This window comes from Ovis canadensis, chromosome 8 (genome assembly GCF_042477335.2).
Source record: "Ovis canadensis isolate MfBH-ARS-UI-01 breed Bighorn chromosome 8, ARS-UI_OviCan_v2, whole genome shotgun sequence".
Classification (NCBI taxonomy): Eukaryota; Metazoa; Chordata; class Mammalia; order Artiodactyla; family Bovidae; genus Ovis; species Ovis canadensis.
Window position 1 is genome coordinate 78,116,023 of NC_091252.1, and position 72,089 is coordinate 78,188,111.

Consider the following 72,089-nt stretch of genomic DNA (forward strand, 5'->3'; position numbering starts at 1 on the left):
GCTACTGATTCCAGAGATTTGACTTGTGACTAAGACTGTATTCTATGTTAACACACATGCTAGTTAATTTAATTCCTGTTTCTCAAATGATTTATAAGCATGTGTCCAGTAACTTTGAAATGTTTGTCAAAGAAGGTCATTAGTAACAGTAGTACATTTCTTCATTTCCAAGGAAAATGATACAGGGTAAATAAGCAGCCCCTTTAATTGGATTCACAACCATACTTTGATTATGACATAGTATAAGAAAAGGGTGGAAGAGGAAGAAGTGATCAGTGGAGAATAAGTTTCATCCATTTTAATTGGTTAAGCAGTATAAAATTCTGAGCAAATCCCATTTCAACAATGAGAAGTCTTTTCTGTTTTCCTCAGGAAGTCCAGAGAATTATAGAATTTTTTTAAAAGCTAGAAGACCTTAGAGACTGAGGTCAAGAAAAGTGCAAGATGTTCCAAAGAATGCTGTCTGGGCAAGCCATTTCAAAATATGACATGGGTTATTGTCTTTTCAAAACAGCACTACTGGGAGCTTATAATTATATTTTATATATGACATGTCTCATTTTATTGATATCTCCCAGGAGTTCTGTTTTGTAACCAAGTGGTTCCCTGCCCCCCTACCTTTGAGTAATGACAGAGACCTGATAGTTCTGACTTGTGCATCTAAACTGCTTATATGTATACCTTTCATGTACCTGCAGCAAATTGGAAAGCATGTGGTTGTTCTTTTTTGTTGCTGTTCATGTCCCACTCTTTGCAACCCCGTAAATGGCAGTACACCATGCTTCCCTATCCTTCACTATTTCCTGGAACTTGCTCAGACTCAGAATACAGTCCTCTCTTGGTCTCCAACTAGCTTGGATTCCTGTATCCCTTGCAGGTACCAAAATCTGCAGATGTTCAAGTCTGTGATATAAAAGGGTGTAATACAGTTGGCCCTGTGTATCCGTGGTTACCTGAAGATCTTCAAACCACTGTTGAGGCTGATTGAATCATGGACATGAAATCCATAGATACCAAGGGCCAACTGTGCACAGAAACAGTTTGACTTTGGAAGATAAAGAACACTGGTCCTACGAGATTGCAAAATACAGCATCAATTTCACACTTGATTTTTAGGTATTTTCCCAGGAAATGACCCTGCCACAAAAGGCCTCTGTACTTGTTTGGTGAGAGAGAAAACACAGCCTGAGAAGAGGGGCAAAGCACTGGACTGGAAGAAACCTTCAAAGCTCTGCATTCAGTGTTTCCAGTGATTTATTTAACAAGCATGTTTTGAGCACCTCCTGATTGCTCAAAGTTGATAGTCTTTTCCATACATCAAGACTACCGTGCAAAGTAGGAGTGAAATTTGCAAGTGGTTCCAGATTTTCAAGGACACGTGATTTCCTTTCAGAACTTTATCTTGTAAATAATACATTTGGTCACATTGCTAGGAAACTCCCTTGTGGTAGCTAAGAATTCCACTATAAAAATGCCTAGAAAAGCTTTGCATTCAGAACATTTGTCCCCTGGGATATCTGAAGTTCTCAAGGTATCTCTATCTCTTCTGGTCCTTTGACCACTATAATATACTTCCTATTTTCTTTAAAAGTGTAATGGATTTTTCTATAAGAATTGTAAAAAAGTGCTGATTGGATTTATTTCATTTTTCATCAATCCCTTGGGAAGGCTGGACTGAGAGGAAAATGTATGCCAGCAAATTTTCATCATGTGGATGTACAGTTGATCTGAAATGAAATGAAACTTACCATTATGGTTGAACTATCTATAGAAATCCACAGATGTGCCTTACAAAGCTGTGTATCAGGATCTTTTGATGATGTATATCAAGGAAAAGTTTTTTAAAACATGAAAATTATCACAATCTTACCAAGAACCTAGAAAAATAAAAACTAAGCCATACACACTGAATGTCCTTTTTTCTCTCCCACTTACAGATATAAAGCTTTAGTCACAGTAGTTTTATTCCAGTCCATCCACACTTAGTCTTATTTTGATTACTGGTGTATTTATAATTTAGAGCAAAATTACTGGACTCCACTTTAAGTCACAGTAGAATAACTGGAACCAGACTTTTCTTCTCGCTGTATACAGACAGATAATAGAGGTAGAAAGTGAGAAAGTAAACACTGCTCTCACTTAATAGAAAAGTCCAGATAATCAATAATTAAACTATGAGCCTCCTTGAAAGAAAAGCAATGACAAACCTAGACAGCATATTAAAAAGCAGAGACTTGATTTGCCTACAAAAGTCCGTATAGTCAAAGCTATGGCTTTTCCAGTAGTCATGTACTGACAAAGCTGGACAGTAAAAATATCTGAGCACTGAAGAACTGATTCCTTTGAACTGTCAATCCTAAAGGAAATCAGTTCTGAATATTCATTGGAAGGACTGATGCTGAAGCTGAAGCTCCAACACTTTAGCCACCTGATGCAAAGAGCCGACTCACTAGAAAACACCCTCACGCTCAGAAAGATTGAAGGCAGAAGGAGAAAGTGACAACAGAGGATGAGATGGTTGGATGGCATCAGTGACTCAATGGACATGAGTTTGAGCAAACTCCAGGAGATGGTGAAGAACAGGGAAGCCTGGCTTGCTGTGGTCCATGGGGTTGCAAAGCGTCAGACACGACAGAGTGACTGAACAACAACATAGATATTCGATGCAATCATACTTTTCTTGAAGTTATCACAGAACTGAGGTCCCAGATTTACCAGTTAACCTAAAACCTGGGAAAGACAGTCACCATAACTAGAGATGGATGCAAGCACTGCTTCCTTGCGACAGAGCACGAAAGGAAGAAATGCTAGAAACCATGCAAACTGCCAAAAAGAATTCAAATATAGTATTGTTAAAAGCCAATTCTATCCAAACTCTTCCAGAAAGTAGAACAGTAAAGCTCCCCAACTCATTTTATGATGCTAGCATTACCCACATACTAAAACCAGATCAAGACAGTACCAAAAAAGTAAACTACAGACCAATATCCTAATGAACATAGACCCACAAATCTTCCACAAAATGTTAGCTAATCAAGTCTAAAAATGTATTTTAAAATATGCCACAATTGCATGGGAATGTTAGGTTGGTTCAACATTCAAAAATCAATGTTATTCACCCTATCAACATACTGAAAAAATATAAAGTATTTGCTTGCTTCGTTGCTGCTGCTGCTGCTAAGTCGCTTCAGTCGTATCCGACTCTGTGCAACCTCATAGACGGCAGCCCACCAGGCTCCGCCGTCCCTGGGATTCTCCAGGCAAGAACACTGGAGTGGGTTGCCATTTCCTTCTCCAGTGCATGAAAGTGAAAAGTGAAAGGGAAGTCACTGAGTCGTGTCCAACTCTTAGCGACCCCATGGACTGCAGCCTACCAAGCTCCTCCATCCATGGGATTTTCCAGGCAAGAGTACTGGAGTGGGGTGCATTGCCTTCTCCGGCTTGCTTCATTAGAAGCAGAAAATGCCTTTGTCATAATTGAACATTTATTCCTGATCAAAAACGAATTCCCAGCAAACTAAGAATAGAAGGGAATTTTAACTTGAAGAAAAAGTATCTATGAAAAAACTACATATACCATCATAGTTAATGATGAAAAATTGGTTACTTTGCTCCCATGATCAGAAACAAGATATAGAAATTACTGTTACAGCTTCTACACAATATCTTTCTACAGGTGATCGCCAGTGCAATAGATCAAGAGCCAGAAATAAAAGGTACAGAGATTGCAAATAAAATATTTTTACTCATCAAACAAAGAAATTATCTACATAAAAAATTCCAAAGATTCTGCAAAAATTTCCTAGACCTAGTAGAGAGTTTAGCAAAGTCTCAGGTTATAAAATCAATATTCACAAATCAAATATATTCCTAGATACAAGCCATGAACACTTGGAAGTCAAAATTTAAAATACAATATATGACAGCAATTAAAGCCATTAAATACATAAATATAAAGCTTAAAAATTATGTGCAAGAGTTGTAAGCTAGGAATTGCAAATACAGATTACAGAAATGAAAGGCCTAAATAAATGGAGAACTGTATAATGTTCACACATCATATGACTCGATATTTAGATGTCAGTTCTCTCCACACTCTTACAGATTCAAAACAGTGTCAATCAAAATCCCAACGCTCTTTTTTTTTTTTTGTACAAATTGTCAGGTTAATTTGAAATTTTATATGGAGTTGCAAATGAATTTGATATAAAAAGCAATTTTGAAAAAATAAGATTTAGCTTAGAGAGTATACATTACTAGACATTGACTCACTAAAAATTTACATGAATCAAGATAATATATCATAAGAATAGACATATAGTTCAAAGAAAGTCTATAAATAGACCCACACATATGTCAAATGAATTTTGACACAGGTGCCAAAGAAATTCAATGGATGGAAAGATTGTAGTTTCAACATATAGTGCTGAAGTTTAGAAGGCAAAAGTTAACTTCTACTCTTACTTAATACCATATGCAAATATTATTGCTAAGACATTTGTGGCAAAGACAACATCTAAACTTTTGACTGTGTGGATCACAATAAACTGTGGAAAATTCTGAAAGAGATGGGCATATCAGACCACCTGACCTGCCTGTTGAGAAACCTGTATACAGGTCAGGAAGCAACAGTTAGAACTGGACATGGAACAACAGACTGGTTCCAAATAAAAAAGGAGTACGTCAAGGCGGTCACCCTGCTTATTTAACTTATATGCAGAGTACATCATGAGAAACCCTGGACTGGAGGGAGCACAAGCTGGAATCAAGATTGCCAGGACAAATATCAATAACTTCAGATATGCATATGATACCACCCTTATGGCAGAAAGTGAAGAAGAACTAAAGAGCCTCTTGATAAAAGTGAAAGTAGAGAATGAAAAAGTTGGCTTAAAGCTCAACATTCAGAAAACTAAGACCATGGCATCTAGTCCCATCACTTCATGGCAGATAGATGGTAAACAGCGGAGACAGTGGCTGACTTTATTTTTCTGGGCTCCAAAATCACTGCAGATGGTGATTGCAGCCATGAAATTAAAAGACACTTACTCCTTGGAAGAAAAGTTAAGACCAACCTGGACAGCATATTAAAAAGCAGAGACATTACTTTGCCAACAAAGGTCCATCTAGTCAAGGCTATGGTTTTTCCTGTGGTCATGTACGGATGTGACAGTTGGACTGTGAAGAAAGCTGAGCACCGAAGAATTGATGCTTTTGAACTGTGGTGATGGAGAAGACTCTTGAGAGTCCCTTGGACTGTAAGGAGATCCAACCAGTCCATTCTAAAGGAGATCAGTCCTGGGTGCTCATTGGAAGTACTGATGCTAAAGCTGAAACTCCAATACTTTGGCCACCTCATGAGAAGAGCTGACTCATTGGAAAATCCTGATGCTGGGAAAGATTGAGGGCAGGAGGAGAAGAGGATGACAGAGGATAAGATGGCTGGATGGCATCACTGGCTCGATGCACATGAGTTTGGGTGGACTCCAGGAGTTGGTGATGGACAGGGAAGCCTGGCGTGCTATGATTCACGGGGTGGCAAAGAGTCGGACACGACTGAGTGACTGAACTGAACTGAAACAGTAAAACTATAAAACTACTCAATGAAAACACAAGTGAAAAATATTTTCAATACTGGTGAGGCAAACATTTCTTAGACAATACACAAAAAGTAGTAAACTTGAAGAAAAAAATATAAAAATTTGAATTCATTAAACTGAAAAATTTCGCTCTTTTAAAGGTATCATTAAGAAAATGTCCATGTAAATCATGAACTAGTATCCAATGTTTATAATATATATACAAATGCAAAGGATCCATACACCAAATATATAAAGAAATCTTAAAATGCAGTAGTAAGAAGAAGCACAATCCAATTTTTAAAATTTAGCAACATAGTTAGACAGCTCATGAAAAAACATAAATGAATGACCATTAAGCAAGTGAAAAAATAATCTACTTCATTGTCAGTTCACTAAATTAAAATGAGATATCAGTTTATATCCCCTAGAATGCCTAAAATTTTTTAAAGCATGAACTCCAAACATTGATAAGAATATAGAACAATTGGAATTCTCATACAATTCTTGTGGAAGTTAAAAAAAATTGCAAATCTCTTAGAAAAGCTGTTTGGCCATTTCTTATTGTCAAAATGTGCAAGAAAAATTTACAAAGACTTGTACAAGAATGCTCCTAGAAGATTTATTTTTAAAAGCCAAAAATGGAAACAAACCAAAAGTACATCAACAAGAGAATGGTTAGAAATTTGTATGTATTTACACAATGGAATTATTACTCAGAAATAAAAAGGAGCAGACCACTAACGCAAGAATGTGGATGAATCTCAAAAACATACTGAATAAGAGAAGACAGACACAAAAGAATATCTTTTGTATGATTTCATTCGTATGTGGCTCTAGAGCAGAAAAGCAATCATCTATTATTGAAGAGGGCTTCTCGGGTGGTGCTAGTGGTAGAGTCCACCTGCAATGCAAGAGACGTTAAGAGACGCAGGTTCGATCCCTGAGTCAGGAAGGTCCCTGGAGAAGGGCATGGTAACCCACTCCAGTATTCTTGCCTGGAGAATCCCACAGACTGGTGGGCTTAGTCCATAGGGTCGCAAAGAGTCGGGCATCACTGAAGCGACTTCCCATAGCCTAGCATTATTGCAAAAGAAGGCAGGTGGTTTCCTTGGGGCAGGATGGAAGGAGAACCTGCAGAGCCTCCAGAGAGAGGGCAATGGTATGCCAAGGGCAGGCAGTGGGCATAATCTACCCTGGTTACTGGCAATAAAGTGGATATATTGTCTGCAGAGATTTAAAAACAGAAATAAAATGTACCAAAAAATTGTTGGATGTTTATCATTATATATTGGTTATTCTAAACACCATCAGTTACCACCAAGCTTTTGTCACCATCCTCCTCCTCTCTTAGTAAGCCAGTGTATCACACTGTACACTTAAAATTGATGTATTTTGTTCTAGGTAAATTAAACCTGAAGACAGTTTTTTTTTATTGGAGTTTAGTTGCTTCACAGTGTTGTGTTAGTTTCTGCTGTACACCTAAGTGAATCTGCCACACGTACACGTACATCCCCTGTTTGCCACCACAGAGCATTGAGTCAAGTTCCCTGGGCTATACAGTAGGTGCATGTTAGTTATCTAGGGATGGGATGAATTGGGAGATTGGAACTGAAGACAACTGATTCTAAAAGTTAAAAGTAAAATCAGTGAGCATCTCTTATATACAATATCTTGTTCCTGGAATCATGGGGAGATGAATAAAATGTTTCTAGCGTCAGGGAAGCCATTCTTTATTGGAGGAGGAGGATGTACTCAGGGGACTATCAGAATGTGATAAAGAGTGCAGTAGAGATACTAATAAAATGCTTGGCAAGCCACAGCAGGGGTTATCATCTGGGAATATCCAAAGCACTTGCACAGAGAAGGCAAGAAGGCTGTGTCCACAGTATAAATAAAAACTGGCCTCTGCAGTGGTTACATCTATCCCCAAGACCTCAGTGAGAAGCAGTTTCACTGCAGAGTACTCAATGACACTTTTAATTTATCTCCGTGATGTGAGAGCAGAGGCAGTGAGCAACTACAGACAGAAAGAATACAGTACCAATGTGCTAAGATGGTTGTTTTGCTGTGGCTAAAATTTTGATGTAGGTCGACATACCATCTGCTAACATGAAAATGAAACAAGTTTATAAATTACTGTACAAGTGGGCTAACCTGGCTCAGTGGTAAAAATCCACCTGCCAATGCAGGAGACATGGGTTCAATTCCTGGGTCCCAAAGATACCCTAGAGAAGGGCATGGCGACCCACTCCAGTATTCTTTCCTAGGAAATTCCATGGAGAGCGAAGCCTGGCAGGCTACAGTCCAGAGGGTCACAAAAGAGTCTGACATGACCAAATGACTAAACAACAACAAGGAGTTTGGGAGAGAAGAGATAAAGCATGAAGATCTCCGGAGTGGGTGATGTTGTCCTATCTCCAATCTAGTGATTCACAGTGAAAACTATAACTGCCAAGAGAACCAGAATTCCAAAAGCCATTCTTGATCTACAAAGATGTTGCCTGGGGTCCATGAGATTCTCAGAAAAGGGAATGATTAGGTGAATTTCACAGTATCATCAGGAAGTGAAGGTGCCCCAAGCTCTAATGTGACTTCTACTTAGTGACTAAAGAACAAGCTGTGATCCACAGAGGGAAAGATTGTTTTCGGAGAAAGGAATATATCCTGAAGGGGGTGCTAATTGAACTGTAAAAATGAAATGGGTAGATTTTCTAGAAATTCAGCAGCACAGGGTAGATGAGACTGGGATAGAGTGAGACCTCCCAGGGAACGGTGACATTGCAAGTGATGCAAAGTGAAGAGAGGATTGGGTGAGATTCAGGAAGTTAGAGAAGTCATTTGACTTAGCTTCATTATCTGAATTACTCGAGTTTTCTCTTTGTTGTGATAAAACAAAGAAATGATAACTATGCCACAACATTTGAGCCCATGCTCTAGAGCCCACGAGCCACGGCTTCTGAGTCCACATGCTGCAACTACTAAAACCCAAGCAGCAGTGAGAAGCCTGCACACAGCAATGAAGAGAAGCCCCCACTCTCCACAACCAGAGAGAGCCTCTGTGCAGCAACAAAGACCCAGTGCAACCAAAACTAAGTAAGCAATAAATATTAAAAAATAACTAAGAAAAAGTTTGCTGAAACATAAGGAACATAACATATAAGAGAGAGGGGAAAGACAGGAATGAAAAAGGAATTTGTAGACAAACTATTAAGAACTGAAAGTCAACTTTACAAAGCTACACAACCACTTGTATTTACAGTTCCAAGTGAGGTATCAGAGGCTATAATAAGTGTGTATATGCTTGTGTGTATACACAAACACTGACTTACATTTGACATTATTCTGTGTTTGTTTTTCCATTATGCATTCTGTGGCAAGTTACTGCTGCCTGTGGTAGAGTGTGAAATCATCAAGAAGCTAGCACACACCATGTAAACAGTTTCCTTCTATCTGAGTCTAGGAAGTCAGCTTGATAACCATCACAGTTTTCCTCCATTCATCCAACTCTAAATGGACCCATATGGTTATTATAAAAGCTCAACCCTGAACTACCTTCTAGCACAGCCAGGGGCCCAGGTTTATTTAAGCTTTTGAACTTCTGTTTTCCCTATGTATGAGATCGGAGTATTCCTCCATCAGTATTTTAAAGCAGGTACAAAAAGACCTTAAGTATAGTTAAATAGTTTTCTCTATCAGCTCACCTCTTTTGGTTTGGCTCCAGTGAAGTTTAAGGAAGTGATCTGATAATAGAAGGAACTGAGATTCTATTGACTGCACATGTCTATCTAATCTTAGTGGACACATTTACTCATTTCTATTAAATTAAAAGTTCTCTTGGTGTCTAGCCCTCTTGGAAGAGTTTTGTAGTGTATACCTTCCAAGGTTCAACCAGAGAGGCAGAACCATTAAGAAATTTATACATGCATGTTTTAAGGGACGTCACAATTGTGGGAACGGGTTAAGCAGTTTAAGCAAAGCTATTGTCTTCATGGCTAATACAGTTCAAATTCCAGAGGGCAGGGTGGAAAAAAAGGGGTCATAAAGTCAGAGAGAGCAAAGCCCAGCTGGAGCTCTGGCACACAGAGCTGGATTAGGCTCGAAGAAGGAAAGACTGAAAGTTGTTTGTTCCTATTGTTTCTGGCATTAGTGGTATGGCTATATTGCAGAAACCATGAAGGTAAGCGCCTATATTTGGCCCAGGAGTCAGAGAAGGCGGAGAAGAATCCAGGGAAATGTAAAGCCAGCACAGAGGTAAATGCAGCTTCAAACCAACAAGACTGAGTCAGCACTTTGGTGAGTCCAAAGTACAAAATGCTTGCTGCTTCCTTTCTGCTCTCTAAATCTTCCAAGGGTATCCCTTGGGGCTCGCCAGCAGGAAACCAACAAGAAAAGGAATTCTGGGAAATATAGTTCAACCTAGTCAAGCTGACACCTTACAAAGCCACCACAACTCATTTTAAAGCATTTTTTAAAGTGAATAACATAGTCTTGAATATTAATTCTTCTAAATCTCTTGTGTCTTTAATATTTCCCTTATGTAAAGTCTCTGCTATATGTTTATGATGAAAAGAGATGGCAAAACAGCATTTCTTAACACCCACTGTTGTAGAGCATAAACTTCTCTTTTTAACTGACTCCCTACAGAAAACTATTGCTTATTATTCGTCTTGTAAACCACTACATAAACTATGGAATCATGAGGTTGGTAGGAATGGCAGAAGTCATTTATTCCAGTCTTTGACCTCTGGTGGGCTTTGTCTACATCCTTGTAGACTAAAGTTCAACCAGCTCACTGTGTAAAATACCCTCACGCTGACTTATTAACCAGCTTTGCATTATTTAACACTAGATTGGATTCAGTTTCTGTATCCAATCAATTGGAAAATTGAAATAACTGAAATAATGTAAAGATGTCAGACCACTATTTCCACTTTCCTGGTGGCTCAGGAGGTAAAGAATCCGTCTGTAATGTGGGAAGCCTGGGTTCCATCCCTGGGTCAGGAAGATCCCCTGGAGAAGGGAATGGCAACCCACTCCAGTATTCTTGCCTGGGAAATCCCATGGACAGAGGAGCCTGGCAGGCTACAATCCATGGGGTCACAAAGAACTGGACATGACAGAAGAGCTAATTTTGACTTCTTGAAAATTTAAACAAAATGGGATTTGGAGGAATGATGAGAAAATAGTTATAATTCTGGACTTAGCATTGATGGGGGCTATTTCCTGCATTCAACTGACGGTCCTTCGGACTGACTCCTCAGACCTCCATAGCAGCTCTGGCTCCCCAGGCCAGATGGACTGAGCTGAGGTCATAACAAGCCCAAAGACCAGTACTCTTTTTGTGGAAACTTAGATGATCCTGCTTCCATCTTGTGAGCAGATACTGCCACTTCTAGTGAGATAATTTCCTCTAGTTTAAATCTCAACTTCAAAAACTCCGTTTTCTTTATTCAGGTAGAATAAGAAACAGACTTTCCAGTGCCTTACTAAAAATAGGCCTTTGGATAAATAAAGACATTTTACTGCTGCACAAGTTTTCTTAGCTGATTATATTTCTGTAACTGTCCCTCTTCATTCATTTTCCAACCTTTTGACCCATTTTTCTCCTTCCATCTTCTAAAATTTTGGAAAATTCTCTTCATAGTTCCTAGGCTTTAAAACTAAAATTTGGATAAAGGACATTGGATGAACTTAGCAAACGGAGGATTTGCAAAGGCCATTTTTGCTGTGGACCTTGCCTATTTTATTCGGTGTGGATGCTTTATAAGCAGGATTCTGGAAAGAAAGTGATCAGCCCTCAGCTTACTTCTCAGTCCTGAGAGTCACCTGATCACTTTGTCTTCATAGAGTCCTTGTGTGGCTGTAAGAGCTTTTCTTGAATAACTTAAGCTGCAGTTATGATTAAACTATCTTTGAAGAGCCCTTGAAAAGCAATTTTTTTTTTTTTTCCCTCAGAGCCACCAAAAGGACAGCGCACCTTCTGAGGTAGTTGTGTGTTGTCTGCTGAGTGTTCTGAAGTAAGGATTGAACGAAGCGCTCTCCACTTTCGAGGCCATGTGCGGATCTCTTCCGCTGACATGGCTGACTTTGACTAGTCTTTCAGTCTTTCAAGGCACACTGCCTGACGAGCGATCGCGTGCTTTGCTCTCCCGTTTCCTCTGGACTGTTTAGAGATTCTCTGAAGAAATTCAGTGGGTATTATCCCAATCTGCTCAAGCTGCTGTAACAAAATACCACAGGCGGGGAGGCTGCAAACACAGACATCTATTTCTCACAATTCTGGAGACGGAGAAGTCCAAAATCAAGGTACCAGCGGATATTTTACCAGTTTCTTGTGAGGCTCTCTTCCTGGCTTGCGGACGGCACCTTGTCACTGTGTCCTCACATGGCTGAAAGGGAAGACTCTGGCGTCTTTTTCTCTTCTTTCTCAAAGAAGAGTTCTCCCAAGAAACACAGCCAAGTAACTTACTTACTTATTATAAGGAATTGGCTCATGCAGTTATAGAGCCTGAGAAGCCCAGAAATGCAGATGGCAAGCCAGAGACCTGGGAGAGCAAAAGGTTAGTTTCCACCCAAACGCTGGCAGGCTCAGGCGCGAGAAAGTGCCGATGCTTCCGTTATAATACAAAACTCGGAAGAAATGGTATCCCAGCTCAAGACAGTCTCTGGGAAGGTGGTACGAATTGAGAGACTAGCATGGAAACATATATATTACCATATGTAAAATAGGGAGCTGGTGGAAATTTGCTGTATGACGCAGGGAGCTCAAACCCTGCACTTTGCAACAGTCTAGAGAGGCGGGGGTGGCATGGGAGGTGGGAAGGAGATTAAAGTGGGAGGGAGCATATGTATCTAGCACTCCCAGGGGCTCATACGAAAGAATCTGCCTGCAATGCAATGCAGGAGACCCAGGTTTGGTCCCTGGTTAGAAAGATTCCCCTGGAGAAGGAAATGGCAACCCACTCCAGTATTCTTACTCAGAGAATCCCATGGACAGAAGAGCCTGGTGGGTTGCAGAGTCGGACATGACTGAGTGACTAACACTTATGGCTGATTCATGGCGGTGTATGGCAGAAACCAACACAATATTGTAAAGCAATTATCCTCCAATTAAAAATAAAGAATTTCTTTTTTTAAAAAAGACAGTCTCGAAGGAGTTCCCTCTTACTTGAAGGAGCATCAAACTCCTTGTTTTATTCAAGTCCTCAGTTGATTGGAGGAGCAGCCCACCCTCCTAAAGAAGAGCAGTCTCCTCTTCTCAGCCTACTGATTCAAACATTAATCTCTCCCAGAAACACCTTCACAGACACACCCAGAATTAGACAGCACCAAATGCCTGGGCTCCTCATGGTCTGGTCAAGCTGACACATAAAATTAACGATCACAGGTACTTTCCATTTATTTCCAAAAATTGCCCAGATGTGTTGAGAGGATCATTTTTTATTATCTGTTGGATTCCTCCAACATTCCTGAGTTACTATTGCGTGCAGAGGTGTATTTTTTCCTATCCTCTGCACACAATTCTGCCCACTCAGAGCAAGCCTTTACTTTTTCCAATTACCACTTTAACAGAGAAAGGGATAATTCTGTTATCTTTTACTTTGAGAAAAATAAGATGTTTGGAAAAATACTGGTCAGTGGACGATCTGTCTTGCTTAGTGAGTGTTCCAACACTGAGTTTACAAAAAAGCATTTTCTCCTGCCATGAAGATCGAGGCTGGTGTTCTCAAGACCCAGACCTGGACAAAAATCTACAGTACAAAATACTTTTGTTTAAAGAGTCATTTAATGACTTCCAAGTGTAGATGTGTGCCATGATAAGGGAACGAGAGCTGAAATCATTGGTAACTTGAAATTGTCTGAGGGCCCTGCCTGGGCCCTGACCCTGTCCAGAAAAGGGTAAGCGCCAAGAGATGGTTTAATCTGGGGCCTCTGACTCTGGAGAGGTCAGCTGCACTTGTGTCATTTAAGGGAACAGTTTGATGCCAGCCTTTTTCAAAAGGTCACTGGATAACTCTGATTCTTAACCTCTGCCCGTTTCTACCAAATTGATGTAGAAACCAACAAACACAAAATGTTGATCAAACTACTTTCCTTCCAGAAAAAGTAAAAAATAGTCAGAGTGCAGGTAACCCAGTGACTTCATGATGCTATTTAGATGGAGATAGAAGAGAACCACAATAAACAAACAAGGTATCTGGTGACCTTAGGTGGTTGGAGAGACACTGGGTTGAAAACACTGGGTTTTCAACGACCCAGCTTCAGTCTAAGTTACCTTCTTTTCCATTTTGGAGCCCATTATGCACTTGAAGCACCAGATTATTATTTTCTGTTTTAAAGGAATCTATAACAAATGAGAAAACAAAGGAATACTTACTAAAACCTTATCTATGGAGGGGAAAGGAACACACTTTCCTAATACATTTAGGTCAATCAATTTCTAGATAAAAGGGAACTCAAAAACCCTCAAAAAAGTTTGCTCATTAATTTAAAAAAATAGTTTACTCCTAAACCATCATGAAAATTGAGTCATAATGTGACTATTTTAGCCATTATCTGGTAACTAGAAAAGAAGTTGATATATCAAGAACAAAGAAATGTGTTGGGTAGAAATAAATGAGCACCCTCAATGGATGAAGGATTTTAAATTATGAAAAAGATCAGTGCTCTCACTAATCTCACATAACAAGCAAGTGCCATAGAGGAGTTGGGGAGGAACATCAATGGCTTTCAACCCTTTGGAGCACTGAAAATACCAAATTAATGAGGAGCACATGGAGCTCCCCTCAAAATATAAATCAAAGCCCAGAGTTTAGAATATTATCAAAACTCTCAAATCCCAAGCACACCTATTAACATTTATTATGTTTATAGAGATTCAGTTTAATACAATATGGAGTTCTGTGTTAACATATAATATAGCAAGCTAAGTAATCAGACCCCATACTCTACTGAAAATGTCTAAAAATTCCTAAAAGCATATTTCAAAATATTTCTTAAAAGCCCTGAAGAACAAGCAAGATATTTTGCCCTGAAAATATTGTCAATCTCTGCAAGTTTGAGTTCTAGTTTTGATGATTCTGTGGGGAGGGGGTGTTGAGGTCAGATGTCAAAGCCCAAAACCAGCTCAAGATGGGCAGTCTAAGAAGAGCCCCTCTCTCCACAAGGGAGCTACTTCCCTTGTAACTCAGTTTGTAATCTGCCTGCAATGCAGGAGACCCAGGTTCAATCCCTGGGTGGGGAAGTTCCCCTGGAGAAGAAAATGGCAACCCACTCCAGTATTCTTGCCTGGAAAATCCCATGAACCAAGGAGCTTGGTAGGCTACAGTCCATGGAGTCACCAAGAGTCAGACATGACTTAGTGACTAAACCACCAGCACTCCACAAGGCTTACAGTCTGAGAGCTGGGGTTAATCAGAGCTGAGAAGGTCCATCATCTCTACTTTCAGTAGTTTTTTCCACAAGCTGCTCTTGATTTGCTGCACAGAATCACATCACCTGAATGGTCCCTGAACCTCAAGCCAAGAGTCTGAAGTTTTAGAGAGAAACAATACAATAAGTGAGTCTTCCTCTAGCTGGATGCCACAGCCTAAACACTGACTCATCACTTGACCTTGGGCCAGGCTCTTAAGCTCACTGTGCCATTATTTTCTCAACAATATATTGAGATGATAAGAGTGCCTCACAGGGTTGACAGAAGGGTTAAATAAATTAAAGCACTCATGGCTGTGTCTGGCACATAGTAAGCTATTTATAAGTGTAAATAAATTTTAAATTTTATTTGAGAATAAACCAATTAAAGATGGGAGGGAAGGTGTATGGTTGGAAAAGGCAGACAGGGGCTTTGTTAGGGGGCACTTGCAGCACTGTTCTTGAGCACAGGGAGATTATATGGAAGAAGTCAGTTGAAAGCATATTTTAAATTGTATGGAGCTTCCCTGGTGGCTCAGTTGGTAAAAAAATCACCTGCAATGCAAGAGCCGCAGGAGATGCAGTTTCTATCCGTGGTTTGGGAAGGTCTCCTGAAGAAAAGAATGGCTACCCACTCCAGTATTCTTACCTGGACAATTCCATGGACAGAGGAGCCTGGTAGGCTACAGCTCATGGGGTCCCAAAGAGTCAGGCATGACTGAGAGACTAACATTTTTAAATTGTATATCTATATGTTTTGCACTTTTCTGTAGGTGCAGTTCAGTTCAGTTCAGTTGCTCAGTCGTGTCCGACTCATTGTGACCCCATGAATCGCAGCTGTATATAATTTTTTAAATGGAGTAAGCTCTATAAAAGTGGTGCTTAAACATATTGGCCTAAGTTTCCCTTTAAACTCTTTAAAATTATTAAGCACTGCAAATAACTTAAAAATTTAATTGGAGTATAATGGCTTGACTATATTGTGTTGATTTCAGCTGTACAGCAACATGAATCATCTGTAAGTATGCACATATTCCATCCCTCTAAAGCCTCCCTCCCACCCCTTCATCCCACCCCTCTTGGTCAGCACAGAGCATCAGGCTGAGATCCTGTGTTATATATCAACTTCACTAGCTATCTTTTTTACACATGATAATGGGTATGTATTTCAATGCTATCTCTCAATATATTTATGAATATTACAGTCAAAAATAAAAACTGAGAATTCAAAAATATTTATTAATTCATTTAAAAATAACAATAAGTGCATAACATAGGAACATAAGTGATACCATTTGGTTAATTTGTCATATTTTTCTAAACAAAAGAAAATAATGAGAAGAGTGGGGTTTTAAAATATTTTAGCAAATGACTCAATAAAAGCCTACTAGATTATTATTTCTTCAGCATTCAATGTGTTGCAATATGTTGTTTCAGTTAAAGTATATGAATAAATTCCAGCTTCAGATATGCTTTTGGGCATAGGAAGAATATTTTAATGATCTCTTCAGACAATTGTGAATATTCTTCTTTGATACAATAGTGAAAGTTGACAAGTAGTATTTTCTTAAACACTAATTTTAATTGTAGATTCAGAAACAATATCAGTGAAATTTCATGATCCATTACTTTAAAATTCATGAATCTAACTTCGCGTTAAATGGATGTTTTATCCATAAAAACTCATCCTGGTTCCCTTAGTTAGCACATCTTCCAAACATTGACATATTTATCAATCAGTGTTAAAAATAATCACATTCATTAATATCATTACTGATTTCATCAGAAACTTTCAAAATATTGGAAAACTGTCTTGCTAAAAGTGGCAGATACAAGTTTTGAAAAATTCTATTTTTTGCTGGAAAGCTTTAATTGTACCATTAGCAACCAAGAGTGATATTTTCCTTGAACTGATTTTATTAATTTTCAAAGAAATGTCTGCCAAGTACCCAAATCTGAAATAACCATAGCTAGTCAGTTGTTCTTTCAAGAAAAAAATGGCATCCGTGAAAAAAGCAGCTAACTGGGCTTCCAATGGAAACCACCTCACAAGCATTCTCTATACTTTGGTATCTAGCAGAATTACTTTATATACTCTTCCACTTTGTTACATCAGGTATTTAGAACTACATGTACTCAATAATCAACATTTAATACTAGTTTTTGCTACTTCATCTAAAACATTCCAAAATAAAAAGGCTTTCTTTTTTTTCTTTTCTTACTGCAAATAAGTAGTTTGTGGGGGAGGTAAGGAAGACAGCTTTGGCTTTTCACCGAAAGGTCTTGGTTCCAGTCAGAATACATATATATATATATTTAAGTAAATATTTTTATTTAATTTCTAGAAATTTAATATCATCTATAAACTGAGGTTGAACCCCTTTCCTCACCACACACACACACACACACACACACTTCTCAGATATGATTTTATAAAAATAAGTGCTTTACACTGAGAAAGATTAGGTAACATGTGAAGGGTGATGTGAAACTGAACACAAAACCTGAAGTATCTGTGCAAAGCTGGCCTTGATGGGGCTCTGAGGACCTGCATGTACTAGAGCCTGGATTAAGGAGCATGGGTTACTTGGCTTATTTGGTGAGATCATTGTCATTCATAAGACTTGAATGGAGTGCATTATATATGCACTTACTGTAGGAAATTTTAAAAAAAAAAGCTAGGAAAATTATTTTTAACCAGTCACCACTGCTTTATACACTCTTAAAAAAAAAGAAGAAATTCTTAAATAAAAGCATGACGTTTGGAATCCTCTTGCTATATAACAAATATCACAAACTCAGAGGTTTAAGACATCCGTTTACTGTTCCGCAGTCCTGTAGGCCACAAGTCCTGGGACTGTGTTACACCAAGTTTGTATTAGTTAGTTAGGGCTGCATTACAAAGCACTGCAGAGTAGGCATCTGCTTCCACCCTCATTTAGGCTGCTGGCAAAATTCAGTTCCTTGTAGTTGTAAGACTGATGTCCCTATTTCTTTGTTGGATGTCTTCCGGGGTTCACTCAGCTCTTAAAGGCTACCCACATTTCTTGCCAGCAGTGGACAAGTTTGTCCCTGGCATCAGGTCTCTTTTGAGTATTTTCAGATTTCTTTCAGCAGGAAGATCTTAATCCTTTTAAGTGCTTACCTGTCCTGGGACCTCTGCTTCTTGTTTGGGAGACTTAATGACTGACAGTAGATGGTTCTTATGTTGCTCAGTAGTTGCTCAGAGTTGTAAAGGAAGTTCTCAGTCCTTCTCAGGTGAAGAAAGCATGACCCAGGTCTCACCTTCTGGCACGAAGAGTGATTTCTTGCTTAGCAAGATAGTTTGTTGTGCATAAAGATACATGCAGTAACATTCCTCTGTAATAAAATTAATACTTTAATACTTCCCCTAGCAACTGATGTTTGGAATATCAATGTTTAATCAATTTATAAATGTGGACTGCCTTCATCATTCTTGAAAGCCAGACTTATAAGAGAAATTAATGCAAAATATAGGGGAAGGCAGCATAAGTATACCTATGGTCTAGCATGTTTTTTAGCCTTTATGAGGTGTTTATCTAAATGGTTCTGAAGCTCTTTCAGGCCATGATTCCTAGCTAAGCTTTAAGCCTGTTCTTAGGCAGGGAAAAGCCCAAGTATCTATGCTGTGCACCTACATGAGAAGCAGAGAAATTCATGTGAAGGGTGGCATCTTAACACAGACCCAGCCATCTGAGAAAGGAGAGAGGGAAGAAGACTGGAAGTAGGATGGAGGTAATGGGATCTGGAGGCCATCAGCTTTGCCCCTCCCCATGTATACACATGTATGCACACATGTACACACAAAGACACACATTCACCCATACACACATAATACACTTACATACAAATACACACATATACGCTCATACACATAAACATACACACACAATATACTCACACATATATATACTCATACACATACACACACATACACATCTACACATGCATACACATACACACAATATACTCACACACATATACACTCATACACATACACATATACACACATACACATATCGCACTCACATGCACACGTATAAACATAACATTGTGACAGCATCCTCTTGGGAAGTCTCTTTTTTATTCATTTTTCCTCTTATTTTTTAATATTTTGCCCATCTCTCAAACAGCCTGCCTAGGATTATATAGATATATGTGTGTATATATATGAATTTTTTTCCAATTTAACCTCAGTTCCAATACCCAACGGACTGAGGAAGCAACCAGAGGCTGAGCTGCTAGAGTCTGGGGCTGAACAGAGAGTGGGTCTGAGCTGTGCTGAGCATGAGGATCCCCCGAGGACTGGTGGAGTGAAAGGAAAATCTGGGCTCCTTACCTGGACTGTGAGTCTCTTGAAGGAAATGGCTATTCCCCTTACATGTAAATCCTCAGAACCTAACAGTGTTACCTCAAAGCAAATTCAATAAGTGCTTTATGCTAAAGCGGTTTTGCTAGTTTTCTGGCAGTTGTCTTTGTGGCAATGGTGTTGACAGGGACAGCAACGATGATGCTAAAGAAGCCAAAGTCAGAGAAAGGAAAAGAGAAGCTCCTGCCCCACATGAGGGACTACTAAACTACGGCCCTCAGTCAAGAGAGCACTGGGGTAAAACATTTCATTTTGGGGAAAAAGATGAAAGACATAGGAATTATCCATATGCCTCTGCAAATGGGTCTAAGGGTGAGCAATGTTCAGTTAAACCAAGGAGCAGGAGAATAAATGCCTGCTAGGTGTCGGGTGCTTTGTAAAGAGTGCCACATACATTTAATCCACCAAATTACTCAGTGGTCTAGGTATTCTGTGTCAACTGTTCATTTGAAAATGAGTTCCAGGCACATTGGTCTTTCCTGGGGTCATTCTATAAAAGTCAGCTTGTTCTTTTATCTCTGAAGTGCTCACTACACTGTTCCACAGAAGCCAAAACATTCTGGAACACAACTGACAGCTCATCCTGATAGAGAGCAAGTCTAAGCAGCATTTATGTAAGACAGAAATCCAGGTTCCTTTCAAACACCAATATAACCCATGTCCAGTTGTTTGCATAAACACCTTCCCTGCCATGCAGAAATCTGTACGCATAATTTCTGGGTCCTTTCCTGCCCTTAGCTAATGCTGCCCTTGCTTGGCAAGGAAGAGCAAGGCAGCCTGCAGCAGGAACTATTTGACTCATCAGACACCACCCTTGGACTGTTCACAGGCCTGGGAGAAGTCTCTCGATCCTGGGATGAGGGGATCTCTGGCCTCTGGGAAGTGCTGCTCTTTAATCAAACCAGAAAGATTGTTGGCTGTGTTTTTCTTAACACTCAGATAGGGAAACACCACTTATCCTCTTGGAGATTCATTGTGGTCAATCAAGAAGTTTTCCCCCCAAATGGCACCAGCGGTAAAAATAGAAAAAATGGTTATTAACCTTAACATAGGGGCTCCAGGTGGCAATCTGGTCTTTCATCTCAAAGAAAAGGAAATGTCAGAGACAAATTCAAGAGACTGAAAATGGAAGAGGTAGCACCCCTGGGCACTTCCACTTGGCATTTGGATGGCTTCAGAGATGAAGCTCTAGCAGGGAAAAGCCGAGGCCTCTTCTCCGAAGGTGGACTGCAAATGAACATTTTTCACTTACAGGATGTTGAGTGCTGCTCCCGGATCCCTTGAGCACAAGTATGGCAAGTGCAGCTCATTACACAGGAATAAGGCAAATAAAATTGCTTCCAATATTTTTTGGATGAATTCTGTGGGAGGCCATTGGGAAACAGAAGCCAGCTTTTGCACATATTTAATTAAAAAAAAAAAAACCATTTAAATAGTATTAAGCTTTTCCACACATCCATGTTGGCTTAAATTCATAATGTTATGATTCAAGTACTTTTTAAAAAAAAACTTAACAATTCTAAATGCATGTTTATTAAAGGAAATGTATTATGCATTGACCTTTTGCCTTTTCCTAACTCTCCTGGATTTTAATAGCCGAAGAATATTTAATAGATAGAACCTTTGCCCAATGGTCAGGAAACCTGAAATTTCACTATTGGTCATGGAGTTAACCAAATTGAATTTTTCTCTGTATTCCCTTTAACTCACCAGTGCTGACACCTAACTAGAGCCATTCTGATTTTTGGAGGACTCCTGGATGCTAGTTGTGGTTTTTCCTATTTCGTTAGAGCTCTTTGGAGGTAATAACTGAGGCTTTAGAATCAAACAGAGTCAAAGTTGAACTACTTACTAACTGTGCATATTTGAGCAACTTATTTTGCCTCCCTGAACTTCAGTTTCCTCTTTTGTTAAACAGGAATAATAGTAAGTTCTTCTGAAGATTGTCAGGAGGAATTATTAAACTAACATATATAACATAGTAGGCATTCAATAAATGGTAATTTACTTTTACGGATATTAGTATTCTTTTCCTCTTTTAATTAATTTATTCTTCACCTCCCCCCCCCCCCCAAATCTCTCCTACTTCTTATATTTTCATCCACTGAAACTGAAGCCAAGCCAGACTTTGTCAGCCTTCCTAGGGACAGACCTTTGTGCCCCAAGCCTCTTGCTTGTAGAAAAGCTTCAGACTCCTAGGCTTTCTCTGAGTTCCGAAGAGAAAATTTAATTCAAAAAGTGACAAAATGCAGAAACATAGGAAAGCAGTCAAGCAAGACAAAATAATACTAATTTCAAGTCAGAATCAAGAATGCTTAGTTCCTCCACAAGGGCTGTAGATAATATTCTGAGCCATATCTTTGAGCTGTTTTGCAGATACTAAAACTCCCATTAGGTGGAAGGAGTTGACACAAGCATATGAATAATAGACCAGTTGGACCCAGAAGATACTGATACTGATTCCGAAATACCACTTTGTAACCTCACCACTAACCAATCAGAAGAATGCCCACAAGCTGGTCAGGCACTCTGCAACCCCTACCCTTGATGCTGCTTTTAAAAAATCCTTTCCCTAAAATCCATCAAGGGTTTCCCAGGTGGCATTAGTGGTAAAGAACCCAACTGCCAATGCAGGAGATGCAAGTTCAACACCTGGGTCAGGAAGATCCCCCAGAGGAAGGTATGGCAACGCACTCCAGTATTCTTGCCTGGAGAATTCCATGGACAGAGGAGTTACCATGGACTGGCAGGCTACCATCCATAGGGTTGTAAAGACTCATATAAGACAGAAGTGACTTAGCATGAACAAAAATCCATCAAGGAGTCTGGGTTTTTTTGAGCATAAGCTGCACATTCTCCTTGACTGGTGCCCTGCAAATAAATGTGCTTTCCTTTACCACAACCCAAGGTCAGTAGATTAGCTTTGCTTTGCTCTGGGTAAGCAAACCCAAGTTTGGTTTGGTAACAAAACTGCATCTCTTAGCCAATGTCTTTTCTCAAGTCTGTGTTCTCCATAGTGACTTCTCCAATCCCAGAAACTAGCAGTGAATTTCCATAATCTCCAACCCTTGCCACTTCTGTTATATGCCTCACGTAGAGCTTGTCACTTATTGCCCTGCACTGCAGTCTTGTTTTTTGCTCAAATCTGATCATTCTAATTAAGATAATAGTGTCTGGAGGGCAGGAAGCAAAATGTTCTCTCGTAAAATGTTTCTTGAATGTGTGTTGAATGAATATGCATACACTATAGAATAGTGCCATATGGTTTATACATTAATTTGTTGAATCCAAGGAAAAGGGTTTTCATTTTAGTATTTTTTTTTAATTTTAGCATTTACATATGTCAGTTTAGTAAAACAAAAAATTGTCTTGAAGTTACTAGATATTAGTTGAAGTCAGAATGAAAATATATTTTTCTGAAAACTCTTATTCTTTTGCTCTGACAGGACACTGCAGCTGTCGATTTCTGAATCCCTGTAAGTAGACATAATTTCTTCCAGAGCTGAGTGGTAACGCTTCCAAATAAAACCATGTAACATCCAGCAAGTCACTTCACCTTTTTCTGCTTCAGTTTCCTTATTTGTAAGATGGGTGGGGGTATCAGATCAGACGATCCTTTAAGAGACTTTCCTTCTCTAAAAATTTCCAGTTTGCCCATTTTAACATGAGAACACTGAACTTGGTGACCTTAACATTTCCTTTCTGTGGTGTGATTCATTTTTACCTTCGCTTTCTAGACTACCTAGGGTCCCTAGAAAAATAACCGAAATTAGTTTTTCAAGCCTTGCATCTACTATTCAAAAATTTCCCAACTACTGTGAGTTCCCCCTAGGGTTTCTCATATGCATTTATCAAGAAGTTTCTCTCTACTCCCTCAAGATTCCATCACTGTTTTTCTTTATTCTAGCCATATCTTCAGTTGTTTCTGCTTCTCATAAAATTACCCGTGCTGTGTGGTTGTTTTTGAAATAGAATTTTTGCCTGGGCTTTCTCATCTTTTAAATTGACTGCATTTTTATCATCTTTAAAATGAACTACATCTCCCCCAGTGTTCTCATGCAAAGCTGGGGGTGACTGAATCTGACATAAAACATATTTCACACCACCAAGAGAGACCCCCATTTTATAATAATGAGATGATTCAAATGTACTATAAAGTGGTTCTTAAAAACAATGTTAATAAAAGACTTGATCAAAAGTAATTCATATTCAGAATCCCCAAATGCAATCAGGATTGAAGTAAATTGGTCAGTCACTATAGTTTGAATGACCTAAACCATTCTGTGAATTACCAGCACCTAGTGTAACTATTGGAGAAGGAAATGGCACCCCACTCCAGTACTCTTGCCTAGAGAATCCCATGGAAGGAGGAGCCTGGTAGGCTACAGTCCGTGGGGTCGCAAAGAGTCGGACACGACTGAGCGACTTCACTTTCACTTTCAGTGTAACTATAGGAAGGATGACAGCAGCTTGGTTATCCTGGATAGTGTATTGACAGTTCCTTGGAGATTCTCTGTTAGCACAGATACAGTCTTGAGATCTGGAAGATGTGCAGAGGCAGTTTCTGCTTTTTTTTTCTTTGATTCATGCAAATCATGTGAGGTGAATATTCCACCTTCCACAAACAAAGAGCTCAAGGTAGACCTTTTGTCCAACAGCCTACTCTACACTCAGAAAAGTCTGGACCAAGTCTCAAAGATTGAAAAATTAAGCAAGTTTGACTAGAGATTGGAGTATTTGCAGAAAGGATTAAAGTTACTAAAAATGTTTTTGGTTTGGAGGAATCCCACTTCAGGGAATTTTCCTTTTAGTCTTGCAATAGGAAAATAGTGGTGTCAGTCTCTTGGGAGGAAGTGACCTCCCAGCTGCTGACTGATGAGACCTTGTGAATGAAGCTTCAAAAAGAGGTTGCTGCTGCTGCTGCTAAATCACTTCAGTCGTGTCCGACTTACGGGTGGGGAAACTGTCAGCAACTCTGCTCTCCAAAGTCTAGTATGGGTAGCAAATACCTCACAGATAATGCACAATGAGAACCATTTTCTCAATAGCAAGCTACATAAAAATTTAGAGCCAAAACTTCAGCTAGGAATAGAGTGTTAATGTTCCTGGAGGGTCCCATCTGCTTGCTTCCCTGAGGACCTGCAAAGATGGTAGGCAAGTGGTGGAGGATTCAGGGTTTTAGGCTCCTCACCATCTCTCTCTCTTCTCTCATTAAAGATGCTACACACACCTACTATATGCCTGACACTGGACTCAGCACTAGAAAGAGGGGGAGATATCAAGGCAAAATTATTGCTGGGAGTTATCACTTTGCCGTAATTCCTGAAGGCTGGGTTCCATTCAGGACCCCCACATCCAAGCTGTTCAGGGAGCTCAATTGCAGCAGATGGTGGGTGCTCACCACCTTCTGAAATGATTCTTACCCCATGAGCCAAGGTAGGAACCCTACTACTTCATAGAAAACCATAGCACTTTACATTGCTGTGCTTGCTACTTCTCTAGGAGAGGAATAGAGGTTTCAGTCAACTGAAGAACATCTCTAGGTTGCAAAAGACCACAGTTTGGCATAGAGAATGAACGTGTAGCTACCAAGGGGGAAGGAAGGGAAGAAGTGATAGTTCAGGAGTTTTGGACTGACATGTTCACACTGCTATTTTTTAAATGGATAACCAACAAGGACCTACTGTATAGCACAGGGAACGCCGCTTATGTGGCAGCTGGATGGGAGGGGAGTTGGGAGAGTGGATACATGTATATGTATGGCTGAGTCACCTTGCTGTGTACCTGAAACTATCGCAACATTGTCAATTGGCTTTGTTGTTGTTGTTTAGTTGCTAAGTTGTGTCCAACTATTTGCAACCCCATGGACTGGAGCCTGCCAGGCTTCTGTCCATGGATATCCCAGGCAGGAATACTGAAGTAGGTGCTATTTCCTTCTCCAGGGGATCTTCACAACCCAGCAACTGAAGCCGCATCTCCTGCATTGGCAGGAAGATTCTTTACCACTGAGCCACCAGGGAAGCTTGTTAATTGACTATGCATCAATATAAAATAAAAATATTTTTAAAAAGAGAATTGCTTTTCTTTAGGGAACTATTTTGGAGAAGGCAATGGTACCCCACTCCAGTACTCTTGCCTGGAAAATCCCATGGATGGAGGAGCCTGGTAGGCTGCAGTCCATGGGGTCACTAAGAGTCGGACACCACTGAGAGACTTCATTTTCACTTTTCACTTTCATGCATTGGAGAAGGAAATGGCAACCCACTCCAGTGTTCTTGCCTGGAGAATTCCAGGGACAAGGGAGCCTGGTGGGCTGCCATCCATGGGGTCACACAGAGTCGGATACGAACTATTTAACTTTGAAATGCTTTCCTTAAAAAAACTGGACCTCTGTCTGCTCTTCACATATTATTTTTTGATGAATTTATCCGCTCCCTTGGGGGTGGTGAGGGGCAATGTTCTGTAATGAGCAAGTCACGTTGCTGAACTATAAGAGAAATGCTGGTGATGAACAGCGAAGCCTGGTGTGCTGCAGTCCAGGGGGTCGCAAAGAGTGGGACACAATTGAGTGACTGAACTGAACTAAACTGAAAAGAACATACTGAGAGTTTATTATAAGCAACATGAAGCACTGAGTGTTGGTCAGCATTTCTGAGAAATTCCAAGCAGAAAAACAGTTGGCACTGAGGTGGAAAAGTAACCAAGTGGTAGAGCGTATTTCTATCCTTCACCTAACCTCTCACCCTAACCTTCTTCCTATGAGCAAGTCTTGCTGGGCACATCTTCCCACTGGAGGGGAAAACATGGAATTAGGTAAAACAGCCATTCTTTGAGCCTCCAAAGTTGTAGAAGTGCTAATAAATGCTGTCCCTGTAACTCTGCATCACTTCCCCTGGGTATTTGTCATTTGTTCACTGAGACATTCTGACAGCCACTTGGCAGTTGCGTTTTGTCAGGTTGTAACGGAGTACATTTCCACTGCCTTCAATATTTTTTCATTCCAATTACATGCAGTGAATCAAACGCTTGCTATGGTGAAATGTGACTGAAACCCTCCGCAGAGCCAAGAGCCGCTGGAGAACCCAGCTCCGATAAGTGCCAGTGGGTATGTACAGTGCCTCCCTCTCCATGTGAAGAGCAGCTAATTTGATTTGTTCTCTTATTTGAGAGGGAACCAGATCATTTGCATTGTAAATAAAACCATTTCTTGTCTTTATTTCCATCTTTTCTGATTGCTTTTGGCTGCTTAAGTTGGATAATTGAATCATGGGCCATATGAAAGAGAGCAGAGAAAGATTTTAAATAATTTCAGCAGTGAACTCAAAGAAAATGTGTGGCAGTAACAGATGAGTAAAGCATCTCTCGTCTCAGCCTTAGTGAACACTGTACGGCACCTGAGCCACTAACTCTGCTTCTGGGAGACTGATAGAGGCCTCTCAAAATACATTCGCTGTGTTAAACTGGGAGCTTGGTTCTACATGTTTCAATGAGGCCCCAGTGTTGTTATCAGTGGTGGAAGAAAGAGCCCTGATGGGAGCACTGCCTCGGCTCCACGTAGCCTATAGTGCAAATGAGAGCTGGGCAACATTCAGTAGGATTTTTCTGCAATGATGGTTATGAGATAAATAGTGGAAGAAACAGCTCTCCTAAGTCACTGCTTTTTGCTACAATTTAACCATGTTGAGAAGGCAGCCATTTCCTGAGATAGCAAAAGAGAAAGTGAACTTAAAATAGCCACCAAAACCATTTTAAGCCTGAATGATTTCTCTTCCTAGTGCAGCATCACTGATTTGGTATTCCCAAGAGCTACAGTTATTTTTCCAGATGATGGTACTTGAAGAGGAGGCCTTTGAGATTCCCAGGAAGGTCTCAGAGGTGGGTTTTTTGGGCAATATTTCCAGCAAAAGATTTTCATTTCTTCTTTGTTTCTTGGTGATGGCAGTGAGCGGCAGGTACTGGATAAGGAGTCCTGTTCAGAACAGTGTAGAGATTCTTATCCCACTTGCGGAGATGTGAAAAATCTCCAGGAGTGCTAGCCCATCCTTGCTAGGAACAATCTAATCCAGCCTCCGATGACTCTTTCCGAAAAGACAAGACAGCATCACCCCCAGGTGGCACTAGTGGTAAAGAACTCTCCTGCCAATGCAGGAGATGAAAGAGTCATGGGTTTGATCCCTGAGTCAGGAAGATCCCTTGGAGGAGGGCATGGCAACCCACTCCAGTATTCTTGCCAGGAGAATCCCATGGACAAAGGAGCCTGGTAGGCTACAGTCATAGGGTCGCAAATCAGACACTACTGAAGCGACTTAGCATGCATCCACCTGCCCAGCCCCTGGAGATTCTCTCTTTCTGGGAAGGGCAGTGTCCCTAGGCTAACTCTAGATAGGTCTAGGGGCCACAGCCTGTGAACTACCAGGAGATCCCTAGGTCTGACCTTGGCAAGTCACAGCCAGCTAAACCATCCTGCTCACCTCCCTGCCCCTTGGCTTCTGATCATCTCTCTTCTTTCAATATTTTATCTTCATACTGCTCTGAGCTGCCTCTTTTCTCATGCAGATTTCTACAGTGTTCTTCTCTTTCTAACATTTCCTGCATGCTTCCTGCAACTACAGGTCCACAGCAGGCCAATTTTCTCAACTCCACTATTTTTCCTTTCCCCTCTTAGCCTTCATTGAAAACTTGCACTGCCCTGAGGATTGTTGTTCAGTCACTCAGCCATGTCCAACCCTTTGTGACCCCATGGACTGCAGCACACCAGGCTTCCCTATCCTTTGCTACCTCCCAGAGTTTGCTCAAATTTGTATCCATTGAGTGGATGATGCCATCCATCCATCTCATTCTCTGTCGCCCCCCTTCTCTTCCTGCCTTCAGTCTTTCCCAGCATGAAGGTCTTTTCCAATGTGTCGGCTCCTTTGCATCAGGTGGCCAAAGTACCCTGAGAATTGCCTACCCCCAGACCTGAGAAACTTTCTCCAGGTAGAACCACTACAATCCTGTGTCCCAAGTTTGGCCAGCTGGGTCAGCAATGTCCTTGTTTCCCACTGCTCCCTCAGAATTGCAAGCTCTCTTCACTCAGACAAAGCCTCTCCTCCTTTACATGAAGCTCACACTGAGCACCCTGACTACCATGCCCACTCTAGACTCCAGTGCCTGCTGGGATTGCTGTTGTACATATTATCTCATTGTGACTATGTTTAACGCTGCACACACTGGGGTTCTGTCTTTGGTTTAGAAATAGAACTCTTTTATTTTTGATGTGGACAATTTTTAATGTCTTTATTGAATTTGCTACAGTGTTACGTCTGTTTTATGTTTTGTTTTTTTGGCTGAAAGGCATGTGGGATCTTAGCTTCCCAACCAGCAATCGAACCCACATTCCCTGCATTTGAAGGCGAAGTTTTAGCCCCTGGACAGCCAGGGAAGTCCCTAGAAATAAAATTTTTAATTCTTATGTGCAGGCACAGTATTTCATTGATCCCTCCCACCCCGCCAATACACACACCCTGTGTGTTCACCATCTTTGTGTTTACCTGCCCAACACCCTCGTGCCTACAAGCCATCCAGTCTCCTTTCCAATTCATGAAGTTTCTATTCAAATCTTATCTTTCTGATGAAACATCTTTAGGCATACCAGCCCAAAGTGATTTCTCATCCTGCAAAGCCATAGCATGTATGGCCCCTGCCAGGTGATTAAAAATAGCTTTGGCACTCCCTGATTCTATGAAACTTTCCACTGGATTCACTGCCCTTTCAAGTATCATGCTGTTACTGTTTGGTGCCAAACAAAAGGTTTTCATTGTTGTAGTCCATCCCGCTTATCACCACTGTGGGTATAAGAGTGAAGCCTACAAATGGCCAGCCAATACCTTGCATGCAAACAACATATTTTTAATCACCATCACACATCTGATGATTAGAAACAAAAAACTGATGCCAAAACTCATTTTCAATGATAATTTAATCACTCAGCTTACAGTTACAGATTTCTTTTATAATTGCAAAGTAGATGGCAAATTGTTTTTTTTAATGGCTTATAGTGACAAAATCTGCCTAGAATCATAAGATTTTACACAGGAAGGAACTTTACTTTCTATATCTTTTATTTTACAAAAAATTTTTCTGTATGTTATTTTATCTGTGAATATAATTTTAAATTAATAGTTTATTTTTCACTCATATTTTGTATCCAGTATGAGTCAGTAGAGAAGTTCTGTTCATTGTAGTTTTGCAGAAATTTTGGTTAATTGAGTCTCCATTTCAGTATACATTTCTACTATGAGGCAAAGAAATTGGCATTTTGGAGAGTCTTTTCCTGATGACTCCAAGTTCTAGCCCAGAAATGATATCTGTTGCTTCCCCCTGAACAAGCCATTTCTGGCCAGAAATGGTATGGACCTAACAGAAGTAGAATATATTAAGAAAAGGTGACAAGAATACACAGAAGAACTATACTAAAAGGATCTTCAGGACCCAGATAACCACAATGGTGTGATCACTCACCTAGAGCCAGACATCCTGGAATGTGAAGTCAAGTAGCCTTAGGAAGCATCACTACAAACACAGCTAATGGAGGTGACAGAATTCCAGCTGAGCTATTTCAAATCCTTAAAGATGATGCTGTGAAAGTGCTGCAGTCAATATGCTAGCAAATTTGGAAAACTCAGCAGTGGCCACAGGACTGGAAAAGGTCAGTTTTCATTCCAATCCCAAAGAAAGGCAATGCCAAAGAATGCTCAAACTACAGCATAATAATTGCACTCATCTCACACGCTAGTAAAGTAAAGCTCAAAATTCTCCAAGCCAGGTTTCAACAGTATGTGAACTGTGAACTTCCAGATGTTCAAGCTGGATTTAGAAAAGGCAAAGTTACCAGAGGTCAAATTGCCAGCATCTGTTGGATAATCAAAAAAGGAAAAGAGTTCCAGAAAAATATCTACTTTTGCTTTATTGACAATGCCAAAGCCTTTGACTGTGTGGATCACAACAAACTGTGGAAAATTCTTCAAGAGATGGGAATAACAGACCACCTTACTTGCCTCCTGAGAAATCTGCATGCAGGTCAAGAAGCAACAGTTAGAACTAGACATGAAACAACAGACTGGTTCCAAATCGGGAAAGGAATATGTCAAGGCTGTATACTGTCACCCTGCTTATTTAACTTATGTGCATCATGTGAAATGCTGAACTGGATGAAACACAAGCTGGAATTGACATTGCCAGGAGAAATATCAATGACCTCAGATATTCAGATAATATCACCCTTATGACAGAAATTGAAGAAGAACTAAAGAGCCTCTTGATGAAAGTGAAAGAGGAGAGTCAAGAAGCTTGCTTAAAACAACATTCAAAAAATGAAGATCATGGCAGCCAGTCCCATCACTTCATGGCAAATAGATGGGGAAACAATGGAAACAGTGAGAGACTTTATTTTATTTTAGGGGGCTCCAAAAATCACTGGAGATGGTGACTGCAGTTATGTAGTTAAAAGATACTTCCTCCTTCAAAGAAAAGATATGAGCAACCTAGACAACATATTAAAAGCAGAGACATTATTTTGCCAACAAAGGTCCATATAGTCAAAGCTATGACTTTTCCAGTAGTCTTGCATGGATGTGAGAGTTGAACTATAAAGAAAACTGAGTGCAGAAGAATTGATGGTTTTGAACTGTGGTGTTGGAGAAGACTCTTGAGAGTCCCTTGGACTGCAAGGAGATCCAACCAGTTAATCCTGAAGGAAATCAGTCCTGAATATTCATTGGAAGGACTGAAGCTGAAGTTTAAACTCCAATACTTTGGCCACCTGATGCGAAGAACTGACTCACTGAAAAAGGCCCTGATGCTGGGAAAGATTGAAGGCAAAAGGAGAAAGGGACAATAGTGGATGAGATGGCTGGATGGCATCACCAACTCTATGGGCATGAGTTTGAGCAAACTCTGAGAATTGGTGATGGATGTGGAAGCCTGGCATGTTGCAGTCCATGGGGTTGCAAAGAGTCAGACATGAACTGAGTGACTGAACTGAACTGAACAAGCCAGAACCATTAGCTAGAATCAATCTGTGACCTGCCCAACTAAAGGAGCCAGAAAGAAAGGAGTTACTCCTTCCCATGTGCTGCTGTTGCTGCTGCTAAGTCGCTTCAGTCATGTCTGACTCTGTGCGACCCCATAGACAGCAGCCCACCAAGCTCCCCAGTCCCTGGGATTCTCCAGGCAAGAACACTGGAGTGGGTTGCCATTTCCTTCTCCAATACATGAAAGTGAAAAGTGAAAGTGAAGTCTCTCAGCCATGTCTTACTCTTAGTGACCCCATGGAATGCAGCCCACCAGGCTCCTCTGTCCATGGGATTTTTAATGAACAGCAACAATAATTACCATATCTATAGCTAATCTTAAGTCATTTGTATTATATTTATGCCATATTATTATAATATTACAAGAGAAACTGGAAGGCATTAAAATGAGCATGTATTTTGGAGTCAGAAAAGCCTAGGTTCTAAACTCTATTCTGCCATTCATTAGCTGAACTTCGAATCACCAGGGCCAACATACTTGACCTCTCTGAACTTCAATTATTGTTGTTGATTCTTGGTTGCTAAATCATGTCCAACTCTTTGTGACTCCATGGGCTGTAGCCCTTCCAGGCTCCTCTGTCCATGGGATTTCCCAGGCAAGAAGACAAGAGTGGGTTGCCATTTCCTTCTCCAGAGGATCTCCCTAACCCAGGGATCAAACTGCATCTTTCACATTGTCAGGTGGACTCTTTACCACTGAGCCACCTGGGAAGCCCAATATATTAACTTCTAAGATTTAACCCGGCTGCCTTGAGGATTCAATGAGAGAGAATGTTTTTTGAACAATATAGAACAATTTCTAGCAAATAAGTAATCAGTATACCTTCTCTTGCCTTCTTTTTGTCCTTCCTTACTTCCCTTATGGCTATGGATTTGTTCTTTCCCTGGGTGTGAAAGGTTCAACCCATTCCCCTCACCTGCAGATAAACATGTTCACATCAATGCTCTAACAAGCTGTGTTTTCATCAATACTTCCACCACCATACATACACTTCCAGGACTGTGTTAGGTAATTTTCTCTTGATCTGATCCAGCTGTTGGATCAATACCTTTAAACAATTTATGAACAGCTCCTCACCCCAGCCTCTCTAAAATTTTATTAATTTTTCAAGACCATATTGTTTCTCACCACATCAATTGTAAGACCTTCAGAGCTAAGAGCATTTTCAAACTTTCTATCACTTACAGAGTCAAGCATTTTCCTTTGTCTGACCCATCAGATGATTTGTCTTACAATATCAGATGTAAAGTGGTTCATTGGTGACAGCCATGTGTACTAGTGTTCTGAGGCTGCCAGAGGAATGGCCACCAGTTAGATGGGTGAAAAAATGAAATTTATTTTCTCACAATTCTGCAAACTAGAAGTCCAAGATGAAGTGTTTGCTGGGTTAGTTCCTTCCAGGTCCCTGAAAGAATCTGTTCCATGCCTCTCACCTTTCTTCTGGTAAAGGGCTTATAGAAACATCTCCCTGGTCTCTGCCTTCATCTTCACATGTTCTCTGTGTGTGTGCACCTGTGGCCAAGGTCTGCTCTCCATAAAGATACTAGTCATGCTGGGTTATGTCCCACCGTAATAAAGTGATTTTAACTAATCACCCCTGCAGTGGCGTTCTCTGAATACATTCACATTCTGAGAAAATAAGGAGTTAGGACTTCAACATATGAATTTGAAGGGGACACAGTCCATAGCATATAGGTTACTATGATCAAGGTGAATACTTCATAATTTTACAGATGGAACAGCATGACATCAATATTTGTGCCCTGTTCAAGTGTAATTTTCAAATGACAAAAACTTGATATTGATAGTGAACGTCTATCAGAGATTAATTTACTTATTTCATGAAAGAACTTGCAGAATGGTAAAACTTATTCCAAGAGCATCTGAGGAACAGAAGTTGGTATCATACTCAGCAAAGATAAGCCAAAATGAGTTTGCTAAGTTACAGACAAAACTGGAAAATGATCTCTAGACAATAGACTCATAACCTTTGAGATTATCTTTTCTACAAGACATAAATTATTTACATACATCTAGGCTGGACAAAAGTCAGAAACTGACATGTAACTTTACAGAGTCTGCTCTATTCAGTAGTCTACAGCAGGTCAAAGTTGCATGTTGTTATATAATTAAATATTAATTAGGTTGGAGAAATATGATATTGAAAGGACCTGTAGCCATCCTTTTCCCTTCTTTCCATGTTTTGGTTGTGCTTTCAGAGTTCAGTTCAGTTCAGTCGCTCAGTCATGTCTGACTCTTTGCGACCTCATGAATCGCAGGCCTCGGTGTCTATCACCAGCTCCCGGAGTTCACTCAGACTCATATCCATCGAGTCAGTGATGCCATCCAGCCATCTCATCCTCGGTCGTCCCCTTCTCCTCCTGCCCCCAATCCCTCCCAGCATCAGAGTCTTTCCCAGTGAGTCAACTCTTCACATGAGGTGGCCAAAGTACTGGAGTTTCAGCTTTAGCATCATTCCTTCCAAAGAAATCCCAGGGCTGATCTCCTTCAGAATGGACTGGTTGGGTCTCCTTGTAGTCCAAGGGATTCTCAAGAGTCTTCTCCAACACCACAGTTCAAAAGCATCAATTCTTTGGTGCTCAGCCTTCTTCACAGTCCAACTCTCACATCCATCCATGACCACAGGAAAAACCATAGCCTTGACTAAATGGACCTTAGTCGGCAAAGTAATGTCTCTGCTTTTGAATATGCTGTCTAGGTTGGCCATAACTTTTCTTCGAAGGAGTAAGCGTCTTTTAATTTCATGGCTGCAGTCACCATCTGGAGTGATTTTGGAGCCCCCCAAAATAAAGTCTGACACTGTTTCCACTGTTTCCCCATCTATTTCCCATGAAGTGATGGGACTGGATGCCGTGATCTTCGTTTTCTGAATGTTGAGCTTTAAGCCAACTTTAAGTGCTCCCTAAATAATCTCTAAAAATTGTACACAAAAAGCTGCTTTCATAATGTGTCTACCCAATTACTTTATAGATGTTAAACAAGAGGTATTATTTAACCATATAGACTTCTTTATGATGATCAAATGCAGAGCTAGTTACTAAGGTCATAAAATTAATTTTAGTCTTGAGATTTCATAAAGAATCCTGGACTGTGAATACATTTTGAAAGTCCATCATTTGATCTTCTATCTGGAAGCTAGAAAATCCAGCCCAAGAAATTCTCTCTGCTAGGTTTCACTTTCACTATTAATAAATACAGGTGAACTTCTCTCTCTTCAAGGTCTCTGATATCTGCTCAAGCACCAGACCTGCAAAGAAATGATTTTTCTTCCTACTTGTAATACAAGGACTCTCTTTGTCCACAACAGGTATCAGACCAGTTTCCTGGAAGAGCTTTATAGGTATATGTTCCACATGGATTAAAACTCTTGCTCTTTATTTATGTCTTATCACAAGTGCATTAAATAAGATGAATTCTCAAACTTGACACTCCAAGCGTGTCTTTGACTATGCAATCAATTCATGCAATTATATCCTAGTAAAAAAAGAGGCCAGATTCTTATTCAGTTCAGTTCAATCACTGTCATGTCCGACACTTTGTGACCCCGTGGACCGCAGCATGCCAAACTTCCCTGTCCATAATCAACTCCCGGAGCTTACTCAAACTCATGTCCATTGAGTCAGAGATGCCACCAAACCATCTCATCCTCTGTCAGCTCCTTCTTCTTCTGCCTTCAATCTTTCCCAGCATCAGGGCCTTTTCCAATGAGTCAGTTCTTCGCATCAGGTGGCCAAAGTATTGGAGCTTCAACTTTAGCATCAGTCCTTCCAATGAATATTCAGAACTGATTTCCTTCAGGATTGACTGGTTGGATCTCTTTGCAGTCCAAGGGACTCTCAAGAGTCTTCTCACCACAGTCACTAACACCACAGTTCAAAAGCATCAATTATTTGTTGCTCAGCTTTGTTTAGAGTCAAACTCTCACATCCATATATGACTACAGGAAAAACCATAGCTTTTCCTTTTGTTGGCAAAGTAATGTCTCTGCTTTTTAATATGCTGTCTAGGTTGGTCATATCTTTTCTTTGAAGGAGCAAGCATCTTTTAATTTCATGGCTGTAGTCACCATCTGCAGTGACTTTGGAGCCCCACAAAATAAAGTCTCTCACTGTTTCCATTGTTTCCCCATTTATTTGCCATGAAGTGATGGGACTGGATGCCATGATCTTCGTTTTTTGAATGTTGAGTTTTAAGCCAAGTTTTTCGCTCTCCTCTTTCACTTTCATCAAGAGGCTCTTTAGTTCTTCGCTTTCTTCCATAAAGGTAGTGTCATCTACATATCTGAGGTTATTGATATTTCTCCCGGCAATCTTGATTCCAGCTTGTGCTTCATCCAGCCCAGCATTTTGCATGATGTACTCTGCATATAAGTTAAATAAGCAGGCTGACAATATACAGCCTTGACAAACTCCTTTCCCGATTTGGAACCAGTCTGTTGTTCCATGTCTGGTTCTAACTGTTGCTTCTTGACATTCATATAGATTTCTCAGGAGGCAGGTCAGGTGGTCTAGTATTCCCATCTCTTTCAGAATTTTCCACAGTTTATTGTGATCCACACAGTCAAAGGGTTTGGCATTGTCAATAAAGCAGAAGTAGATGTTTTTCTGGAACTCTTGCTTTTTCAATGACCTAACAGATGTTGGCAATTTGATCTCTGATTCCTCTGTCTTTTCTAAATCCAGCTTGAATATCTGGAAGCTCATGGTTCACATACATTGAAGCCTCGCTTGGAGAATTTTGAGCATTACTTTGCTGGCATGTGAGATGAGAGCAGTTGTGTGGTAGTTTAAACATTCTTTGGTATTGCCTTTCTTTGGGATTGGAATGAAAACTGACCTTATTTATTCTTATTGATATCTGATTCTTATTGAACCTATGCCAACAATTATATTACCATAAAAAAGAAAGACATAGAAAAACTATCTAATTGTATATTAGAGGTCAGAAAGAGAGATCAGAAAGATCAGAAAGGGAGATCAGAAAGAGATAACATTTAAAGAACATTTTACTTCAAACTGCAGAAGTAACTTCTATTAAGTTGAGTCATTCAGAGAAATGGAGAAAGAGGAGAAAAGGCTTTCTGGAAAACCTAGGAAAATACAAAACATTAACGACAGTATCAATAATATTTCAACCTAAAAAACCAAATTCTGCATCTTTCTTCATCAATCCTAGTTCATTTTTTTTTTCCACTGGACCTTGGATCAGCAGTTGCTTTCATGAAATCATCTCATTCTGGTTTAAGAAAGAATTAATAGAAACCCTCAGTTACTCCCCAAATACAGTCAGAGTTGTCAACGAAAGGCAATTTGAAAGTCTACACTTTTAAAATACCACATTAAATATATTGGTTTGCTAGGATACCAGCACAAAGTACCACAGAGTGGGTGGCTTAAATGCTAGAAATGTATTTCTTTATGGTTCTGGAGGTTTGACATTCAAGATACAGGTATCAGTGGGACTGGTTTCCTTCTGAGGCCACTCTCCTTAGCTCATAGATGGCCATTTCTCCCTTTGTCTTTAAATGATCTTTCCTATATGTGTTTGTGTCTTAACCTTGTCTTCTTAGAAGGACACCAGTCATACTGAATTAGGGCCCACCTACATGGCCTTATGTGTGTGTGCATGCTAAGTTGCTTCAGTCGTGTCCAGCGCTTTAAGACCCTATGGACTGTATCCCTCCAGGCTCCTCTGTCCATGGAATTCTCCAAGCAAGACTACTGGAGTGGGTTGCCAGCCCTACTCCAGGGGATCTTCTCGACCCAGGGATCAAACCCACGTCTCTTTAGCATTAGCAAGCCAGCTCTTTAGCACCAGCGCCAGGTGGGAAGACCCCTACATGGCCTCAGTTTACCTTAATTATTTCTGTGAAGAACCTATCTCCAAGTACAGTTACATTTTGAAGTACTGGAGAGGATTTCAACATATGAATCTGGGGAAATACAATTTGTCCATGCTGCTGCTGCTAAGTCGCTTCAGTCATGTCCGACTCTGTGCAACCCCGTAGACGGCAGCCTACCAGGCTCCCCCATCCCTGGGATTCTCCAGGCAAGAATACTGGAGTGGGTTGCCATTTCCTTCTCCAATGCATGAAAGTGAAAAGTGAAAGTGAAGTCACTCAGTTATATCTGACTCTTAGCGGACCCCATGGACTGCAGCTTACCAGGCTCCTCTATCCATGGGATTTGCCAGGCAAGAGTACTGGAGTGGATTGCCATTGCCTTCTCCAAATTTGTCCATAATTTTAAGTATATCTGGATTAGCCTTTTCCAAGAAATCCTCAGGTTGTCCTTTGTTAACAATCAAATTCATAACTTCTGGTAAGCCTGAGAGGAAAGTAGAAGCAAGTTGCTGATGTTAAGACTGAATGGCTGCTAATTCATTGTGTCTGTGTGTCAAGTAGCTTCAGTTCAGCTCAGTTCAGTTCAGTCTCTCAGTCATGTCTGACTCTTTGCGACCCTGTGAATCGCAGCACACCAGGCCTCCCTGTCCATCACCAACTCCCAGAGTTCACTGAAACTCATGTCCATCGAGATGGTGATGCCATCCAGCCATCTCATCCTCTGTCGTCCCCTTCTCCTGCCCCCAGTCCCTCCCAGCATCAGGGTTTTTTCCAACGAGTCAACTCTTCACATGAGGTGGCCAAAGTACTGGAGTTTCAGCTTCAGCATCATTCCTTCCAATGAACATCCAGGACTGATCTCCTTTAGGATGGACTGGTTGGATCTCTTTGCAGTTCAAGGGATTCTCAAGAGTCTTCTCCAACACCACAGTTCAAAAGCATCAATTCTTCAGCACTCAGCTTTCTTCAAAATCCAACTCTTACATCTGTACATGACCATTGGAAAAACCATAGCCTTGACTAGACGGACCTTTGTTGGCAAAGTAACATCTCTGCTTTCGAATATGCTATCTAGGTTGGTCATAACTTTTCTTCGAAGGAGTAAGTGTCTTTTAATTTCATGGCTGCAGTCACCATCTGCAGTGATTCAGTCATGTCCAACTCTTTGTGACACTATGGACTATAAATTGCCAGTATCCTCTGTCCATGGGATTCTCCAGGCAAGAATACTGAAGTAGGTTGCTAGGCCCTCTTCCGAGGGATCTTCCTGCCCCAGGGAACAAGCCTGTGTCTTCTGGGTGTCCTTCATTGGCAGAAAGTTTCTTTACTATGAGCGCCACGTCATAGTTATCAACAATATCATAGAGAAGAGTAAAATTCTCCATTGAAGTCAATAAGATACCTATTCTTTTTAAAAGAGTAGATTCATGTTTCCATTAAGGATAAGAACATAATACAGGCTGACATGTTTCTAGAGCTTCTAAGCACATCTTATAAAGTGTATAACCAATTAAATATATTTATATTAATGTTTTTTGTACAAAATTAGCCTACAGAAAGCTTCCTTATTTAACAACTTTACTCATGAAACTCATTCAGTGATGCTGAGCTAATTAAGAAAAAAATAAAACATTCCAAAGTTTTCCAATTATCACTGTCTCCAATAGGGAATGATTTATTAGCTGTGCACAAGCTATATTCCTACATACAGAAAGATATGTGGACTATTTAGTTGAGTCTAGCCTAATGGTCCAATAACCTCTAGACTCCAGGCCTGGATGTAGAAAGACACAATACCCAAACAATAAGTTGTATATACAAGTTGCCCTACTGTTTATACAGTCACAACCAGTTGATCTGATAACTGTTATCTTTGATCCTGCCATAGAAAGATATAGTCCTAACCCTGATATAGACAAATATCACTGACTCACTCACATAGCCAAGATTCAGAAACCAAAAAAAAAAAAAGGAAGAAAAAGAAGGAAAAAAAGACAAAATATGGGGAAAAAAAGATTCAACTAAGGAAAGGTTTTAAGGCCACTTAGAATTCACTCTGGGAAGCAAAAGCAGTGTGCCTGGGTAGGTCCTAATCAAAATAAATAGCTAGTCAAACAAAGATATATGCTTCTAGAGGGCTGGGTAATTTTTAGTTAGATACTTCTCTAAATAACAGCCTTCTTTTACCTTAATTTCCATATATTTGACTTTTTTTTTTTTCTTAATAGCTCCATGAGAGGTATTTGTTTTTAGGATGGACTTCAACCAGAAAGTGAAAATAGCAGAATTTCCCTGGCCTTCACATCATTATCTTATGAATTAGACTATAACAAAAAGTTACAAAAGAAAGAATATCTCAATTTGCAGGACCATGCAAACTGAAAAAGATTTCATTTTCTAGATCATAGAAAATCTGCAGCAGTGAGTTGACATGTGCTACAGGGCACTGGTGAACACAAATCTAAGGCTTTCATTAATTAGGAAACCACTTAGGTTAAATATTGAGAATTTATAGAAGCACAAATTGCCAATATCCTTCAGATCATAGTAAAGCAAGAGAATTCCAGAGAAACATCTACTTCTGCTTCACTAACTATGCTAAAACCTTTGTGTGGATCACAACAAACTGGAAAATTCTTCAAGAGATGGGAATGCTAGACCACCCTACCTGCCTCCTGCAAAACCTGTATACAAGTCAAGAAGAAATAGAAGCAGACATGGAAACGGACCAATTCAAAATTGAGAAAGGAGTATGTCAAGGCTGTATATTGTCACCCTGCTTATTTAATTTATATTTGGAGTACAACATGAGAAATGCCAAGCTAGATGAAGCACAAGCTGGAATCAAGATTGCCAGAAGAAATATCAATAACCTAAGATATGCAGATGACGCCACCCTAATGGCAGAAAGCAAAGAGGAATTAAAGAGCTTCTTGATGAAGATGAAAGAGGAGAGTGAAAAAGCTTGCTTAAAACTCAACATTCAAAAAACTACAATCATGGCATCCAGTCCAATCACTTCATGGCAAATAGATGGGGAAACAATGGAAACAGTGAGAAGCTTTATTTTCTTGGGCTCCAAAACCACTGCAGATGGTGACTGCACCGTCAAATTAAAAGATGCTTGCTCCTTGGAAGAAAGGCTATAACCAACTTAGACAACATATTAAAAAGCAGAGACATTACTTTGCCAACAAAGGTCCATATAGTCAAAGCTATGATTTTCCAGTAGTCATGTATAGATGTGAGAATTGGACCGTAAAGAAGGCTGAGCAACAAAGAATTGATGCTTTTGAACTGTGGTGTTGGAAAAGACTCCAGAGATTCCCTTGGACTGCAAGGATATCCAACCAGTCCATCCTAAAGGAAATCAATCCTGAATATTCATTGGAAGGACTGATGCTGAAGCTGAAGCTCCAATACTTTGGCCACCTGATGTGAAGAGACAACTCATTAGAAAATATTCTGATGCTGGAAAGATTTAGGGCAGGAGGAGAAGGGGACAACAGAGGATGAGATGGTTGGATGACATCACCGACTCAATGGACATCAGCTTGAGCAAGCTTCCTGGAGTTGGTGAAGGACAGGTAAGCCTGATGTGCTGTAGTCCATGGGGTCACAAAGAGCCTGACATGACTTAGCAACGGAACAACAACAGGGTAGGAAAGGGGTTCCCAGGACAGAGACACTTTCATTATAATTTTTTCAATTTTTATTTTTACCACAGAAGTATTTGTTCAAAAGCACTATTAACTGGAAACACGAAGAAGTAACACAAGTCTGTAGGAGATGTTAAGATAGAATCAGGAGAGGAATACCAAGACTCCTGCTTGCCTTCCCACCTTGGCCTTTAGACTTCTGTGATCCCTAAGAAGCTCCTCGGATCCCCCAGAACTCTATGGAGCATGTTGGAATATCATTTATGAAGCCCTTTCTACTTAGTTTATGGATAAAATAATAGTCAAAAAGAAGTTTCCTTGACTAGGAAATGTTCTTCTCCAAGTTCACAGAGATCAGGGACAGAATTTGGACCAGACCACCCAACTTCTATATATGCCCTGGTAGCTCAGTGGTAAAGAGTCTGCTTGCAGTGTGGGAGACCCAAGTTCGAACCCTGGGTCGGGAATATCCCCTGGAGAAGGTAATGGCAGCCGACTCCAGTATTCTTGCCTGTGAAATCCCATGGACAGAGGAGCCTGGTGGGTTACAGTTCATGGGGTCGCAAGAGTCAGAAATGACTGGGCAACCATTATTTACTTACCCAACTTCTTCCTCTCCAAGGACTCTCTGGTTCTCTATGCCATCTCTCTGAAATATTGCTCTTTGTCTGTGCACTGCCCACTCATTGATCTTCTTTTCATAGTAACTCTGCAAATGCAAAAGAGTATCATATTTGCTTTCAAATCTACTAAATGTTATCATTTTTGTAATCTTGCAAAGGGACTTGCAAATTCAACACCAAGATCAATGCATCTAACATTTTCATGTTATCTAGTAAATGAAAAGAAAAAAAGGCAAGATGGCTTGGAGCTGATAATTACAGTATGCTTGGATAACATCTGCTTCCTAAAACATTTTGTATAATTTTCATTTTTGTGCATGAACATATTGATGGAAGATCTGTGAGTTTTTTCTAGAGTTTCAAAGGTCATTTTCAAATCTTTGAATTTTCTTTGTCATTTTATCACTTCCTGCTCCTAGATGAGGTTCTGTATTTCCTGTTGTGTCCTTATGTTTCCAGGGCAGATTTTCATTGTTCTTTTCATCGTTTTTCAATTTAATAAACTGTTTTATGATTTAGACCCAAATAATGGGCTTTTGTGGAGGAATGCTCTGGTTTAGAAAGAGAGAAGGAAGGAGGGGGTGTGAAGTAGAGGAATAAGCTCAAGCACACTGGGATTGCCTTTTAAAATCCTACACAGATTTTTCCCCTCATTCAGATAACTTGCTGACCTTATCCTATGCTACATCTGATTGCAATTACTTCAGTTTGTTAAGCTGACCAATTTTAGAAACTTGGACAATGTACTTCGTTGCAATCAGATCTGCGTTAAAACCCAGAAATGAAGGATAAATTGGTTATTGCCACTGAAGTTGTTATGGTGAATTTTTTCCAAAAGAAATACACTCATGTCAGCAGCCCTGAACTTTCATTTCTCCAAACTTTTGACATGTCTTCTGCAAATAAGCCTAGTATCTTCTACATAATAGGCTTCCCTGGTGGCTCGGTGGTAAAGAATCCATCTGCAATGCAGGAGACTCAGGTTTGATCCCTGGTTTGGGAAGATCCCTTGGAGGTGGGCATGGCAACCCACCTTGCCTGGAGAATCCCATAGAGGAGCCAGGGGGCTATAGTCCACAGGGTTGCAGAGTGTTGGATATGACCAAAGTGACTTAGCACATCTTCTACATAATCTGCAATTTCATGAAACTCAGTTGCAAGCTGTTACAGTAGGTTTTCATAACTCTTCACTTCTCCTTTGTAATTTTATAATTATTGTCAAAACATTTTAGGTAAAAAACACACAGAAAGGAAAAAGTGAGGGGAGAGTCATACCACAAAATTTTCAGCATTAGAATATAGATTCTCTTTGTTCACTAATATATTTCAATTTCTCTTTCTATCAGTCTGCCATTCCCATGGGTGGATTTAGCAACCTCTTAACACAATGTGATTTAAGGCGTACAAAAGAAGGTATCTCTGATTTTTAAAAATTCACTTCCCAAATTGCCTTAGCATGCAAAATCCCCACCTTTTCCCTCTAGAGATCTGGATGCAGAAATCTCAGTGAAAATGCAGGTGCGGCCCCAGACTCTTATCTAGGATCTGCACCGAAGGCTTTGTAATTTCCCAAGATGGCAAAGCCCTAATGGGATGAGATGGGGCTTCAGGAGGGTAAAGTGAATCACAGAAAATGGCAGCTAATCACACTCCTGGAATCATGAAGTTCTATGCATTTTTGTTGGCAGAGAAGACCAGGCCTAGATAAAGGACTTTTACAGGGCCACCAACAGGTGCCAGGTAATGAGAAAGCCAGCTACTTCCCAAGGGGGCATGCATGCATGTTCAGTCACTTCAGTTGTATCTGACTCTTTTGTGACCCTGTGGACTGTAGCCCTCCAGGATCCTCTGTCCATGGGAATCTCCAGGTAAGAATACTGGAGTAGGTTGCCATGCCCTCCTCCAAGGGATCTTCCTAACCCAGGAATCAAACCCACATCTCCTGCAGCTCCAGCACTGCAGGCAGTTTCTTTGCCACTGAACCAAAAGGGAAATCCATAAAATGGAGTAACTTCTTATATTTCTGTTTGGGTTGTAAAGTCAACATGCAGGCATAAAGCAACTTATTTACAGTTAATATGTCAAACTCCCTTTTTTTTTTTCATTTATTTTTTTTATAATTGTTTATAGCCATCCAGCTAAAGACTACATTTCCCAGCTTTCCTTGCAACTAAATGTGGTCGCGTGACTAGGAGTACTGCCAATGGGAGCTGAGCTAAATCGGTGTGTACAATTTCCAAAACATTGCATTAAAAAAGAAGATATATGGAATTTCCCTGGTGGTTCAGTAGCTAGAAATTGGTGCTTTCACTGCTGGGCCCAGCTGCTCACAGCACAGCAAAAAAAAAAGAAAGAAAGAAAGAAAAAATCAAAAAGAATAGTGGATATGCTCTCCACTGTGCTGGCTTGAAGGATGAGCACAGCACAAGATGGAAGCCACATGGTGAGGATAATAGAGCAAAAAGAATGAACACGGGCCCTGATGAATTCTAACAGCAAGCCACCCACATTTAAACAAGCACGACAAGCTAACTCTTCTCTTATGACTTATCTTTCTTAGAAACAAGGATATCTGTATAGAAAATCAGCACTAGGCCCCCAAGAACTTAGGATTTTGAGAGACCCTAAAGTGAAAAAAAATGGCAAATATGTATTTCCAGATTCCACTGAAAAGACATCAACTGAGACTGACTCTTTTCCCTCCCTTCACTTCCCTTTTAGTTTAAGAAAAACTGAATTCTCATCACTTCTCTCTCTTACTTGCTCATCGGTACAATTTTAAAAATTGAGACACCTTGGATAAATCATACATTTTTTATTAAATTCATTCTTTGTAAGAATTTGCCATGACTCATGTATGATAGTTCCAAAGACTTATGTGACCAACTCATGTCAGTTTTTCCACTGCATGATCTTCCCTTTTTGCTGAATATCTGTCAGAACACATCTGTGCTGTGTGTACAAAATTTCACCTATTGAGAGCCCTACATTTGTCAGAATCAAGTTTGCCTCATTCTTCAAACAGTGTTAATTCGATTTAAAAATATTTTTCTCATTAAGTTATTCCAAGGGTCTTTTTTATTCTATCTCTTGATTTAGTCTATCCTAGATCTACTTTTTGAATTAGAATTTTACCGATGGAAAGGTGGAAGGCTCAATAAAATCTAGCTATAATTTCCCACCTCCTGTCAAACTCCATGTCATGTATCAAAAGGAGGAGGGAAGGTATTGCTTTCTTCAGATAGCACGAGACAAACAGTAGAGATCCAATCCATTTGGAAAACATCTTCCCCACATCTTTTATCTGTAGGTGAATGTCCTGTATAGTGGGTTTCTCAATGCATCCTAGACACGTTGTATTTATATACAAATCCTGGAAAATTATGTATGTATCCCTGAGGAAAGTTTCATGGAAACATCTACTCTTCATCACTTTAGGACTATCGGAGTCTCTGTAACATACCCCTTCCTATAAAGATCTTTGGGATACCCAATAGAGTCAGTCATCATAAGGCAAGATAGTCCCATCTCTGCTCTATATGGGAGACAAGTTAGTATCATTGTTACCACTTTAAAAGCCTTCAGCAGGTTAATGTGCTATTAGTAGTATAACTCATCACCAACATATATTTATTGGTTTCCAGCTAGAAGAATTGATTTCCAACTAGAAGAATTGATTTCCAACTAGAAGACACTGGAGCTGAAGCTCCAATACTTTGGCTACCTGATGCAAATAGCCAACTCATTGGAAAGATCCTGATACTGGAAAAGATTGAAAGCAGAAGAAGGGGGTGACAGAGGATGAAATGGTTGGATGGCATCACCAATTCAATGGACATGAATTTGAGCAAACACTGGGAGATGGGAAAGGACAGGGAAACCTGGCATACTGCAGTCCATGGGGTCACAAAGAGTCAGACATGACTGAGCAGCTGAAGAACAACAATCTAGAAGAAAGTCTCTGCCCTTCATAGGTGATACAAGTAAAGGTATTATTTCTGCCCCTAAGGAGCTATCAATCCAGTTTCAGAAACTTGTGGGATTCCCTAGCTTTTCCCTAAAAGCTTTTAGGAGAACAAAGTCATGGCCCCCAGGTACTAACTCATAAAATAGTGTCCCTAAGAAAGGCTTAAAACTCAACATTAAGAAAACTAAGATCATGATATCCTGTCCCATCACTTCTTGGCAAATAGATGGGGAAACAATGGAAACAGTGAGAGGCTTTATTTTGGGGAGCTACAAAATCACTGCACATGGTGACTGCAGCCATGAAATTTAAAGATGCTTGCTCCTTGGAAAAAAAAGATGAACAACCCAGACAGCAGAGACATTACTTTGCCAACAAAGGTCCAGTCTAGTCAAAGCTACGGTTTTTCCAGTAGTCATGTATGGATGTGAGAGTTGGACTATAAAGAAAGCTGAGTGCTGAAGAATTGATGTTTTTTAATTGTGGTGTTGGAGAAGACTCTTGAGATTCCCTTGGACTGTAAGGATATCCAACCAGTCCATCCTAAAGGAAACCAGTCTTGAATATTCATTGGAAGAACTGATGCTGAAGCTGAAATTCCAATACTTTGGCCACCTGATGTGAAGAACTGACTCATTGGAAAAGGCCCTGATGCTGGCAAAGATTGAGGGCAGAAGGAGAAGGGGATGACAGAGGATGAGATGGTTGGATGGCATCACTGACTCTATGGACATGAGTTGAGTAACCTCCAGGAGTTGGTGATGGACAGGGAAGCCTGGCATGTTGCAGTCCATAGGGTCGCAAAGAGTCAGATATAGGACTGAGCAACTGAACTGAAGAAAGGTTACACTACCTTGGCCTATTCAAATTCCTTGTGCTTGTCATCATATCATTGGCTTTTGAATAGACTTTTTAATCTTCAGTGAATTTAGTACTTCTTAGGGGCTACATCTTTTAAATTCCAGTGGTCCTCAATTCCCAGCTTATTGTTATAAACACAAAGTACATCAATGACTGAATGAGTTAAAGAGTAAATGAATAAACTTTCAATATGTCATTCATAGAGTTGACAAAATGATCTAATTCATCTTCAGGTTAAGATCCAGGACATTATGACCCAATGAAAGAGGAATGAAAGGACCCCTGTTTGCACTTTTTGTTGTTTAGTCAGTCGGTTGTGTCCAGCTTGTGGACTATAGCCCACTGGGCTCTTCTGTCTATGGGATTTCCCAGGCAAGAATACTGGAGTGGATTGACATTTCCTTCTCCAGGGGATCTTCCCGACCCAGGCATCAAACTAGCATCTCCTGCATTGGTAGGCAGATTCTTTATTGTCAGATATTCTTTTAGATGCTAGGAATACAGTGATGAAGCTAAGAATTTGTCCTAACGAAGCTTACATTCTGAGGAAAGAATTTCTCTATAGTAAATGAATCATCCAGTGAGGAAGAAAGATTACAACCATGTCAATGTGGGCTTACTGGTAAACAGAACTTGTTTACTCAAGCTTTATAAAATCAACAATAAAATGGTTTCAGCCTCACAAGCGAATAAAGCAAAATGTATTACCCCTTGAAAAGCAGAAATGAAAAGTTACCACAATTCTCTTTTACCTTATCGGTTCATCAATAAGGGGGACATTTTAAAAATAAACTAAAATAAAATGTTTAATTTTCAGAAAGAAATAACTTAACTATGCTTTGCCTAAAGTTTTATTCTGTGCTTTAAGCCCACGTTTCTTTATGTGCTATCTGTCCTTAATTCCTCTGTCTCTTTTAGCAATCTTTACCAATGCATTAATTTCTTCACTAAAATTCTTATGAGGAGGAAAATACTGACAAGTTGCCCAATTTTTAAAAAGTACTGCATCTTATATAATCTGATGAATTAAATACAATTAATTTAAAGAAGTTTAACTGTCCTTATCTTCCTCTCCATGACTCTCCAGCCCTACCCCTTCCCCTACTTCCCCACCCCCACCCCACCTTGGAATAAGCTGAAGGTTAGCTATGAATGAGATGAATGTTTCTTTGTTTCTAAAATTTAAATTTCTAAGTTGTTATAATTGAATCACTCTCTGGCAGCTACCTTTTATCACAAGCCATAGGTCAAGATGGAGAGTAGAAATCCATCCTTCACTAACTTGAAAAATTTGAACTTAAAATGTTACTGCTTATTATTCATTATGAAAGTGAAAGTGAAGTCGCTCAGTCGTGTCTGACTCTTCACGACCCCATGGATTGTAGCCTACCAGGCTCCTCCGTGCATGGGATTTTCCAGGCAAGAGTACTGGAGTGGGTTGCTGTTTTCTTCTCCAGGAGATCTTCCCAACCCAGGGATCGAATAATAATTGCTAAATATTGATTTAGACTAGATATAGCTTCCTCCATATATGAAATATATGGGCTCAATTCATTTCGGAAATATTGCATTTCTATGATGTCAGGCCACATCAGGAATTTTGCAGCCTTTCTGCGGAAAATAATATACTAAAGATATATATGTGTCAGTCATATTTTATTCATTTTTACCCTTTTCCATCTTAATGATTAAAACATTTTAAAGCAATTGTTTCTGAATTCCCTTCCAGACTACCCACCCAAGACTAAATTCGTTTTCCCAGTACAGAAGTGGTACCCAGACCACTAAGGTACCATCAAGGATGGATAGAACATGGAAACATCTCACCAGAGCAGCAAGAACTCCATAGATTTGGAAAGGAAGAAAGGGATGAAAGGGTAAAGGGAAGGACCAGAAAGAAGTCTGGCATCTGTGGTGGAGCTGACCACATACTCACAATCTCATTTCTCTTGCTGGGTTCAGAAGTACCCCACACTTGCCATCTCCCTTGCACTTGGAATTGAACAACAGACTACATTCTGAGGGGATGGGATGAGATGGGGAGGTGGCATTCTCCCTTCAGGCTTGACCCACAAAACTCCCCAAGTAAGACTGCACACTCCCCTTCTCTTTTCTGTCAAGCCTGCCAGCTGCAGAGGATTAGGGAAGCTCTCACAGGGGAAGTTAGGTGATGATGAAGTCACTTGAGGGAGCGAGGGCAGCAGAGCATCCATATTGGATGTGTGATGTGGGTAAGAAATACATCTTCTCTGGGTTAACACACTGAGATATTCAGTTATCTCTTACAGTAATACAGTACCCTGACTAATATAGCCCCTAAAGAAATGGATTGGTGATGGACTCCATGCCTTCTTCTAGTCCTGTGAAGTGGTGGATCCTCATCAAGACTCTGTTAGGTCATCTCTAAGGAGAAAAGCAATACTTCTAGAAGGTTCTCCAAGTCCATGGTAAAGGGGTACATCCTGTCATTTATACACTGTAAAACTTCAGAGGGAGGACTTTATTATTCAACACAGGAATGTCTTATTCTCTGATACTGTATTGACGGCAAATGATCTCTTTATTCCTTTGGGGCAAAGCGAGAATCCTGGGGCAGTAACGATAGATTTTGTTGACATATGAAGCAATTTTGGCAAACCTAGCCAGCATTTTGGTTGTGATTTATATCTAGCCAGGGAGAAATGACATCTGGGCTGTCTGATTTATTCACTAGCAAAATGCTGGCTGAACCTAAAATAAGAAAATAGAGATTTATGTAACAGATTGCAGTGCCTTAATTTAAGAATGGCTAGGAAACCAGCAGACACTCCATGGCTCGACTCTGCTTGGAATCACATGCTGCAAGTTAATACCTTTCTCAAAGCATGAAATCACATGTTGAGAGTCAGGGCATTATTTCTTCACCTGAACATTTTCAAAATGACTATTTCATATCCAAATAAGTCCTGGCATTAAATGAACTTTCGACTGCCATGAAAAAGCAAAGAGTTCTTGTGGAATTTAGCACACTGCTCTGGTCTATTGTGGGCTTCCCAAGTGGTTCTGTGGTAAGGAATCTGCCTGCCAATGAAGGACTCAGGTTCAGTCCCTGGGTTGGGAAGATCCCCTGGTGAAGGAAATGGCAACCCATCCCAGAATTCTTGCCTGAAAAATCCTAGGACACAGGAGTCTGGCAGGCTACAGTCCATGGGGTCGCAAAGAGTCAGACAGGACTGAGCAACTGAGCATGCACACATGGTCTATTGTGCCTCAGCTTGGAAACCCACAAGTGACTTTGCATTCATCTCCATGCCAGGAGAACTCAGGAAATACTGCGACTTGAGAGTATGAATTCTGTCCCTTCTATTAAGAAGTCAATGTCATAATTGTTTTCTTTCAAAACCCAACAAAGTTTTCCTGGAACACACTCAATGCTGTGAAGTCCAAAATGCAATTTCTCCCTGGTCTCAGCGCCCACACTAGATGCCATTCTCCCAAAGCACCCATTTCTTCTCATCTTGGGCACACTGAGTCACGCCACAGAGTCCTGCTTCTTGCTTCCTGCTTTGCCGAGGCTGTGAGAGATCTCAGCACTGACACGCAGTCCCCTCTCGAGAGCCAGAGGACTCCTTGGCAGGACTGTGATGTGCTAACCTTATTCTAACTCCTCCCTGCATGTCTCCCCTTTCTCAGTCATGCATTAGTCGATCAAGCAATACGCTTATCATGTTGGCTGGATGAAATTCCGAATGAGGCTGGGAGATTCACAGAGAGAGTGAAAGAAATGGCAGAAGACAGAAGAATAATGAAATGAGAAGGAAAGTAGAAAGGGATAGGAGAGAGGAAAAGAGGGAAGGATACAGTCCATATATCCATCAGTGGTCAGCAGATAAGAAAGTTGAGTCCCTCATCAAAGGATCATTAGACAGGAGTATTTACCTTTTTTCCTTTAAAGAAAATTTTACTTTACCTACTTTCTTTAAAGGCTGTTGCTATTGCTCCCTTGTTCTTTCAGATTCCCCACACAGTGAAGAGACTGCACAGAAGAATCCCTCCTGCCATATGGAATTTTGTCAGCTCATCATGCCTTCCTTAAAGCCAAGGTTTGGGAAGAATCGCTGTTGTCACAGTTGAGGATGAGATTTTTATCCGCAGCAAGGCTGAGGATGCTAGATTATACAACTTCTTCCAGGAATATCTGTCTGTGTAACTACAGGAAAAATTTTTCGTCAGCCAAAGGAATGGATCTGTAGTGGATCTAAAATTTGGTCTGCAAAACTAGAGTGCAAGAAATATCACATTTATTTCTTGTCTTCCTTGGCTTCACGTGCACTTTTCTCTGAGATGGCGAGAAATCCAATCCCTGTCAGCACTGGGGCTTTAGTTACACCTCCCCAGTCATGCAAAATTCCCTGTCATCATATGGATTTGACAATGTTAGGAGAAGGCCCTGGTCTTCTGTCCCACGTGGTCATCACTGCTGTGCTTGCTTCCCAACCCCAAGATGCACCCCAGAGGTGCGGAATTCCTCAGCTTCAAGCCAAGCCTAGGCTCCCAGGAGCTCGGGTGTTATATCTTCCCATGCCACCCCCACACCACAGAGAAATCTCCTTTTGGGGGCTCTGTGAATAAGTGTGCAATAGAGAGAAGTGTCTGGCACATTCCCCAGTTTCCTTTCCTCCTTTGAGCCTTGTCAGTTCTTCCTTTTGAACTCCAAGCAGTACAATTCATCTGCCCACTCCTCTTCCAGAAGCATCCAGTGTCGCCAGCCTGAGTTTTCACAACGGAGCACTAAGCATCAAAGAAGAAGAACTGCCTTCTCTGCCTCCTAACTCCTGCTTTCCTCCCTGTATCACACATCTTTCCGAGGTAAGGGAACACAGAGACGTGGCCACAAGAGCAAAATAACCATCAACAACTCACTGAAGGATCCCTCCACAAAGAACCGGATGTGGAATGAGAGGCATCTCTGAGGAGCGGAAGTGGCAGAAACCGCGCGGCAGTGGGGGCTCTGGCTTCACCTCACGTCTCTCCCCTGAGGAAGGGGTACCCACGCCAGTCACCCAGACACGAGAAGAGAGCCTCTATGGGAAAGGGACACAATCTGGTCTTGGGAAGAACAAAGCTTTGGACGGGGAAAAATTAAGGCTCACGTAGGAATTCAACCATGGGGAAGCTATGTGACATTTTGCAAATTAACCTCTACCTCGCATCTTAGTGTTCCCTCCATAAAATGGGGTGATAACACCTTCTTGCAAAATACTCTTGAGGAGGGAATGAATCTCCTCTTTGTTGACTCTTCTCTCAAATGTACCAAATTACTCTCTAGGATGGAGGCAGAAGGGCAGGAAATGACAAAAAAAAAAAAAAAAAAAACCCACCAGAGGAACATCCTAAAAATCTGAGAAGACACTCCTCTCCAGCCCAGTGTCTTACTAAGCTCCATATGTCAAATCAAGCAGGTGAAGAGGGAAATGCCTGGAATCAGAGGTCACCGTTCCCACCCCCTCTCCTTTCCCTGAGGCCCTGAAGAGTATCCTGGAAAATACACACCAGGGTGGTTAAACCCCTAAATCTTGGAATTGGTGGGAACCGGGTTTGGATCCCAACTTAATCTCAACGGGTTCAGTGAGCCTACTGAAGTGTGAAACAGGGATAATCCTCTTTACAACAAGAATTACCAGAAAAAGAAATGAGGTGACACCACAGGTTTAGCCCAGTGTCCTACAATCTAGCAGCATGCCTATTATCATGGTCATTAGCATCTTTGGCCCACTTGCTAAGAAACCTTTCCACGAATACCTCAGTTATGGAGACTTTTCCTTGTGATTTCATTGGTTTTAGCCTCGAAGCATTTTTAGCCTGTTCTTGATTATGTTCGATCATTTGTGAATCCCATTAATTCATTAATTTGGAAACCTGATAATTATCAGTCTCTCCAAAGCAACTCCAAGGTACCGAGGTTCACAAACAACAAAGAGTGGCTTCCATGGAGCCACAGTGAACATCCTGCACCGCAGCACAAAGCCAAGTGTGCACAAGACACATGCTTGTAAACAGTCTCACCTTCACCCAGGATACCACTTTTATTATGATGATGACTGTCTTTTTTCCTCTTCAAGGCTGACAAGTTGCACCAGGTATTTCCTTCTTACTTAGATACCAAAATAAAGTCTCCTCCAAACTTCTGGCTGTTGAGTTCTGCTGCCAGGGTGTTAGAGCCAGCCCCTGAGTCATGCAGCCCAAAGCCAAGTCGAGGGGAGGTGGTTTTCATTTCAGGAACTCAGCTCCGCTTCCTGGAGACTAAACACAGCGGCATCAATAAATAGGGGAGACAGGAGGCAGTAATGAAAGAAGAATTTAAACTTCAGCTTCAATATTCACCAACAAGCATGCAGTAGTTTAATACAGCTGTACAATAAATGCATTTTTATGTGGTAGAAGGCAAGATCAAGATGGCCTGATTCTGCCATCACACAGCCAACAGGGATGGAAAGAGCATTTTCTTAAATGTGCAGCCTTTTTACTAAAATAGCCCAGATGGCCCTAATGGGTATTTGTAAGTACTCTTTTTTTCTTTCAATCGTTCTGCAAATATTTATAAACAGCTCATGTACCAGATGTTGAGGGTACACCAGCGAATGAGACATGGATGGTTCCTAACTTCATAGAGCTTATATTCCACTGGAGAAGACAAATCATAAGAGAGTGTCTGTCCTTAAACCAAGAGATGATGAACAAACTGACCCAGAGTGAGTGTGTTAACCTTCCTATATCACCACTTCCTCTTCTGTGGAAAGGAGTTGCTGTTGCTGACGTTTGTGTGCTCAGTCATGTCCGACTCTGTGACGTCATAGACTGTAGCCCACCAGGCTGCTCTGTTTGTGGAGTGGGTTGCCATTTCCTACTCCAAGGGATCTTCCCAACCCAGGGATTGAACCCAGGTCTCCTGCATTTCAGGTAGATTCTTTACCGCTGAGCCACCTGGGAATTCCACAGTTCCGTGTCTGCTTAAGGAGGGTGGGTATTAAAAGTCCCACTTTCACCCTTTCAGTGTGGCATAAATGAATTGCCATATCAGAGCTGAGAGCAGGGCAGCCTTACTGAAGTGTGCACTGTTGGTACCCGCCACCTCAGAAGGGGAGCAGAAGGCAGGGGCTTTTTCCTTGTTCCATCGAGTTCTTTCTACTTAGAATGTGCCTGAACAGAATAGGTGCTCACAAGTATTAGTTACATGACTGAAATAAAATCAAAGGACAGATTTTGATTTATGCTATGAAAGAAGTGAATGGCATCCTTTAAAAGAAGAATGGAAATGTAGGAAGATAGAATGATCTGGCCAGAAGGGTCTCTCTGTAAATAACTAGGGAAAGAGCATTCCTGTGAGAGGGAACGGATGCAAATGGATGGAGGCAGGAAATGCTTGCTGTGCTCCAGAATCTTCTAACACTAGGCAAGCACAGACATCTGCCTGGATGCTGATTTTCCAGCCTGAATCTTGTAACGCCTTGGATGTTCATCTCCTGCCCTGGGTCTGTTCCCCCCTCATGACAGTACACGACTTTTAAAAATCTGAGTATCTCTTGACTTGAAGATTTCCTGAAAGGAGTGGTGTTGAATTCTAGAGGGAACTGGAAGTCTCTGCAGACTTGGGGGAATCTGGTTAGGGGCAGTGTGGTCACCCACGAATTCTCCGACGTCTCCCCTCTTCTTCCCCTCTAAGTTTCACTCCCCTTCCTGGGATGTTTGACATCTTGGAATTCCCAAGACTTTTCCTTAAGCTCATATTTTTTTTTTAAGATTTTTTTTAATGTCGATCATCTTTAAAGTTTTCATTGAATTTGTTACAATATTGCTTCTGTTTTGTGTTTTGGTTTTTTGGCTGTGAGGCATGTGGGATCATAGCTCCCCAACCAGAAACAGAACCTGCAGCCTCTGCATTGGAAGGCAAAGTCTTCACCACTGGACCACTGGGAAAGTCCCTCCTTTAATTAGTGACTAAACAACAACGGAAGAGGTGGCATCTCATAAACTCACTTCCCAGGAAGAGATTTTCATCCTAGGTGTTTCCATCCCTAAAAGCTCAAAACTCTTCTAAAAGGAGTTGCCGATGTGTCTTCAGAAATGCTCATATTTGCTCAGAAGAAAAGTGATATTTTTCTCCTCATAATAATTAAAGCAGACTTCCCCCTGTTTTATGATGAGACCTTCTACAGTCTAGCAGGGTTGGCTTCTGACTAGAAAGACAGGCAGGAGGCCCTCCAACTGCTCCTGAGAGCTGATTGACTGGTCAGGCCACAGCTGTGCCCATCTGTACCATGAGACACATCACTGCCACTACCCATTTTCCCCCAGCTCTCTCACCATCAGCCATCTCAAATTTGTGGTTTCCCAGGTGGCACTAGTGGTAAAGAACCTACCTGCCAATGCAGGAGATATAAGAGATGTAGGTTTGATCCCTGAATTTGAAAGATCCCCTGGAGGAGGGCATGGCAGCCCACTCCAGCATTCTTGCCTGGAGAATCCCCAGGGACAGAGGAGCCTGGCTGGTTACAGACCATGGGATTACAGTCAGACACAACTGAAGCGATTTAGCATGCAGGTAACTCGAACAGCCTTGCTGAGGAAAGAAAAGAGGAGTGGTCGAAGAGATATACACTCTCTGGCAGCCAGAGAAAAAAAAGGAGCAAGAACTTCTAAATAAGTCTCTGCTGGCTTCTCTGTCCTGGTTGTATTGCAGGCAGATTCTTTAATGTCTGAGCCTCCAGCTGCTGCTGCTGCTGCTGCTAAGTCGCTTCAGTCGTGTCCAACTCTGTGCAACCCCATAGACGGCAGCCCACCAGGCTCCCCCATCCGTGGGATTCTCCAGGCAAGAACACTGGAGTGGGTTGCCATTTCCTTCTCCAAGAGAAGCCCAATATTCGCGATATGTTCATCAAATCGAGAAATGCAATTCCTTGAGGAAGATCAAAATGCTTATATGATACATCCTCCTACTGGACATCCACATCCCTTTCCCTCCCAAGACTGTTGGGTGTAGTTGGAAAAGTATCCAACTGGGAGCTGAGGCCCAGAGTTCAGGTTCTAGGGGTGAAAGTCCATTCCTCAAGAAGTCCCCTTGTCCTGCAGCATCTTCATTATTGCCCTGTATAATGAAGGGCAATGCACTTGATGTCTGTTCTGGCTCTCCAACATTCCATGGATCTATGTAACAAGCATAAGCTTGTGGATGTTCATCTGGCACACCCAAAGAGGAATTTGCCTTGTTCAGGCACCATTTAGTGAAATTTGCTGATTATTATCTTTGCCAATTCCAACTAGACCTACATAGTTAGGATGTCATCTGTAGCAAGTTCAGATAGCATTACTTTTTATTTAGATTAGATTAGATAGATGACTGACAGATCCTGAACTGATGTCATAAACATAAAATGTATCATTTATTAATATTACGCTTAAAAATCCTGAGGTATAACAACTAAGATACAGCTTCAAGGTGGTTTGTTGTAATACCCCCAATCTTTCCTCCCTAAAGTACTGATAAAACCCTTTAGGCAGATACATGGAAGGCAAGTATTTCTATCATCACCCTGTCCTTGTCTTCTTCTTGTAAGCCTTGTTCAGAACAGGTTCTTCTGTATTCTATACCAGCCTGTATGTGACCTTCTTTATAGACTGATTTGGAGAATTCTTAGTATCTTCTATGATTTCACAACATTCACACATTAAAGTTCAGAATCTGCATCAGTTGTCTTTATATAACTCTAGCTATTTCGATTCCTACTTGTGAATGCACAGACTCACGCAAATGTGAGAACTGTGGAAAGCATGGCTTGTCTCCAGGGCCCACTCTACAACTTGGGAGGGGCTGTCACTTGCCTGCTCCAGAATACCTTCTCTTCTTTGTCCCCCAGCCATGAAAGGACTTGGACAGACCACCCTGACTTTTGGAGAGAAAACAACATCTGAGCGAGTGAGTGCTGCCTAAAGAATTCTTCCCCACTAAGCAGAAGCCCCAAGGTACTTCCTGAATCCCACCAGCCAATGGGCCCCCAAAAGATAGCAGCTGTGAGTAAAGCCATGAACTTTCTGGTCACAGGGGTTTTCCTGCTTAATTGCTTAAACCTGACTTATTCCACAGGATACCATCTTGGTTGTCAGGAGTTTGTCTTCTTTGGTTCATGTCTTCAGAACGCATTGTTCCCTGTATGTATCCAGTGTATTGCCATTTATCGGGAATTACGGAAGAGGAAGCTCAGCTAAGTCGGCTTTCAAAAGTTGGCCCAGAATGATGCAAGTGGGTTGAAATGAGTAGTAGAAACAGATGATTTTAATTTGTTTCATCTGTTCACTACCTGTGGCGCAGATGTACCGTCTGTGAGTACCGCAGCCCGTGTTCTCTTTCTCTTTTACCATATCCCTTGACCCCTTCCGTGCACTAGAGATCCTTAAATTCCCTTTTCGGAAAGTTATATATCATCTCAGCATTCCTGAATTTCCATCTGTGCTTTGCATGTGATCAACAAAAATATATAAATGATTGTGCAACTGTGAAAGGCTACTTCTTATTTCCATTGAGAAACTGATCCAGTGTTCATTCCCTTCAAAGTATGTGACTGTAGTTCATTATTCTCACCATTTCTGGTACGTTCACTGTAAGCATTTGTTCCGTTCCAACCTTAGGAGGCATCTGTTTGTGGGACATGTAGACTCCCCCTAACTTTGCATGTGTGTGCCCAGTCATTCAGTTGTGTCCTATTCTTTGTGACCCCATAGACTGTAGCCCACCAGGCTCATGTGTCCATGGGATTTCCCAGACAAGAATACTGGAGTGGGTTGCCATTTCCTCCTCCAGGAACTCCTGTCCTGGTGTTTGGCCAGGGCTCTGCCTGGCAGCTGGTTAGGAGGGGGAAGGCCTTGGTTCTCTTTCCCCTCTGCCACCACGGTTCCACTTGGAGCCACATATGGACACCTGGGTGAGTTGTGGTTGGGGCAGAGCAGGGTGGGGTTGGTGCACACACACAGGTGCATAAATACTGGAGTGGATTGCCATTTCCTCCTCCAGGCGTCCTCCCGTCTCCTCCCAGGGATTGAACCCACATCTCCTGCATTGGCAAGAGGATTCTTTGCCACTGAGCTACCTAGGAAGCCTGCCGTAAACTTACCTGAGGGTTTATCACCTAAGAAAAAAAAGCTTTGTGTCATATACTCGATAATCTCCAGGAAACGTATGTGGCGGCCTCCATCTCCTACAGTGAGTCAGATTCTTGTCCTGGATTGCCCTACCTAAGGTATACAAGCGAAAGGCCTATCAAAGCACTAACCATCTTTCATGCTCAGCACAAACTCCTGTGTGGAAGCTTTCGTGACTCCCACTTCATGGACCACTACCTTCCCCGCCGTCCTGCAGACTGATGTCCTGTGTCCCACAGTTAGCACTTAATCAGATCTAGTGTCAAATTGATGACTGCTGCTCTGTCTGGAGTGCTGTCGTCTCACCAATTACATGGGCACTTCCTCAAGCCTGTGTACCTGTAGCTAGTTCTTGGAGTATTACCTGGTCTTCTGTCTCCTCCTCTTATAAAACACTAAAATGAGCCCTTTCTGTGATCCCCTACCACCCTCTTTTCCCCTCTAGAAAGATAGTTTTCATGCTGAATGTAATTTTCTCCTGGCATTCCTGGATGTGCCAGTGGACTGTGAACTCACTGAAGGCAAATCAATGTCTTATTCATCGTTACAGCTATGATGTATGGTACAGAACAACTTTTCAATGATCATCTGATTTATAATGTAAGGATAAATAAACTTTATCAAGAATGTATTAATTGCTCATAATGCTTTAATGTTTTAACCAAGCACCTGTTAAATATTAGAGAATCAATAAATAGCATACTTGAACAGTTGGATGAATCTTATATTTTTGACTGGCCAGAGTTATTTACCTAAATGAGTAAAACATTCAATAATGTGCAAGAGGAACTCAGTCATTGCTAAGATGCAAATAAAATGTAGCACCCTATGCTAAGAAATGTGACCTGAAAATAGCTGCTAGTTTATACATCACAGGCTTAGAGAAGTGCAGAAATATTCAGTGATCCCTGCGTGTCTGATAGCTCCAAGAATGACATCAAAGTATCATTAAAAAAAAATTCTTGCTAAATGTAAAAACCTGACAGTCTGCCCTGTCTCCTGCTGAGGGTCTGCCTCATGCCTGGTATCTGGGAGAAACACTTTCTATATATCATCAAAGTCGGCAGGGGAGATCGAGGTGGACTTTCACCTTGCCTGAGACCTCCAACATAATACCGTTGTACCTCTGCTCTCTAAGCTCTCTGCCAACGAGCTAATCTAAAAATCACATCAGCCAGTTCAACCCGCTGTTATTTCAAAGTGCAACCCACATGTAAGAAAGGAGCCTGTGGCAAGCCTTTCAAGGTATTAAAACCGTGACTCACTGCCAGACAGGAAAAAAAAAAAAAAAGTGTTCTCTGCCCAGAAATTCAGTAACATATTATTGCTAAAATTAAGAATAAAAAACTCTCAAAACAGGCCTGTGATGAATTTGTATAAATGATGGCATTACAACATAAATCCAAAAAGAAAATGGCCTGATTTTCCAGTAAGTTCATGGAAGAACATTAGATAATGTCAAATAACATCTCCAGCAAAACAGAGGAGATGGTCCCTAAAAAATGCCTTCTTTAACTGAATGAAGTCACAGAGTTATGAGCAGAGAAGGATGGTCTGGCATTTTTGGCAAGGCTGTACTTAAACCAAGCTTGGAAGTAATTTCAAAAAGAATTATTGTTCCACATAAAGAAATGTGTCAGCCATATACTTTTTTACAGCAGTTTGCACACAAGACAGAGAGTCCTTCTTGTGTCCCTGGCCCACCACAGGGATTGAGGTGGTTGCTAATAGTAACCGCAGCCCCTGGGTTGCACTTGGTACCCAGACACTCACTACATTTTACAGCAAGCCACCCCCTCTTTCTGGGAGCTTCCCATCAATGTGTCAAACGCACATCAACATGATAAAATGACGCAACAATTCAGGAAAAGAAATATCTATGTTGCTATTAGAAAACAATCCTTCACTTTTTTTCCCATCCAGCTAGTTGTTCAAGGTGGGTGAGAACAAGGAAGATTAATGTGTGTCTCTGCAATGTCAAAACAGGTTGGCAAATAAAAGATTGTTTTTCAGTTGTTTGTATGTGAGGTGTAAACAGCTTCTCTCATACCTCAGTTGGTAAAGAATCTGCCTGCAATGCAGAAGACCTCAGTTCAATGTAGGGTGTAAACAAATGCTTGGCTCTTTGGAAAACAAATGGGTCCCTTTGGATATTACAGAGCCAGAGTAGGACTTGAAAGAATGATGAGTCCATAATCATTTAAAAGAGCAAAAAGGGGCAGGGGAACGTGGACAAGAATCATGGAGAGAAGCTTCAGTATGTGAAGGAAAACACGCTTTAACACACTCACCATCCAACAAAGAGCAATTACTAAGAACGCCACCAAAGAGGCAAGACACTTTAATGGCACACATTAGCTTCACAAGCCAGAGCACCTGATCAATAGCCCACTTCCAGAGCATCAAGAGCTGGTGTGAAGTGTCATGCCCACACTCCATCCAGGACAAGACTTTGGCGGCTTTAAGCACATAATCGATTAAAGCAAGGAGTTCTAACATGAAGAGCAAATACATATTAACCATATTCTTTATCCACTGCAAATTGATTCATGGAGAAAATTTTATTTTTTAAAATTGATCTTTATTTTATTTTATTGCTTTGCAATATTGTGTTAGTTTCTGCTGTATAGCAAAGTAAATCAGCTCTATGTTCAGAAATATCCCTTCTTTTTTATATATCCTCTTTTTATATCCTTCTTCTTTTTTGGATTTCCCTCCTGTTTAGGTCATCGCAGAACTTTAAGTAGAGTTTCCTTTGCCATACGGTAGGTTCTCATTAGTTATCTGTTTTATACAGGTGTGTTCAGTCTCTCTGCTGCTGCTACTGCTGCTAAGTCACTTCAGTCGTGTCCAACTCTGTGCGACCCCATAGACAGCAGCCCACCAGGCTCCCCCATCCCTGGGATTCTCCAGGCAAGAACACTGGAGTGGGTTGCCATTTCCTTCTCCAAAGCATGAAAGTGAAAAGTCAAAGTGAAGTCTCTCAGTCGTGTCCGACTCTTAGCGATCCCATGGACTGCAGCCCACCAGGCTCCTCTGTCCATGGGATTTTCCAAGCAAGAGTACTGGAGTGGGGTGCCATTGCCTTCTCCAGCTCAGTCTCTCAGTCATGTCCAAATCTTTGCGACCTTATGGACTGTAGCCGCCAGGCTCCTCTGATGTCTCCTGCATTGGCAGGTGGATTCTTTAACCACTACCACCACTTGAGAAGCCCATTTTATACACAGGACTTCCCTGATAGCTCAGCTGATGAAGAATCTGCCTGCAATGCAGAAGACTCCAGTTCAATTCCTGGATCAGGAAGATCCCCTGGAGAAGGGACAGGCTACCCACTCCCATATTCTTGGACTTCCCTGGTGGTTCAGTCAGTAAAGAATCAGCCTGCAAAGCAGGAGACCTGGTTTGATCTCTGGGTTGGGAAGATCCCCTGGAGGAGGGCATGGCAACCCACTCCAGCATTCTTGCCTGGAGACTCCCCATGGACAGAGGAGCCTGGCATGCTGTGGTCCATGGTTTTGCAAACAGTCGGACACAACTGAGAGATTAAGCACAGCACAGCACAGTGTATGTATGTCAATCCCAATATCCCAATTCGTTCCACCCTCCTTTTCGCCTTGCTATCTTCCTTGCTCTCTATGTTTATGTCTCTCTTTCTGCTTTGCAAATAAGCTTATCTATACCATTTTTCTAGATCCCATATATTATATTTTTAAAATCTCTGTTCAAGTGTAGCTGGTTTACAGCATTGTGTTAGTTTCAGGTACAGCCAAGTGAATCAGTTATACATGGACAGATATCCACCATTTTTTATTTTTACATTCTTTTCTCATATAGGAAAAAGTTTCTTTATGCAAAACACAACTAGACGGATCTGGAAAAGTTTGGGGAAAGGTCTATCGTGTGACAAAGACCTGTTCTGGGCTCTGTTGTGTTCACCATTTCTTGACAATTCATATGATAGTATAGGTGTCATTTCTATCACTCACTGAAAGAAAAAAAATAGAGACCCAGAATTATTTCAGGGGGCTGGAACAATGGACTGACTCTCACAAGAATTCCTTCAGGTCTTCACCTAAATCACATTTCTTCAGCAAGGTCTTACCCAAGCCTTAACCACATAAGGACTGCTGTGAGTTTCCATAGCATCTTGCTCTGTCCCTTTCTTTATTACAGATTGTTAAGTCTGTTGACAAGCATAGAACACCATCATATCCCTGGTGCCCCCAGCAGTTCCTGGCACATAGCAAGTGTTCAATGAATATGTGCTGGATTAATGAAAGAATATACAAAAGGTCATGCATTCAGGTTCAGAGCCATCTGAGTGCAGGATTAGGAGATGTAGCAGGGTGGTGGTGGAGATGGTGGGAACTCAAGAGCAGCAGGTGTAAGAGCAAGACAAGGAAGTCTCCACAGGTCAACAATGAGGTGAGATTGTAGAAATTACACAGGATACTGACTACATAAATATATTCCAAATTCCACCAAAAAAGAGGTGATGGTTCTCTTCTAAACTTCCCTGAAATATTTTATCCAATTTTGGGGGGAAACTGACAAACTGAAATGAACCCAGAGGAAAGCTTTCATGATAATGGAACCTGAGGAGCCATGGAAGAGGCTTGAAAATCTGAGGCTGATTAAAACCCTAAAATAAGACTCAGCACGATCTGAAGGCAGTCTTCACATGTTTAAAGTGTTGGCCTGAAAAAGTAGAATGACACTATTTATTGCATGTAGGTCTGGAGGGCAGAGAAAGGACAAATACATGTAAATTATAAAGAGGTATGTTTTGACTTGATAGAAGAAAAAAAACTTTCGTAATTATAGCTATTTTAAAACCCTAAATGTGGTTATTCAACCTTTGAAACTGACGTTATGGAAAAATACTAATGACAAAGGATGGTTAAAGTCGGTTCTAAAATATGGGTAGTCTGATTTTTTTCAAAATAAAACTATATATATGCACACACACACCTGGGCATATACATCAACAGGTTAATAGTGGTTGTCTCTGAGTGTTATTATTGAATATTATAGATATTTTTAATTTTTATTTTGTGCTTTTCACTGTTTTATAAAATTTTTACGGTAAAGATGAGCTATTTTTCTAGTGACAGAGAAATACTATCCCACAAAAATGGTTGTGTTCACATACAGATAGTTTGTTCTAGCTGGAAGTGTTTGAGCAGAACCTATAAATGTTGTAACTCTCTGGGGTGTGGAAGGAGAGCTGCTCTGATAAAAAAAGAAGATATCTATTGTCTCTATCAGCTTCTAGACTGCCTTTGCATTCTGAAAGTCAATCATACAAAATGTTTAATAATAATTTTTATAATTATTAATATATACTATATAGTTATTAGTAATAGGCATTAAATTATTTTAAAAAATCACAAACTCTCAATTTGTCAGAGAACTCAAAAGTCATCTTTTCTAGCCCATCCAGGTGGGATTAAAAAACTTTTAGGCAAAAAGTGCAGGTAAGTGATTGCCAGGAACTCATCTTTGCTTGTCCATTTCAGCATGGTCTACTCTACAAGGTGTGAGACATTTCTATCTTGACCACATTCAGTCCAAAGGTATGTGAAGTCACCTAATCTATTCATTTCTCAAGCATGAGAATATGGCTTGCACTCAAGCCTGCAGTATTATAAACTTTCTGTGATCTTTCACGATGAAAATAGAGAAGAGTTACTTATCTTATTCATACATTATCTTCTTCCTGTCTTGAAAATTTCATCCTATATTTCTGCAAAGCACATATATTTTTCCTTAATCATGTCATGTGTACTATTATTAAATCTACTTTTTATTTCCTCTGCTCAGGATGTCTGAACATTTTTATATATAGAGTCATCTTAAGTACAAACCTAAATAGAATTCAAAACAAGACACCTAACTCTAAGGAAATAGGAAAAGGAGTACATCAAGGCTGTATATTGTCACCCTGCTTATTTAACTTCTATGCAGAGTACATCATGAGAAACGCTGGGCTGGAGGTAGCACAAGCTGAAATCAAGATTGCCGGGAAAAATATCAATAACCTGAGATATGCAGATGACACCACCCTTATGGCAGAAAGTAAAGAGGAACTAAAAAGCCTCTTGATGAAAGTGAAAGAGGAGAGTGAAAAAGTTGGCTTAAAGCTCAACATTCAGAAAACGAAGATCATGGCATCCGGTCCCATCACTTCATGGGAAATAGATGGGGAAACAGTGGAAACAGTGTCAGACTTTATTTTTGGGGGTTCCAAAATCACTGCACCTGGTGACTGCAGCCATGAAATTAAAAGACGCTTACTCCTTGGAAGAAAAGTTATGACCAACCTAGAGAGCATATTGAAAAGCATAGACATTACTTTGCCAACTAAGGTCCGTCTAGTCAAGGCTATGGTTTTTCCTGTGGTCATGGATGGATGTGAGAGTTGGACTGTCAAGAAGGCTGAGCGTCGAAGAATTGATGTTTTTGAACTGTGGTGTTGGAGAAGACTCTTGAGAGTCCCTTGGACTGCAAGGAGATCCAACCAGTCCATTCTGGAGGAGATCCGCCCTGGGATTTCTTTGGAAGGAATGATACTAAAGCTGAAACTCTAGTACTTTGGCCACCTCATGCAAAGAGTTGACTCATTGGAAAACACTCTGATGCTGGGAGGGATTGGGGGCAGGAGAAGAAGGGGACGACCGAGGATGAGATGGCTGGATGGCATCACTGACTCGATGGACGTGAGTCTGAGTGAACTCTGGGAGTTGGTGATGGACAGGGAGGCCAGGCATGCTGCAATTCATGGGGTTGCAAAGAGTCGGACACGACTGAGCGACTGAACTGACTGAACTGAACTGAACTGAACTCTAAGGAAAGCCATAGGTAAAGTTTTGAGGGCTAGGATATATTTATCTGATTGCAAGAAGAGGTCCAAATTTTCCCTAGCATCTTCTGTTCACTTCTTACAGAGACCTGATATCTTTTCAACCCTTTCTCTCTCTGGACCTCAGAATCAAAATCCACTCTTAGGAAAGAGAGCTGAAATTTTTTCAATCAAAGATAATGGTAGGCATCCACTAATTTTGTCATTGTCTCTTCTAGGCCCTCACTATGCATGGAAGAAACAAAACGATATAAAACAGTTCTTATTCCTAGGAGCAGACAACTTACTTGGGGAAAACTCATGAATCAGATCACAAGGTAATATGTCATTAACAATCCAGCTTCACAAATTGTTAAATGCAGATTTGTTGCTGTTCAGTTGCCAAGTCATGTCTGTTTGTGACCCCATGGACTGCAGCAAGCTAGGCTTCCCTGTCCTTCACCATACTCTGTCTCGATTTGTCATAACTTTCTTTCCAAGGAGCATATTGATGAAAGTGAAAGAGGAGAGTGAAAAAGCTGGCTTAAAACTCAACATTCAGAAAACTAAGATCATGACATCTGATCCCATCACTTCGTGGCAAATAGATGGAGAAAAATGGAAACAGTGAGAGACTTTATGTTTGGGGGTCTCCCAAATCACTGTAGATGGTGACTGAAGCCATGAAATTAAAAGATGCTTGCTTCTCGGAAGAAAAGTTATGACAAACCTAGACAGCATGTTAAAAAGCAGAGACATTTCTTTGCTGACAAAGGTCCACACAGTCAGAGTTGTGGTTTTTCCGGCAGTCATGTATGGATGTGAGAATTGGACCATAAAGAAGGCTGAGCACCAAAGAATTGATGCTTTTGAACTGTGGTGTTAGAGAAGACTCTCAAGAGTCCCTTGAATATCAACGATTATCAAACCAGTCAATCCTAAAGGAAATCAGTCCTGAATATTCATTGGAAGGACTGATGCTGAAGCTGAAGCTCCAATACTTTGGCCACCTGATGTGAAGAATTGACTCACGGAAAAGACTGATGCTGGGAAAGACTGAAGGCAGGGGAAGAAGGGGACAACAGAGGAGGATTTGGTTGGATGGCATCACCACTTGATGGACATGAATTTGAACAAGCTCTTGGAGTTGGTGATGGACAGGGAAGCCTGGTGTGCTGCAGTCCAAGGGGTTGCAAAGCATGACTAAGCACCTGAACTTCCTTCCTTCCTTCCTTCCTTCCAAGGAGCAAGCATCTTTTAATTTCATGACTGCATTCACTGTCCACAGTGATTTTGGAGCCCCCCCAAATAAAATCTGTCTGGTAAATACTCTTTTAAGTTCAGAAAATAAAAAATAATTATCTCTGAACTGACAAATTTACAGTGCCACCAAATGAATGAGGGAATCATTGCCATGTTCCAACAGGTTTGGTCAGAGGGTTGGTAGAGATGGAAGCTTTAGGAACTTCAGAATACTGTACAATAAACAAGCCAATCCCAGGGCATAAACCATCCCTGCCTGCTACTTGAAGTGCTATCAAAGTGTGGTTTGTGGACCAGCATCCTCTGCACCACTTGAAGCTTGTTAAAGATGCAGAATCAAGAGCTCCATCCAGAGCTACTGAATCAAAACTGTGTATTTTAACAAGCTCCTTGGCTGATCTGTGTGAACATTAACATGTGAGAGGGCTTCCCTAGTGGCTCAGACAGTAAAGAAACTGCCTGCGGTGCAAGAGACCCAGGTTCAAACCCTGGGTCGGGAAGATCCCCTGGAGAAGAGAATGGCAACCCACTCCAGTATTCCTGCCTGGAAAATTCCATGGACAGAGGAGCCTGATGGGCTACAATCCGTGGGGTCACAAAGAGTCAGACATGACTGAATGACTAACATACACACACACACACACACACACACACACACATTTGAGAAGCTGATCTAAACAATGGAGAGTCTGCCTACTTTCTTCACATTTGAGTCCTCAGTATATCAAAGCTACTTAATTTTTTTAACAGATTGTTAATTTGTAGCCTGCAGTTGTCACAGTTGTGAATTTAATTCATTACTAATCTTTAATCTATTTCTCATTTCTTTCCCCTCAACGTCTCCTACTCATCAAAGGAGGTAATGGCTTGACGATTTTCAGCTTCAACCCAGTAATCAAGGAACTACCCTTCCTCTTACACTAGGGGGTGCGTGAGGACTAAGATTCAGAATCTTCTCGGCCATCTTCTCCACAGTGATTTGTGTCAGGTACTGCCCCCTTTCTTCAGAACTGGTTTTCCAGTGTCATGACTTGGAAGAGGGAAAAGAATTCCCGGAAACCTCCCCTACCTCACAAACCAGGCATGTCCTCCACCGGGTTGCTCTGCCCTCTTCACCACGGGACAGGCACACCCTGACCTACCCACAGGGCGCAGCATTTCTGGGGCATCCTGCCCGGAACTGGGGACCCACAGAAGAAAAGAGAAGCACTGCTTTAAACACAGGACAGGTCAGAAGACTATAGCACATACTGCTACTTTCTTGTCTGAGTTTCTTGTTATATATGGTTATGCAGTCTTGAGGGTTTCTGACACACATCTTCCTCTCTTCAGAGTCCCAGGTTTCAAATGTTTCAGAAAATCACGGTCTTTTAAAAATTCCTGTTCCACTCTGTTCTTTTATTTAGCTACATTAGAGACTTTCAGAGAGAAAGCATCTAAGTGGTGTGAGGATGAGAATCCCAGGGACAACTCTGGGTTCCTCACTAAGCTACTGTACTCACTCAACCTTCGACCTGAAACCTAATTAGAAAATTTAATGTTTCATTCTTTTTAGAAGCCTTCCCTTTTCTCCAGTGGAACCCATTACTCTCTGGAGTAGTCTCTTAGAAGATCTCTGGCTGAGCTCATTTATTGAGGCCACAATGTTTATCTCCATGCCCTTGGCATGTTGGCAGCCAGAGACTCACAGATGCATTTTGGAAATGATTGTAAATAATCAGTGTGATATGGGTTTTCCCGGCTTCCCTTGTGGCTCAGATGGTAAAGAATCTACCTGCATTGTGGAAGAACCAGGTTTGATCCCTGGGTTGGGAAGATCCCCTGGAGAAGGGAATGGCTACCCACTCTAGTATTCTGGCCTGGAGAATTCCATAGACAGAGGCTACAGTCCATGGGGCTGCAAACAATTGGACACAACTAACTGACTCACACTTTCACTTTTCATGGATTTTCCACCTCCTCAAGGTTTTCATTCTAGTGGGATCCTTTAAACAATTATATAACTGTATTTACTCCTAAAAGAGTTCTATATCAAACATAAAAAATTGTGATGATTTGTGTCCATGTGCAACCCCACACGTCAACAAATGAGAGCCCACTCCAAAGTAAAATTAAAATGGCTTCAAAGAATGACAGGAAAACATCTTTTTGGCAGGGAACAACAGGAAGCCAGAAGGAATAGAGGAGAAATCCAGTAGAGAGTGTAAAGTGATGAGAGACCTTTTCCATATGTGTGGCCATTAAAAAAATTATTCCCATCCCTTATGTTGCATGTGCGGGAGACAACCCTATCTCACAATAAAAATGGGCTTTTTTTTTTTTTTGCCAATTCCTGCAGATATTACGAAGCAGCATTTCTTATAGAAGAAAAAGAATACGATGATGCAAGAAACATAAAAAGAAAAAAAGACCCAAAGCTAAATAGTGCACTCAATAGACACACAGTAAATGCAGATGGATCACCAACAGTAGACTGGAGGCATGCCTGTCACAGAATAGGCTTCTTTTCCATACATTTAGAAATTCAGGACTAGCTTCCTCATCATCAATTTCTTGTGCATTACTGTATGAGCCACATTCATGGCACAGCCCCTTGGGTCCTAAAACACTCTGTCTTCAGCTTTGCTCTGTGTGAAGAGAGAATTTCCACTCAGCTGATTTGTCTGTGAACAAATGAACAGGGCATCGTTAGCAGCTCCTTGGTTATATTTTCTTTAGATAGTCAAGAAGCATAGTTCTTTCCTCCCATCACATGGGCTTTCATTTCATGATGTATTTTATTGACATCAAACAGAAAAAGAAGTTAGATGACGTATATACTGTGTGTTCATCCCCAAATCTCTTCTCCCATTTACCCCTAGGAGAACACTGAAATTGCCCAGTTAACTTCCCTGAGGCCAGAGACCCCTCAAGGGTTCCTCCGCTGGAGGAGAATCTGGCTCCCTGGGTGAACCCGGGACACAAGCAACAATTCCATCTAGCTCATTCATTTCCTCAGGAGTTTAGATCTATTTTTAAATTAGGTAATTCTTTTATTACCATAGATACAAATATTAGCAGGGACCAGATACTATGCCAGGAACACGAAAGCCAAGTGCCTATAGGTGCTGTGCCCCATTTAGAGTTAATTTTTTCATCACGATAATTGCTGTTTCCATAACATAAATCAACATATAGAAACCATTGCATTTGCCAAGAACAAAAACAACAACAAAAGCATCTAGTACCCAGTCTAGATGCATTTGTACGGCCACAGGGAGAGTGAGACCCGTTCTAAGTCTAGCGAGCAATCCCAGTGGAAGTAGGAAAGAAACCAGAGAGGTGTGAAAAAATGATGAGATGCAAGCCAAGCCACACCTTGCAGTGGCAGAGGAGATCATTTGGGGTGGGAGGGCAGAGGGTTCATGGACAGCTGGATAAAGTTTTGTTGTCATGGTAACAAAGGCAAATGAGAATTGCACTATGACTTTGAGTAGGTCAGATTCTTAGAGTCAAGACCTGATGGAAACGGGTAAGGTTATGGGGTTAGAATGTAGGGTGGATTAGGGTTACAGAGGTCTGTGGTGAAACTTGTCACTGTCTTTAAAAGTCTTTTGGTAACATATATCAGAAAGCAGTAGGGTTAGACTGATCAATCAACAGGAATTTATTATAAAGATGCAATGTCATCTTTAGGACCCAACGGAAGGACATGTCAGAAGGCTTCTTTTGACTCTGCTTTACTTTGTATATTTGCATTTTCTTCCCCTCTCCCATGACTGACTTGTTCCTAGTCTCCCTGCAGATGACCACTGTTGCTCCAAAATATGTGTCTGAGCCAGACTTACATGCTAACTAGCTTTCTTTAATTCCAAATCACTTAAAGTAAGAATATGATTGTCCAGCTTGAAACTCTGATGCAATATCTGATGGAAGTTGAGGGCTCCTGGTGAAGAGTTACTTGAGGCTCTCTTTTGTGGAGAGGGGGTGTTTCCCAGGGAAACAGTGTCACAGGCCTGAGAGGGAACTCCAAAGGTGTTTACAGTGATTGGCCAGAATTCTGCTGGTGTATTTTAATCCTGCACTGATATCAGCTTGGGCTTCCCAGATAGCTCAGCCGGTAAAGAATTCTCCTGAAAGGCAGGAGACACGGGAGACATGGGTCCAATTCCTGGGTCGGGAAGATCCCCTAGAGGAGGAAATGGCAACCCACTCCAGTATTCTTGTCTGGATAATCCCATGGACAGAGGAGCCTGGAGGGCTACAGTCCAAAGGGTTGCAAAGAGACATGACTGAGTAACTGAGCATGGTATCAGCTTGATGTTAATAAGCATGGGGGAAAGGGATAAATAGAAGAAATTTCTGTCTTATTCCTAGGGATAGGGCCAATTTAGGACATATATTTGTGTCGGCCATGGGGTTGGCACCAGGATAGGGCTGTCTGGGCAAAGCTCAATGGCAAGAGTTGTTTATACAAGATGGCCTGAGGCAGTGGGCACTGGTCTAGGGTCAAAAGCATTTGGAGACCCACAGGGGACTTCTGAGTTATCCCTTCTTTTAAGGATAACTCAGAACATCACTGTGTGCTAGCTTTCTCCTCTAAGGTGGAGATGGGTGTGGAGTTCTTAAAGAGCTAAGTGAGACCTGATATTTTCCAAAATATGGGAGGGAGCATTCATTTTCAGAAAATTCCTAGTGTTATTCATCAATTCCCCCAGGATTTATGAAGGCCCTGCTCTGTGCCCAGTGCTGGTCACTATTGCATTGCAGGGCCCCGGGGCTCTCGAGACAGAAAGGCTCTTGCTCAGCTGTGCTGGGGAAACTGGGCCCAGCTGCTGGAGAAAGCCCCAGCTGGGGTCTGCAGGGAGCTTCAGGCCAGGAAGCTTCCTCTCGGCCTCCCCTCCAAACCCAGAGGAGCGCACTCTCTCCACCCTCCTCTGCTGCCTGCCAGAATTTCCAGATTTGTTCTGTTTTGCAGTTTGCATCAAGCCACACTCAATCCCAACTCTAGCAGAAGGCATAAATTAACATTTTATTATGTGTACTTGTTAGGGTCTCTCTTAAAGCAGACATGCAAATGTGAGGCTCCCATAGTCAATGAGGGTATACCCGGATGAACTGAAAATAAACCAGGTGGCTCTGGCCAAACCCTTGGAAAGCAGGACCTCGCTGAGCTATCCTGGGACAAATACTCACCTCAGTTCCCGCCCCCGGTTGTTTACCCTGGCCCCTGGCCATTTCCTGCTCTGTTTGGCACCCCAGCCCTCCCTGTCCAGCTGCCATAGGCTCCTATGACTCCTGGTCGACTTTCATTTACAAGGAACCAATTTCACAAGCAGCTGTAGGTGAGCCTTTTACGGGCCTCTGGTGAGTGAGTGGGAGGCCTGGGGGCCTTCTCCATCAAGCAGCTGGACAAATACATCTGCCTTGGCCTTCCACGGGGACCGGGCTATTTTGAGGCTCCCTCTGATTGGCTCTTGCTGTTACTGTGCCTTTAATTCCAGCTTATAGCTCTTAAAACCTTATATAACAGGAACCTCAAGTTGGATGGAGTTTGATTGGATTTGGCTTGGCTCAAGTGGAGGAATTAGTAAAACCAAAAGTGAGAACCACTTGATATGCCACTTAGAGCTCTGCCAGGTGAAAATATTAATTGTTCTAAAGTGTTTCTTAGAATGCTGCTTTGGTCATATATTTTTGTGTATGGATTGGGGAAAGTCAAACAGGGGAAAGAGGGAAAGAAACTTTTCCCTACTGCTGTTTTAATTTTCCAGGATCTCTTTTGTATCCCTTTTATTTTGTGTTATTATAAATAACTGCCTTCATATAAGCACGTGTGGGACAACCCCACCCAAACAATTAAACAATCAGAGAAGGCAATAAAAGAAAGGAAGATGACAGAACCTTCCAGAGTCCATCCTGGGGCATCTGATTAGAACCAAAATCTTGGGTCTAACCTTGTAGGTGGAAGAGCTTGATTCCAGTGGCCTTGCGTCAGCCTATGTGTGCCCAGTGAGCATTCACAGGGTAGAATATTTGAGCCTCTTTACCTTACAGGCTGGGCTTTGCAGGTGGCTCAGTGGTAAACAATCCACTTGCCAATGCAGGAGACACAGGAGATGTGGGTTCGATCCCTGGGTGGGGAAGAGCCTCTGGCGCAGGAAATGGCAACCTGCTCCAGTATCTTGCCTGGAAGATTCCATGGACAGAGGAGCCTGGTGGGCTACAGTCCATGGGGTTGCAAAGCGTAGAGCACAACTGAGCACACACACACCTTACAGATACACAGGAAGTCCCCTTTCAGAGGGCCCTGTGTAATGAGTTTGTCTAGGGATGCCTCCTGGGTCCTGGCTCCAGCCACCCAACTGCTTCCAGGCGAAGGCCGCCTGACCACCACCCCACCCAC

General features: G+C 41.2%; 1 long non-coding RNA gene across 6 annotated transcripts; it reads left to right on the top strand.

Annotated features, from left to right (window-relative positions):
* The first annotated feature begins 9,633 nt into the window (after positions 1-9,633).
* Positions 9,634-50,723, top strand: LOC138444911 (uncharacterized). Of its 6 annotated transcripts, XR_011258650.1 has the most exons (7): positions 9,634-9,875; positions 11,538-12,142; positions 22,830-22,859; positions 26,398-26,488; positions 27,159-27,258; positions 43,731-43,823; positions 45,245-47,252. It is a non-coding gene; the product is annotated as an uncharacterized lncRNA (long non-coding RNA). The 6 variants fall into 6 exon arrangements; XR_011258649.1 differs by lacking the exon at positions 43,731-43,823; XR_011258651.1 differs by lacking the exons at positions 43,731-43,823; positions 45,245-47,252 and adding an exon at positions 39,547-39,654.
* Positions 50,724-72,089: the final 21,366 nt, after the last annotated feature.